Source organism: Coturnix japonica, chromosome 3 (assembly GCF_001577835.2).
Source record: "Coturnix japonica isolate 7356 chromosome 3, Coturnix japonica 2.1, whole genome shotgun sequence".
Lineage (NCBI taxonomy): Eukaryota > Metazoa > Chordata > Aves > Galliformes > Phasianidae > Coturnix > Coturnix japonica.
In genome coordinates this window covers 37,137,753-37,209,841 of record NC_029518.1, presented here as the reverse complement: position 1 = coordinate 37,209,841, position 72,089 = coordinate 37,137,753, and the positions used below count along the sequence as shown (strand labels likewise).

At 37.9% G+C, this 72,089-nt stretch overlaps 1 protein-coding gene across 1 annotated transcript; it reads right to left on the bottom strand.

Moving 5' to 3' along the window:
* Positions 1-33,956: 33,956 nt before the first annotated feature.
* THBS2 (thrombospondin 2) lies at positions 33,957-64,785 on the bottom strand. Its single transcript, XM_015858016.2, has 22 exons — positions 64,654-64,785; positions 63,579-63,653; positions 62,132-62,688; positions 60,551-60,635; positions 56,350-56,546; positions 55,438-55,578; positions 55,100-55,196; positions 53,893-54,063; positions 53,261-53,437; positions 52,199-52,372; positions 51,559-51,686; positions 51,300-51,452; positions 50,088-50,306; positions 47,410-47,517; positions 46,073-46,232; positions 44,656-44,774; positions 43,318-43,552; positions 39,952-40,179; positions 39,244-39,515; positions 38,456-38,553; positions 36,777-36,916; positions 33,957-36,288 (listed from the first exon to the last, which is right to left on the bottom strand). The coding sequence occupies exons 1-22, from the start codon at positions 64,658-64,660 to the stop codon at positions 36,281-36,283; spliced, it is 3,549 nt and encodes a 1,182-aa protein (XP_015713502.1). The 5' UTR covers positions 64,661-64,785; the 3' UTR covers positions 33,957-36,280.
* Between the last annotated feature and the right edge of the window lie 7,304 nt (positions 64,786-72,089).

Here is a 72,089-nt window from a genome sequence, read left to right as displayed (position 1 = left end):
ACAGCCTCTAAAAAAGCACCTTCATGGCAGCAAAATTTCAGCAATGAGTTGTGTCTTCAGTCTAACAGACAAAATCATGGCAAGATCCTATGGCTGGGAGCTGATGCATGGCTAATTAAGAAGACGTTAGGCACATGCTTTTGACAGTGAAAAATCTTTTCACTGGAACAAATTACCTCAATAAGCCACAGATTGTATCTCTTTCTGCCAGTCTCAAAATAAAGTTTGAATTATGAGTGAATGAGCGTGGAGCAGAGAGAAAGTGAGAGGCATGGATATGCTTTAGTTTAAGAATACTTCAATTTAGGGAAGCTTTGTGGTGTGGTTGTAATGGAGATCAGAAAAGATGATGTCAAATACTCCCTTGTAACTTTAGGATTGAGGGTTTCAAGAAGTAGACAAGCTGTGAGTTACTACTCTTATTAGAATTAGGAAAAAAATATTACCGTGTAAAATGACATGATGAATTCTTAGTACACTCAGTGAATTTTAACATCACTGCTGCATTATTCAGATAGCCAAAATGTGCCAAATTGCTTTTTTTCTAGTCAGTCAGTTTTCAAGTACAAAGAGCTTAAGAAGGAGAAAGGCTCATTCATGATCACAAGCAAGTGCCATTCACCTGAAAACCAAGCTATCTTCAATGGCTAAGAAGTTAATGAAATTGAAGGTGGACAGACTAAACACTTCGCTGCTGCAAAATCTGACAAAATTTCTTGAAGGAAGGCAAAGCCCCCACAGCCTTAGTGGTAACTAAGAACACTTTTTAGGCAGTTGCACTCTAGACAGAAGCTGCCAGAGATTTCTGTTTCACATACGTTGTTTCCACTAGCTTTTCCACACTTCACCAAGCTACTGGTTATTAATGGTACAGAAAATGGTCAGAAGGAAGATGTTCACAGAGATAATAGCCCTTATACATTAACCTTATTTCATTTAAGTATGCATTCAAAGGACTCCTGGAGCTACTCACTCAAGGTACGGTTGCAAGTATCAGGAGTGCAACAGACAGGTTGGTGTGGTCACATTTCTTCTTTACATCCATTTTGATCTAGTGGGAATTAACTATTTGTCTCTGATGTGGATTTCATCACAACTGAATTTGCTTGTTCCTAAAGTTCTGAGGTAGTATTTCACTTTCAAATTGTGATCTTTTGCCTTTCCCTAATCTCAGATATAGCCGACAACAATTTGCCAGGTGGTGATCAGCCACTAGGATAGCAAATGCCTTCTCTTTTGACTGAGAAAAACCCTGGCACATTTACTCCCCTCTTTTTTACCCTATAATTAAAGAGAAAAGACATCCTTTTACTCCTCCAAACTCTACTACAAGGCATTTTCTGCTCTGGAGCATGAGTTATTACAGAGCTAGAAATACTTGGTCTTTCCCAGTGCATTTCTGGATTCCCAGCTTTGCAGCAAGAAGTACCAGTGTTTATACCAGGCAAATGGCAAAGTACTGGTGGTTAACACTGCAAAATTAAATTTTGAATGTGACATGAGATGGAAGGAGTGGGGGGTGGGGAGGGAAGAGGGGCAGGGGGAAAGGGAAAGAAGATAGAATTTAGAGGGAAAAGAAGATGGGAAAATAAACCCAACATGAATTTAAGACTCTATAGTGCATTCTAAAATACTTCAGAAATAGAGACTAAAGTAAATACATGGTCTATCATGTAAAAAAGTTTTTACTATATTTATAACAAGGTGCTGCTGAGCACGTTTTTGGCACTAAATAAATAATAGTGATAACAACACATGCTTATGAATTCGTTGCATGAGAGTAATGCAGCCAGTACGACTAACGCCAATAAAATCTTTATATCTCCACAAGCCATCATGTATTCTCTCTACACACTATGTCATCATTTTTAACTACTACTAAAACACTGATCAGGTCACTGTACAACTGGATGTTTTAAAATCTTTGCCACATGGAAAAATCAAGCTCAAAGAAAAGAAATTTTAGAAGGCTCCAAAAAGTCAGAAAGAACTTTCTTCCTGAAAAGTAAGTTTGGAAAAGGATAAGCTGAAAGCAGAGTACTGGTGGAAAGTAAAATGATTTAACTTTGTTTAATGTGAAAAACATAGAGAAAGCACTTAGTTTTCTTTAAAAAACTGGAAGTCTGATCACATTAAAAAAAAATAAATAATAATCTGAAAAAAGAAGGTAAAGGACAAAACCCACATGATTTTAATTCTGAAATTATACAATGCCTCAGTCAAATAATGTTTATTAGTCTTATAACAGCTTCTGTTCCTCTTATGCTTTCCCTTTGCTAAGTTCTAGCCTTCCAAGAGCAAGCTGAGGTATTTTAAGCTATCCAAAACCACGAGCTCTTTAGAAAATGAAAGCTGTTGGCTTTCTTTATCCTCTATTTTTCAGAGCACTTACATTATTGTTTCAGGTTTTAGATTTCAGACTCCTCTGTCTTAAGCAGACACTTTTCATGGTCTGAGTTAGATTGCCGAAATGGCCTGTTTTCTTCATGCTTTTTCCAGCTCTCATTTTTCATGTGATATTACTTCCCAAGGCAGAGTCCCTTCTCTACTTGCTAAATTTATCTTTAAAAAAAATGGTAGCAAGGCAGAGGTATCGCTAGCAAACAGGGGCATCACTTTCTTATATTCAATTTCTAACCTCATTAACAGGAAGATGCATAGCCATGTTACATTATATGTGTTTCTGCGAGAAGAAAAAAACTGCTTTATCACTTTATTTCTGAGGGATGGAAATGGAAATGAGATGTCATACTGCAATGGAATGATTCAAAAATTTAGATAATCCTCCAAAGTGTTACTTAAGGGTATAGAATTTAATAAACTATACCAGATATGCTTCCATTATGACTGGAATTAGGCCTCTGACAGTAGCTAACATTTGCTGCATGGGGGAAGTGAAAAATTCTCGTTGAAGCCTCTGTTTCATTCTGTCTGACTCACTGCTAGTTTCTATTCTCCACATACCTAGAGACTTTAGGATTTTCAAAACATCATTACCAACAAAGTGATGAACTTTCAATAACCAGCCAAAACTATTCAATCATATTTCTTCCGCATTAGATTTGCAGTGTTCTAATATCAACCATCCCCCAAATATCTAGCTTTTTTAGAAATTTCTAGCACATTCTCAACAATTACTCAGATAAACAGAAGAGATCATCACTTATCTGGCACCTCTGGACAGTGAAATAGGCTTTTGATTTGTTAGTCTTTTAACAACACCTGGCACTGAGCCATCTTGACCTGGACACATTCATATTCTCCTCCATTCTTATTCATAAAATGGGCATTAGCTGGAGCCAATCTCCAAGTTTGGATTCAGACACACAATCCCAGATTTGAAGAATTCTGCTGTTAGAACTTGGCCAGAGCATATCACTAGCCACAAGGCCAGGGAACATTTCTTGTTATCATTCAGCTTACCAGCATGGACTTAATCAATGAGACAATGTTTCAGAGATACAACGATTAGTAATATGATTAGCTGAGCATTTCAAAATTATGGTAGTGCTAAACTTCCACTGAAAACAAAGGTAAATGGCTCACTTGCTCAGTCCAGGAATCACATGTATGGCTTTAAGTATGTGCTCAAATATCATGACTGAAGATTAAACATGTCCACAAATGCATTTTTATTAGTAGATCAGAGGTACATAAACTATTCGACTCTTGTTTTTACAGCTACAGCTAACAGAATAAGAAACCAAGCTATTATCAGTTGGGTTTTGTTTTGCAGAATACAAACCTTATCTCACAGAGAATGCTGGCTCACTGACATGCTGCATTCATGAAAACATTAGGAACTCTTTACTTTGTTCTCCGTAAGACATATGCAAGTTAATTCCAGAAGAGATGCAGGTGATCTAACTACCTCCTGTAACCGGGTAAAGAAATATTTTGCTCACACATCATACTTAGCTAGACATGTAACTGTTTTTGTTTCTTGTCCATTTTGTTTTAAGCCAGAAGATTTCTTTATTATCAATTTTCTTCCTCAGGTCCTGCCTTAATGTTAGAGTGTGCAACTCATATGGTCAGTCAAGAGTAACTCTTGGCTAGAAAGTCTTTTTTTCTTGTTCGTTTTTATGATTCTAGAGTTTACAGACAGGAAAAACTTCAAGACAAAAAGATCTAGGGATTAGTGAGGCATTTTACACACAGAAAGCACTGCAATAAACCCACAGAAGTCAATGTATTGTAACTATCTTATATTGGTTTATATGGTGTTCTTGCTTTTCCAGCAGTATGAATTAAAGTTTCTTTAAAGAGCTCCAGTATATGCTTATGTTTCTTTGTATGGATCTAGGAAAAAAGTAGCTTAATTATGACCTTATCATATTGCAGAAGGTCATTGTTTACTAAAATAACAAGCAACAAACATTTCAGTTATGCAATTAAGTTATTTTTACTGGGTATTAATTAATTATTCACTTGCATGCTTACTTATTTAATTAGTGTCATCAGCGAACTAACAATGTACTGTTCTCTGTTGGAAAAATTCTTGATCTGAAGACAAGGAGGCCTTTAGTAAAACATCTCTAGAAAGAAACTTCTGGCCAAGAGTCTGATTGTGGATAATTTCTAAAATGTGTGTAGTACAGCTTTGTGGAAGATATTACGTGGAAATTTCAGCTCATCTTATGCTTTTTTTTTTTTAACTGACAACATGATAAAAGAGACAATCCTGCTAGTAGTTAATGAAAAAAGATCTTTCTTCCGGTTCACAACATGAAAATTTACAGGTTGAAAGCTTGCCTTGAAAAATAGAAATTCTGTAGTTTTAATTAAAATCCAGAAGTAGGCACTACTTTGATTAGAAAACAGGATTTTCACCTAAAGAAAACTATTGACATATCAAAACATTGAGAATTCCCATCTAAATTAGGAGAAGCGACACAAAGTCTGCTATGGATGAAAGCCATTAAACACAGTCCCTCAAACTGCAAAACAAGGGGATGGAGATACTGAGAGTAGTACAGAGGCAGATGACATAATATGAAAATTTATACGAACCAAGTGTATGAATTAAGTCAGCCATTTTATTTTCCTTGGCTAATTCTGATAAATTTATATCTAAATCTCAATCCAAGTGTTTCTAGTGTACATTACTAAAACATTTTGAGCTGGAAATTTGGAACGTTTTCCTCACAAAAGGTCAAAATACAGCCTGGAATATATGTCCAGTGTCATAATTAATCTTCCTGTATTTTTCTGTGTTGAATAATTGTTGTTTTTTCAGGTCAAAAATCAATTTGTCAATATACATTAAGTACCCTGAGTAATTGTTGCCCAGTAAGTGCAGTCAACAACAAACAAAAATCCACACTGAAATCTCATAGCTGAATGTCTTATCCAAATAGAAAAAACTTATGTGGATAGAACAGACTTCTGTTCCTGCAATCACCTGCTCACATGGGAACTTCTCAGGAGCGAAAGAGCTCTCTGGACATACCATGACTCAGCTGCAGGATAGTACTCAGTGGCTACAGACTCAACTTCATTTTTCTCCACTGGGAGTCTGTAGACCTGACCACAGGGAAAGAAGGATGTAGCCCCCACCAGGTGGGCACCTCCATTTCACTGGTTTGTATTAGGGGTAGCTGCAGCCCCCCCCAGCCTCAACACCTGCATAGGCTTGGTTGAATCACCAGTCCATCACTAGAGTACTGCACTTCCTGCCAACAAAAGTATCTTTCACTGAGTCTTATACTAATTTATGTTACCCTCTCTTTCTCCTCTTAAAAATTCCTAATAAAAGGATGAAAAAGAATAGCAAAAGGTAGTAACCTTTACATATATAAATACATATATATACATACATGTGTGTATATATATATACACACACATATATGTGCGTGCATGTTTTGGTTTTGCTTTTTTTTTTTTTTTTGTAGACTTACTCCATTTTTTCTTCTAACCCTTTACTCTCTTAAGGCTACAGTTTACAGGCAAATCTTCCTTTACTGGAAGATCGTGCTTTTTGATGTTGGAAGAAGTTTTCCCTTGCTGTTAGTTTGAATAGGCGTTTAGACAAGATCAAGTGCCACTGTGGGGAAACGTTGATTGGGATTCTGAAGTTAAACAATGTCTATTTTCCATTCCCTTCTTGTTTAGCCTTTTATTGTCTCCTCCTCAGTATGCTTCTATTTTCTGCACCTCCCAGTAATACATTCAAACCAGTTTCACTGCATTAACTTCTGTATTCCATGTGTTACTGAGCTGAATCTGTACACGGCCCTTTCTCATATGTTCTTAGGGATCTTCAGAAGTTTGGGGCTTATGTGACCCTCATTAGAAGCTACCATGTCAGACAGAAAGCCCTTTTCTATTTGAGTTGTATGTCATGCAACCACATATCCCTGATCAGTGCATCTACAGGCATTACTTGTTTAGAAAGCTGGCTTTCTCCAGGTTGCATAGTATGCCTTTGGGAACAGCCAGTCCTGCAGACACAGGAATAGATAAATGTGCATGCTCTGAGTAACACAGCAGGAAAGTTTTTCCCTGCATTGTGTATCATATGCATATAATTATGCACATTATATAGATACATACATACACGAAATACACAGAAATATCTAAGCCAGAAAATAATTGTCTTTTTTTGTCTGTTTTTGCCCAAAAGAACTTGGGCAAAAACACTAGGGATCCTTCTTAGCAACAAAGCTTAGCAGCACTGCTGAAAAGAATTGAGCCAATTTTTGAGACAAATTTAGCTTTTACTGGAAATGCCGTCTCTTGAGAAGGGGGAAGGAGTGGAAAAAAGGGAAAAAAAGGATAATTTATGGCTTGCTGTTTAAAACCTTCCTGGACCAACTTCACTTTTGCACTTTTTGTCACCTTTCAGCTCTGAAATGGAGGCTGGTCTAAAAAGCGTTAAGGCTCATCTATCCTCTCTTGAACTTCCCTCCTAGATTTGCAAACATCCCCACAAAAGAACCCAAATATAGCTTGAACCTGGGCTTTGGAGGGAGGGGTGAGGACCTGCCAAGCCTGAACTCAGTGCTCAGGATTCAAGAGCCATGCAAGAATGTGGTCAAGAAAGGAAAGGAGATGCATTCCTAATGAATGCAGCTTGAAATTTATACTTCAAAACTTAAATGAATAGGTTTTTAGTTACAGTGTGGTACAGAAAAGAGTAGATGTGGAACAACTGCTTACACAGACATAAAACAGTCTCTTATTCTCTCACTCTTTGGGTCCCTTAGGATGCGGTTGGACAGATGGATACACATATGTGCAGAGGAATCCTCAATAAAAAGCCTAAGATGACAGAAAAGATCTTATGTAAAACAAATGTAATGGGGTTCTTTATTGATGAGGCTGAGACTATAACCGAACATGTGTTGGGCATGTCATTTACAATAATTAGAAGTTTACTACTTAAAAATATTTTTCAGGCACATCTTTCTGGCTCTTTTCATATAGAGATTACTTGGCTCATCATTTTTATACATAACTAGCTGAGAAGAAAACACTAAAGACTTGAAATACATTTTAAATTCAGTAAATCTCATTAAGCTTGCAGCAGATTGTTTTCAAAGAAAGTATTTGGCAGCAGCTACTGTGACACTTTTTCCAGTACCATTACAGTGTACTCATTGTATCTTGTGTTTCCCATAAATGTTTGTGACAAAAGCAGCAAACAGCTCAGAAATACAATACTGGATAGTGGTTTATGGTCTTTACATAATACCTATATCTATGCAGTGAAATAATACTGCAGTTGCAGCCATAAAACATTGCATACAGGGCTATAAAAATGGAAAATAACATTTTTAAGAGTTCTTGAGATAAGTTAAATGCTTCTCAGTTTTCCATATGTTTTAAGGGGAATTGAGGACTCAGCTCCTTTCAGAATTATAGGAAATCCCATATAAGAGAGAATTTATGAATTCTGTTCCAGTTACACTGCACCTGATTTCACTTCCTAATGAGCCCAAGGTGTGTACATTACCATATTCTTTGCTTAAGGTCTCTGAAAGCTCAGTAAATTCCCAATAACAGCCCCAAACTTCCAAATTCTTATCTTCTGTGGCTTTGATGAAGTTATAGAGTAGAAGGGAAACAAAGACACTTATTGTGTGGCCTGTGAGTTCTAGATACATTAGATGCATAAACACTAATGTTATGTATAAAGGCTATGAAAGACTAAGTACTCCATTCAGGTCATTCTGCTACTCCAGCAGATGTGTGATATCTGCTGCACTGGTCTGAGGCTACATCTATGATAATTCATTAAATATACCATCCTCTTTGAAACAACCAATACAGAGTAAATGACATCCATGTCACTAAATTATTTTTGTCCTCCCAAACAAAACAGTGGTGCCCAAAGTACTCAGTGGGAATAGTCCATAGCTAAGTCATCACCAGTGGGAGACCATTAATTGCACTGAATCAACTCCATAAAAATAAATGAAGAGGTTATAATAATTCACCAATATAGATAAATGAGTTTTCATGCCCACGTGTCCTGTTATTTTTACTTTATGATACAGCATAAATGTGCTAAGTGGTGCACATACATAGATTTCTATACTGAAAATCCCTGGAGATAATCTGACAGTTAAAGATTAATTAACATAAAGATCATTGGAATTTGCTATTGCTAAGATCACATAGTGGATATCAACTAAACTAAGAACTGGCAGCTACAGAAGTAATACCCAAGTCTCCTTTTGTAACTTTCTGATGACATGACTCTTCAGCTTTCCCATCTTCTTAGATTAACATGCAAGTCAGATTATTTTCCACCTTATGTTACCCAATGGCATATGAATTAAGAAAGAGGCTAACCAACCATAGACAACACCATGTCCAAACAGAAAAGTAGTTTCTTAGGTGTATTTTACATTAAAAAAAAAAAAAAAAAAAAAAAAGTGTAAAAAAAAGAAAAAAGAAAAACTCAATGGCTACTCAACAAAAATAATCCTTGATATCCTTGCATATGGCCTCAATCTTACTTTGGTAATAGAATAAGGCATCTTAGGATCCAGAACTACAGGTAAATTAATGTCATAGGGGTGGACTGAGGATAGATTTCGACTACCATGTGGGAAATGTTGAAAATATCTTACAGGTGGATTTTGCCAACTCACATGTATGCATAGGCTGCTAGCAAATAGAGCAAGCTGATAAGTACAAGGTTATTTATAAATCCAGTGTTACCTGTGGCTGCAGTCACTATCATGAGATATTCATCAAATGAGTCAAAATCACAAGTTATCACTTAAGCCCTAAGGAGACTTCTGCATCAAAAAGACCTATGCCAGGACACATATGATCTGGTTTACAATACAATGTTACCTGATAAAAACAAGTGAAAAGCAATTGACAAGAAAGAGGACAAGGAGTAAAAACAATGCAATAACATTGGTTTCATTTATTTCCCCTTAAAGTCTGCTAAAGTCCCACAGAAATTTATCCCAAGTACATAAAATCTTCTTTTGTCACCATTACAGTTCTTTGATAGGGTTTCTCTAGAATTCCTCAGAATGCTTTTCCCTTCATGAAATGGCCAGACTTCAACTACTTCTAAACAATTTAAAATTCCAACTAATAACCTGAATAACAAATCAATCTCTAATCTTATTTGTGAGTGTTGGAACTCAGCCAGAAAAAGTAAAATATACTGAGATTTTTAAGCCAATCCTTTTTTGAAATATTACAAAGCAAAAGTATCAGAAGATTTTGGAACAAAAAGTTTAAAAACACTTTAACATTTACCTCCTATTTTAAGACTTCAGGGCTTTCTGAACAAATACTACAACAAATAGAGAAGGGGTTGCAACCTTCAACCAATGGAAGTTTTCTTGCATGGATTTTGGCAAAATACAAAAGAAAGCTAGAACTAATACTCTCTCAGGAGCTTAGCAACTTGAGAAGACACCCTGGTTTCAGCAGGTGATTTTCTAGATCAGAAAAGCTTGAGTGAGACTACCTACTTGAGCCACAAATGCAGTAATTAATGACTAATGCAGACTATCAACAGCTAGCAGTGATAATGCTGTTCAAAGGCCTTATTTATAATTGTAACATCTGATACTGTCCAGGAGAAGTTTTGTATAGAGTAACACTGGAAATTATTGTTCCAGTACAATGGATTATTATTTTTATTGCTTTCCTTCATTTCTAATCAATTTTCGACACCATTATTTCATTTTGTCTTACAGAGTACACCTAACTACAACAAAATGCCATAGGAAAGAAATTTCACTCACTTGCCATTAGTGACATATTTACAACTCACGTGGACTAACACGGAAGTTAGACTTATACAGCCAACAAAGACTTAATGCATTGGCAAAGGTTTTTTATTTATAGAGTATTTATAGAGTGTTCTGCTCAATGTACAATATTTTTCCACTTTTATACATCACATAGCATGCAAAATTGAAGCATATGGTTGGTGCAGTCCTAAGAAACTATAGTTCCATAGAGCTAGAACTGAGCAGAATATGAACCACTTCCACAAATAGATGTTGATTTGAATTTAGGTTAATAGAATTCCTGAGTAAAAAACCTTATTATGGAGTTAAAGACAAATGTCTTGCATCATAAAAGAGGAAAACACAAAGGTCCAGTTCTGGTTTATCACAATGTAAAGAGCCAACATATTTCAGATGCACTCTGAGTCTGTACTACAATAACTATTAAGTCTCCAAATCTAGATATCCACTTGAGAATATGCAACATGATGGAAGGCACAACAACAGCAGAGCAGCAAAACGTAAGTTGCAACAAGCAAGAATTTACTTAAACACAACATCAGTAAACACAGAAATAAAGAAGCTATTTACCTTTAAAAGATCTCAGATGTACAGGAATCTCCACCAAGATACACTAATCTCCACTGCCAACCCTCAAGTGAGGTCTGGGAAGGGATGTATCTTGGTTCCACCCCTTCTGGTCACTGAGGTACACTGCATGCAGCTGAGCTCCCCTGGGTTGGCCCTGCCTTCCCATCAGGTGCTCAATCATGTTCAAGCCATGGTATCAGGTCAAGCCATGACTTAGCATTCCCACTATGTTGTCTCAATTTGTAATGTTGTACATTGCTATCAGGTATGTTTACAGAGTATCTTTCTGTTATCTTTTCTACAGGATTAGGATCCATAAGCGGTCATTAGGATGGATTGTTGCCATGAAAATTCATTTAGCTGTGGAACCAAATTGCCTGTGTTCAAATGCAGGTAAAAGCAATATCAGAGAATATCAGACAAATATACAAGAAACTACTGAAATTTGCATGTAAACAGAAACCTGAGATACATGAATGTATCTACCTGAAAAATGAAGAGCAAATAAACAAAGCAGTAGGATTAAGCTAATGTAGTCCAAAACTTCACAGAGAACCAGTTTATGGAACCTCTTTTAATAAAAAAGTGCATTTGGGTCAAAAAAGCACAGAGTTAACTATAAATTTTTTGAAAGCAGATGATGAAATTGTGCACAATAGAAATGAGTACAAAAAATCTAATGCTTATGTAAAGTTTGCTACATGAATGAGAAAATGTCTTTATTTAGGTTTGCTTTGGTTTTGAGCTCATCACATACCATTTAAGTAGCAATGTTATCCTACCATCATGACAATCAAAAAAGGAATAGTTGAAGCAATTCCATTCCACATAATTACATTTTCTTCTATATATTAGTAAAACTCTCCTCCAGTTTTTTGCTCCCTTCCCCAGTTACTGTTGACCTTTTTCACTAGGGTTAGCTGATTCATTCAGACATGCAACACAACTTAAGTGAGCATGTTAGCATAGCACGTGTACTCCTCTCCACTGCTGGTCATCATGAACAATGTAAACAAACTTTTGAAAACAATATTCTCTTAATCACATTATTCACACTCCTCCTGTCATTGTTTCTCTTCCTAAATTATATTGTTACTGAACATTCTTTATCTCAACCCATGAGTTTCCTTGTTCCTCTTATTCCCATCCCAATCCCACTGGGAGAAGGAAGAGTATCAGTGATCAGCTGAGTAGCACCTAACTGCCTACCAAAGATGCATTAGATCTCTAAGAAGTTCATCCCCTACCTAATTTCATCCCTCAATAGATACAATTCAGATAGTGAGGCCAATCTAAGACTTTTCTCATCTCCCTCTAGAATCAATTGAAATGCAGAGAAAACAGCTATACTCATCTACTTCAGACTGCCCTAAGGGCTGACTTGCTGCCTTTGCCAATCCCACCCCTCTCACTGTCTGCAAAGGGAACCTAGAAAATAGCTGAGGTGATAATGCTAGTTAAACCAGTGGACCACTGTGGAATTGGCATGGGAAATCCTTTCAGTATTTTCCTCACAACTTGAGTAGGATTTGGAGTGCTAGGCTTGGATTGCCGAAACCAAGTATGTCACACATAAGTATGTCAATAAAGGTGCTCTCTATTTTTCAGATAACTGTTCAAGGCCCATTTCTCTGTAAGGTTAGCATACTAATGCCACAAAAAGGGCTTTCAGTCACTAGAACGAAAAAGGAAATCTTTTAAAAATAAGGCACTTAAATCTGCTGAGTGAAACAGATTAAAATCAAATGTTTGAAAACAAAGCCCTCCTCTAACCCAGCATATTTTCACAGCATGAGTCCTTTCCTCCAGCTTTGCTGTCCAGTCCAGCAACTTTCCATAGCCTCTTCCATTGCCATGACTTTTGCAGAAGCTCCCCTGGAGCTTTGGGTGGGCTGCCTGATGCAAGCTGGCATGCAGCCGCCCTGAGGAACCCCACAGGCTTTGGCAGTGCTGCAGACTCGCTGCCTGTTTTGCCCTTGCTCTGACAGCTTGGACTCTGGATGTATCCCTCAGTTCTGTATTCATTGTCAGAAAAGAGGTAGTTGTCCCTTTTCCCAGTGAATTACGCCTGAACCTCCGCAATATAAGCACATAGTCTTCTATGTTAAAGACATTCTATTATATCAAAATGTTATATCCTGTTCAAAGTAAACTTTGAGTAGACAAATAAAACAACCCATATATGTCAATCAGACCTTCTATGCATTTTTTTCTGAACTTGAATAGTGTATTTGATGTGCACAGGATTCATTTATCTTCCATTGCAGGCACAGGCCATGTGAGCAGAGAATGTTCAAGGGATTCATCCATTGTTTTCTGGAACCTGTGCAGTTGTACAGTGCTGTGCTGAGTGTGTTTGGCCCCCATAGTGCATTCTGCTGCCTAGAATCTTAGACACATGACTGAGAGCACATCTAGAGTCTCCCAATGAACAGCAGCCTGATGAAATCATCTGCCCTATGAAGGCTGCCAGTCATGTATTGGTTTTCCTCAAAGTCCACCTGTAAACAAATTCAAGATGAAAAATATATGTACCTGGGAAAACCTGGATGTAAGGTGAGTTCTCAGCTGCCTTGTTAGCAGCACCCAGGTTAGCTCACTGAAATCCTAGAGCCATATCCACATGAAGTACAAAGACAGAAGTGACATCAGTATAGAAAGACACTGATAAATGCCATTGAAAGGAAAAATGGAAAGAGCTGCATTCCTCAAACCAGTTTTCAGCTACAAAGGAAAGTGATGGAAACATGAGATAAAATATTATTTATGGATACTAGTAATGTACAGTATGGATTTTTTATTTTTTTATTTTTTGTGCATTTGTTTGTATTTGTTTAGCAGCTTAATTAGAACAGATAACGTTTGGCTTTTGTTTTCTGACTCACTTCTCTAAGAAAATGCTGCCATGAGCAGGTCTCTGCTTTGTATATGCTGTTGTTGAGCTTTACTTATATTTTCTTGCTAAAAATAATTATGACAAAACATGTGAAGGAAGGGTAAACTTTGTGCACTTGGAATTACTATGTCTGGTACCAGGGAAGAAATAATTTGTTTTTCTCTTTGAATATAGATTGTGACCATATGCCGTGCAACTATTCTAATTGTTCCTGTATTTATTTCTGTTCTTGAGACAGTTCTCATACTGGAGAGCTCCTGGAAATCATTTTGGAATCAGAAATTCTTTCTGTGTAAAAAAATTTGAGACTTCCTGCAGCTGTGGGATATTAGCCAGCAGACAGGAGATTCGAACTTTCTTGCCAACTCCTGCACAGTGCATGGTAGTAGAAAGACCCATAACATTGTCCAATCTTGATGTGGATCTTTTCCACTTAAGAAACATAGCAGAAATGAATGATAACCACCAGAACAGAAAAAATAAAAATAAAAAAAAATTCAGTTATTCAGAATAGCTATGTATTAAAATTTTTCACACAACTTTTCCACAAAGGGGAAGGAGTATCAGACATTGCACCTGGCCCACTTACTCCTCTGTCTGGCATGTCTCCCCATTCACCCTATAGCCCAGATCTGGACCACACATTAGGGCTTCACCAAACTGATGGCATCAGATGAGCATCCCAAGCTGTTGCTTCAGACAAAGAAGAGCTGATCACAGAAATGTAGAGGTTGGAAGGGACCTCCTGAGATCATCAAGTCCAACCCTCCTGCCAAAGCAGGTTCTCTACACCAGTTTGCACAGGTGGGCATCTAGGCAGGTCTTGAGTGTCTCCAGAGAAGGAGACTCCACATCTTCCCTCGGCAGCCTGTTCCAGTGCTCCATCGCCCTCACTGTGAAGAATTTCCATTGCATATTGGTAGAACTTCCTATGCTCAAGTTTATGGCCATTTCCCCTTGTTCTGTCCCCACAGACCACTGAAAAGAAGCTGGCCATGTCCCTTTGTCTCCCACACTTAAGATATTTATAAACATTAATAAGATCCCCTCTGAGTCTTCTTTTCTCAAGGCTGAACAGACTCAGGTCACCCACCCTTTCCTCATAAGAGATGTGCTTCAGGCCCTTCATCATCTCTGTGGCCTTCTGCTGGACTCTTTCCAGGAGATCCCCATCTTTTTTGTACTAGGGAGCACAGAAGTGGATACAGTGCTCCAGGTGAGGCCTGACCAGGGAAGAGAAGAAGGGGAGGATCACCTTAACCTGGCTGGCCACACTCCTTTTAATGAACTCCAGGATCCCACTAGCCTTCTTGGCCACCAGGGCACCCTACTGGCTCACGGCAAACTTGACATCCACTAGGACATCCAGGTCTTTCTACACAGAGCTCTCCAGCAGGTTATCTCCCTAATTGTACTGATACTTGTAGTTATTCCTTCCCAAGTGCAAGACTCTACACTTGCTTTTGTTAAACCTCATCTGGTTTCTTGCTGTCCAGCTCTCCAGTCTGTCCAGATCTTGCAGAATGTCAGCACAGCCTTCCAGTGTGTCAGCCACTCCTCCCAGCTTTCTATGATCAGTGTATCTGCTGAGAGTAAACATTATCCCCTCATCAAGGTCATCAGTGAAGATACTGAACAAGACCAGACGCAGCACCGACCCCTGGGGAACACCGCTAGTCACAGGTGTCCAACCAGACTGCACTGCCTATCACCATGCTTTAAGCTCAACTAGTCAGCCAGCTCTCAACCCACCTCACTGTCCACTCATCTATCCCATAGTCTCAGCTTTGTTACCAGGCTGTCATGGGAAACAGTATGAAAAGCCTTGCTGAAGTCAAGGTAGATGATGTCCACTATTCTCCCCCCATATACCCAGGCAATGATGCCAACACAAAAGGCTATGAGGTTGGTTGAGCAGGATCTTCCCTTCGTGAGTCCATGCTGACTATTCCTGATGATCTTCTTCTCTTACAATTGCTAGGAGATTTCATCCAAAACAAGCTGTTCCATTACCTTACTAGGGACAGAAGCGAGACTGGAGATGACCCCAGGGGCAACATGCTCTGCTCTCGAGATGGGGAAACACAGTAACCGATTCATAATGTGAGATCACTTCAACTGACAAGGTAGGGGAAAAGCATACTTGCTTTAATGAATGAAATTCTATCCCTAGAGAAAGTCAAGAAGAGGTTAACATTAGCTAAATCCCAATAGGATTGAACTTTGTATCATTTCAAATCCAAAATCTTTTCAGGTAAATACACTATAAGCATCACAATCCAAATCATTTCTCATGGATGTTGGATGATGACTCTTTACTCACTAGTTACTGAAACAGCAGAAAACCATGAACTGATAAATTGGTGTTGTGCAGTTCTGCTTCATCTGGTAATCTCAGTTTGCTATTAGTTCAGGTATCTCTTCACTATATATTGCTCTACAGTAGGAGACACATTATGGGTTTACCTAAGACATTTAATCTAAATAACATTTACAACATAAATCCAAATTGGACTAAACCACAGTGAAGGGTAGTGATATCCAAACCATATATATGCGACAAACAAAGAATATGCAGAGTGTGTTTATAATTAACAGATGCAAAAACACACATAAAAGCAAAACAAGCCATCAGTTATTGAACCAACATATTTCTCTAGCCCTCAAGGGGCAATATTTCCTTTATGAATATCTGATTATGGACCTCAAATGCAGGGCTATGGTTAACTTAAGGAAGGACTAAACTTCAGTGTTCATCTGGACTGGGCCAGCAGCTGGACCTTCTCATCCTTTAATGGGACATGATCCAGCCACACTGCACCACAGCTCTTCTCCGCTGTGGCGGTGCCACATCCCATGCAGACTGCCAAACTCCATGAGAGCAATGAGCAAAAGCAAACATAAATATTTGTTCCTTCTCTCCTAACAAATTTATAGTGTTCAACTAAGGTTAAAATGCTTAGCCATATGCTTTTCTTATGATATTGTTTTTAAGTGTGGCTTTGTTTTGTGCTAAATAATGGTTTTGCCAAACTAGAAGTTTAGAAATTGATTTAAGGAAGGGAGCAGAGACAGTGGTCTAAGGTACCACTGGACAAATGTCACATTTTCTCACAGAAGGATAAATGCAGTGAAATAATAATTCTTTGCCTTACAACACAGAAGCCAAGCTACAAATGAGCTTGCTGGTCATCAGGAGTACCTGTGAGTTGTATCGCTCAAGCACCCTTACCTGAACACTTTCTTAATATATGCTGTACAGCACACTGCTTTCTGAAATCAAGTTTGTGCTAGCCATTCAGCATCCAAAGACACCAGACAGTTATTAACTGTCTAGTGATCACTACATTTACTCAATATCTTCCACTCCTTCCTGATATTTAAGTGCTATAGTCATCAGTGCACTAGTCTGTAAAATTAATAAGGTTTTACTCTGTTGTCCACACATAGGCTTCTTCATTAGAAATATCATGTGAATAGGACTTGCAGGAGATGAGTACTCATCCAGAACAGTTACTGAAGGTCATCCAGTATACCTTATAGCATTAAATGCTTGCGTACAACCAGCTGTAATGGCATTGACAGAGTCTACAGATATTAAGCTGACCATTGCTATCAGCTGAAAGAGTGGAGCCATGGGTGCTTCAATGACTCCTTTAACAAAAGTTCCAGTGAGTTCTCAGACACTAGTTCATGTATAGAACCTGAATAAAGATGGAGCTGAGTCACACACTCAGAGAATGTAGTCCAGAATGATTTACTTGGATCTTTATTGATCTTTAACAATATTATCATGCCAGGGGGAAATGCATTCTTTCTTCTAATTAGAAAACAAAAGCAATATATCAGGTTTGCATTCCTACATTTTTTGATCACTTAACTATTATGTATATGGGTTTACACCTTAGAATGACTAGAACAGCACTAGCCTTGATAAGAGATTTCAGACCCAAACTCTCATTTAGCAGAAGTAACGCTTCTAAATAGCACAGCAGCTCTGAGCACATGTCCACAGACTCCATGTCTACATGCCACAGGCTGGATTTCTTCAGCCAGAACATTTGCCCAGGCTCTGCCTGCAAGCTCAGCACATCATAGTTGAGGGAATGCTGACTGCCATGACCAAACCTCTGGCCCCTTCTCCTTTTCTCTCTGAGACATATTCTGAAATCTCCTTGTATGTAATTAACTTTCTCAGCTACATTACCAGACAGCTGCAGGGTTTTTACCCAATGACATGTTTGCTCCCTGCCAAGAAAGACATGTTTTTCCTTTGTTTTGTTTATGCATAACAAAGCCAAACATTTCTTTAGAGATTCCCATACTATGGGCAACTCTACCATCTGCAGATCTTTCTCAGAGAAAATTCTCAAGGCCAAGCAAACTCAATTATACAAGATTTTGTTTTGCAGCTGTGCAAGACAAACCTCCTAGCTTTTGGTGTTCCTGGCCCATGGCTGTGGTCCATTTTTCCTCTCCTAAGCAGTATGTCACATAACTAGCTTAGATGGGCTCACACTTTCCCTGCCACAGGCAATTTCCCCAGTATTATTTAAAAAATCTCCCTAGCATAGACATTGATAATGAAAACAGTTAGAAATCAAATGCATATTTTTACAGAGAAGCATCAAGTCATGCAATTCTACTGGCAGAGGTGTGCAGCACTCTCCTTTTATTTAGATTTCAGGCTCCAGTTGCCTCAGATGAACTAACTGCTACTAAATCCCCCAAAGTGACATATATATGTATATGAATAAAGCAGTCTAAATTGCTCCAGGGTACAACAGTTCTTTGAGAGATGTTGATGAACACACAAGTAGGCAGGCAGAGAGGCTGGGATCTGTGACAAAACAAAATCTGAAGTACCAGGGGCTGTGCTCATTGTCCCCCATGGTATCTTTCATGTGAAACAGAACCCACAGGTCCAATTTGATGAAAGACTCTGACTCCAAAAACAAAAAGTACTTGATCACAAAGACTTGGTATACATGTCATTTTCTAAAGGTTTTAAAAATAAATTTATTTACTTAGAGAATATATATATTCACCTGAATTCTTCTCCAGCTTCTTGCAAGACAAGCCTATACAACATGAGCAGCTTAAAATTATCACTTGTACTTGAGCCATTTCTAGTAGCTTGCATATGTATTGTCATACAAGACAATTTGAAAGCTCAGAGGAAAAGATATAGCGAATGGGACAAAAGTTTCATGGTGTTGGGAAAACAACTTCTATGACAAGAGGCAATTAGTTTAACTCGTAACAACAAACATTCCAAAAGAAATTTGTTGTGTCCTTGAATGTTTCTTGCACAGGAACTAGAAACAGCAAAAGTATCTGCATAGCAGAAATGTGGTACAGATTTGAATGCAGGAAACCTTTCAGTGGATCAGAAAAGTAGCAGATCCAGATCTTCTTTTATATTGAAAGGTCTCCGTGGGGGAAAGCATCAAAGTTTTTAGCAGTTGTAAGCATTTCACACATACAAGGACAGAACATTTTTGAGACAGTTAGGTTTTTTAAATAGTTTTCAAGGGCTGCTGATGAGATTCTGAAATGACAGAGACAGTAACATTTCACAAGATTAAGCCTATTTTATTCCTCAAGGTCAGATAATTTTCTCCTGCATCACAGAAACTAACATCACAATCTGCGCAAACCATAGAGATGTTATTCTCTAATGATTGTGCCCTAGATAATGTAACAATGCGCAGTTGACTATACTGCTGGGCACTATAACACTCTCTGTTTTCGCGGACTTGGCAGGAAAAATATCTTAGATCTGTCACTGAATTCATCTATTACTCTGAAGTACTTCTGAGACCTTTCATTCACAAGAGACCTGCTCTTTCTCTCTAATCAGCATCTGATATCCTAACCTCAGTCTTTAAAGAATTGTTTCTCTTCTCTGTTCCTGTCCACACTATACAATCTCTTACCTAAATTGTGACGCTAGAGTTTTAATGGCAAAGCCTGGAGCCAGAAAGATCACAGCCAGTCTTCTAGATTTTGTGATGAGTTTCATAAGGTTCTTAGAGTTCAAAGAGAAAACCTTATACTTGTGAACTGAGCAGATTTCATCTGGAACTTATGAAAGACAATAAACATATCCACAATTCAAAGAGACACTCCAACAGAATATTCTGGTCTTGCTGCTGTGAAATTCTTAGCCTTTCTAAAAGGACTCTTCTGGTCATGTATCTTTAATGCCAATGCAGAGCATTTGTCAGAACTTAACCAGCTGAATACAAATAGGCCAAAGTCTGCAATGCAATTATCATTTTACTTTAGGTTTGAGAATGCTTATACAATTCATGTAATTAGTTCCATGATGTTAGCAGCAGTCTGGGACAAAAGATACAAGACAGATAAAGTTTCATTTTTCTTGATTTTTCTTGAGGTATTTTTCTTGAGCAGTTCATTTACTTAACTTCTAAGGGAAAGGTCACCCTGGTTGAATGGGTTATATACCTATATGCTACTAGGCCCATTCTAATGGATTTACATAAGTAAATCTTAATTGCTGTCCATGTGCAGCCCATGTGCACACAAAGCATAACCCCTTCCCAGTGAATAAATTCCTTTTAAACTACTCCCCTTTTTCACAAACATGACACAGCCCACAAAACCAAGTAGGAGAATTATGACTTACAAGCATTGTCCAAAGCCAAGTCACAGAGTCATGGAATCATAGAAACACAATGGTTTTGATTGGAAAGAAATTTACAGCCCATCCAGTCCCAACCCCCTGCCATTGGCAGAGCTGCCACCCAGCAGCTCAGGCTGCCCAGGGCCCCATCCAACCCGGCCTTGAGTGCCACCAGGGTCAGGACATTCATACCTTCTCTGGGCAGACTGTGCCAATGCCTCACCACCCTCTAAAAAATTTCCACCTAACATCTATTTTAAATTTCCCCTTTTAGTTCAAAACAGTTCTCCCTTCATTCCTCTTGATAGTAATAGCACACTATCAGACTTTATCCTTCAGCCTTACCTACCTGTTGGATAATGATTAATGCCCTTGCAGAGTGGCACAATCACTTGTACCAGCTGAGCTGGTAGTTTCCCAGATTACTTACAAAGAGAAACCAATTCAGTGATTTTTTTCCCATAATTCAGCAGAGAGATTAATCCTACAGCACACTTTGTTTAAAGCAATTAAATCCAATTCATTAGATAAGGCTGATGGTACTGGCAGGGATAAGGAGTTGTGGAACAAGCTCAGAAGAAATTATCCTGTAGTTCAACACAGCTTTCATATTTATTTCACATTCTACTCTAAAACCAAAGAAAACTATTGTATCACAGTCATCAGAAGTAAGCAATTATAAGTGATAATAAACAGTGTCCCAATAAAGGCAAAAGTCCACCTCAATTTTTCCTCCTCTTGAAATTCATCGTTTCATCCTACTCCCAACAAATGCACACTGCATCATTTCAAGCTTCAGCCAAGCTCTTCCCTCATCATTTCCATCTAGTTTTAAAGTTGGATTTGTCCTATAAAAATGTAGGGGTCCAATCACTCTTAGTAAAATCACCTTGGGCCCTAACAATCATGGCATTTGAAAGAATATTTCAATTCCATCATCCAGCAAAACAATGAATGGAAATGAAAGGAGAAGTCTAAGAGGCAGAAGAAGCTAGTTTTTTGTTTTAATCCCTATCACAAACTTAATCAGACATGAATTTCTTTTTTTTTTTATTTCCCCTCATTTGAATTTTCATTGCCAAGGAAACTTTGGTAGACCAGTTTGACCCAGACAAAACAATTCCAGATTTATCTAAACTATAAATATTCTTGTTTCTTTCTTCAATCTTGGCTTGCATTTCTTTTTCTTTTACTTAAGCAATACTATTTCATTCTTAAAGGTTCAAAGGGATTGAATTAAAAAAAATTGCAAATAAAACTACATGAAAGTCACATAACAGAACTCCACTATCGTATATCTAATTCTCACTAATCATGGGAAAGGAGTTCTCAAGCCTTACAGAGGTTATAGGGCCTTGGTAGATGTCCAGAGATGATGAAAATTGGAACTATGGCCTTGACATGAAATTGTGGATAGCATTGTGCAATCCCCTTGCAGCATAATATGTTTGTATGCTTTTGAAGCATCTTGGGAGGTAAAAGTGATTCTTTACATAATTTTAATCCCTTTGCGACAAGATGAATAATAAAAAAAAACTGTCAGCTTTTTTGAAGCTGAGATAATGACAGCTGAGAATTTTAATAGAAGATAATGTTTCAGGACTCCCCCAGAAATCCAGACATGACATTCTTCTCTACCCAGCGCTGAAATCTGGTTTAGTTATAAGAAGTATTTGCAGAGATAAGCCATTTTCCCCCATTCCCAGAAAGTACTTTAGCATTGCTTGCTCTTGCTAACAGATACTCAAGGGCATCTTTTTATAAAAACTCTTGATCTAAATGGACATTGAAATCTTACCATTCTATAAAGCAAGCTTAGTTTTATGGTCAAGCTAAGAGCCAACTTCCACTCTATTATAGAAGAGAATACCTCAGGATAAACACTGTGGAATAAGGTGATCTATTTGGTAAGATAATGAGACCTAGGCTAATCAATACATTATATCAGACCATGGAACTCTGGAAAACAGCCGTTTTCCTGTCTGCCTAGTGGAGAATACAGCTGAAACTGTATCTGTAAACTCAAAAGTGTATTCTGTTAATACTTTGTCTGTTGCTGATGTGTTTTTATATGCCTTTTCAGAAACTTCATTAATTTGTGGAGAATGCTGAGCAGACTATGCACACCGATTCCAATAGTTACATATCCCAGATACAGACTAGACTGGGGAAAAACAAAAACAAAACAAACAAATCAACACTAAATAAAATTCATCAGGACAAGCTACAGGCAAACTCTTAAATAAATAATCAGGTTGGCTGTTTCTTTTTAAGCTGAGTGACAGTGCTGAAATAAAAAATGCTGATTCCATTTAGTTCTTTAAGATAGATGAGGATTTCTTTAGTAAATTTTGCATATAGGAAGCAATCATAATTGCACTAAGGACAGGGTTTTGTGGAACAAAGGGACATAGTTTAGCCATGGACTTGATAGGTCAGACCCATGGTTGAACTTGGAAGAGACATTCTGAATGTCTTTTTCAACCTAGATGATTCTATGATTCAGCTGGTTGACAACTACTAGTTGTATATCATATCCTTGTTACCCTTCGTCTATGTTGGACTGATTATTTATTTAAGAGTGAAAAAAAGAGGGAAAAAAATAACAATTACATGTGGTTTGTATAGAGACTTATGAAGAAAAAAAAGTTGGTATTTTGTGTAGCAAAGCATTGGGTCCAGTTGTTTGAAGGGGGAGATTACAGATCAAACACTTAAGAAAACAAACACTGACAAGTAATGTTTGTTGAATCCTCATCCATTCAGTTGATCATGATTAATGTGCCTGTACAATAACATCTGTACAGTGTTTCTAATTAATTCTTTTATGCCTTAGTTTCTTTTACAATAGTGTGAATTTAATTCACATTCTCTTCATTCAAATTATGCAAAATTGCATTAATTGTTTATTCTATAGAATAATGAGTGCATCTATATGTATGTCATGTAAAGTTCATGACTGTGTGAAATACCTGAAAATTCATCTGTTGCAGTGAAAATGAAAAGCATGCATAGCTGTGCATCTACAAATTTTAAAAGCATGTGTAGCTGACTCCCTTCTCCATTTATGCCTAAATTTATTTGAAAAAAAGAAAAATAAATGTCTTTTTTTCCACAATTGTAACTGAGCATCTAGAAAAAGATTTAAATTATTTCCTGATTATTTTTTTTCACTTCCATCCCCAGAGAAGGGCCATGAGGATGACAAAAGAGTTGAGGCACCACACCTATGAAGACAAGCTGATGGAGTTGTTCAGCCTGGAGAAGGCTCTGAAGAGTAAAAAAATAAATAGTAAAGGAAGCTGGGGAGGAAGTGTAGTGATAGAGCAAGGTGTAATGTCTTTAAACTAAAAAGAGGGCAAATTTAGGTTAGATGAAGGAAGAAATCCTTCAATATGAGAGTAGTGTAGTGCTGCTCTAGGAACAGACTGCTCAGAAAAGCTGTGAATATCCCATCCCTAGAAGCGCTTAAGATCAGACTCATTGAGACTTTCAGCAATGTGCTTCAATGGAAAGTATTCCTGCTTACAGCAGAGGCATTGGACTTAGATAACCTTTAAAGCTCCCTTCTACACAAACCAGTCTATGATTGTATGATTTCTAAATGCTATCAGAAAATTACACATAGCAGTTAACTGATGACTCCTCTTACGTACAGTGACAATAATGTAAAGATGGTAATAGTACAAAAGAGGTGGTAATAAATATCCAAAAGATTATCAACAGGAAAAACTCACTCATACAGAAGCCTTCAGTCTGCTGGAAAATACTGAGACAATCTCCACCAAGGAGCAATCTCCAAGAGATGTTGCCTTTGTGGTGGTCAGCCCTTAAATGAGGTCTAGAGGAGGTGGAGTCAAGCTCCATCCCTTCCGGGAGCACAGCTAAATTACTCTCACCTGTGCTCCCACAGCTGATCTGACACTTGCCTCAGCTGATTAATCAGAGGTTCAGGCTGTGATTACCAATTTCCCATACACTTTTATTTCTATCAGGCTTCTCCTGTTACCTGCTAAGCTTATCCCCCGATTCTTCAGTTTTTGTAACTTCAACGTTACCCTAACCTGCAAAACTCTGGTTACAAGCTTATCATCTGAGGATGTGCTATGTTTCTGCTAGTGCTCACGCTAAACATTTTTCTTGCCATATCTGATGTAAGCTATAATTGTTGTAGTTGAAAAACTGCTAAGCTGCAAGTTTCATTGATAAGAGGTGACTAACTAACAGAAATTATGCATGACAAAACCCTCCTTTGCCACATGTTAGAAGGTCATTTGTTTTTATGTGTTAACAATGTAAATAAACATCATTTCAAAATTAACCATATTTTGCACTCAGAATGGCCTTTTATAACTACACTCCAGACCACAGTGGGACCATTGTTCTACAATGATGCCCATTTGCTGGGTAGTCTTTTTTTCATACTCAAGCCTTTAGCAGAGTAGGCAGGGAAGAATAGTGGTTCCTCTATCCATACAAACATAGCAGAAAGACTGAGGTTTTATTTCCAAGCACACATGAATAAGCACAGAAATTGTTAACATAAAAATAAAAAAATATAAATGAAAAAGAAAGGATGAAGTCTCTACAAGACCAGCCTGAAAAAGCTGAAGGTCATTCATAGGGGGATGCTATCAAAACTGAAGCTTCATTTAAGCATAGCCTGTCCCATTTAATTCCCCATAAAAGATGAAGCAGAAATTCATGCAGTGGGACAACTGCTCTCCTGATAACAGGTAAAGTGTAGTATTGGATCAGCCCAGAAAAAAGATAGCTCAAGTGAGCAGATACAGCTTCTGGTTCTAATTTGTGTGTGAGGTTATACATCTGATTCTGATGCATTTGTTAATAGATCACTATGGCTTACAGCATTCACAAAAGCCTTCCACGTGGTCTTTGCAGTTCTGAACAAACTGGACTGGCATGCAGTACTGTTTATGCGTCACACTAGAAAACCACTAAACTTCATGACCTGGTGTGAACTACAGAGAATCTAAAATCTTAGGAGGGACTGAGTTCTGCCAACACATCTAGATCAGAGAAGCTCAGGCCAACTCACCTGAAGCAGGAATTACTGCCAGGAAAGAGAAGGAAACTCCTGGCGAAGGCTGAACAGTACTTGGAGCTGCTGCAACCACAGCTCCTGCCTTGAGCTTTAACGAGCCTTCATTGATGCCATGCCTGACCCCAGTACCCCTTACCAGGACTTATCCTTGGCCCCACTGGCAGGTTCCATTTCCAGCCCAGCCTCATCCCAGCCTAGTCCTCAGGGATGTGCTTGGTGCTGGGACTGCCCAGTGCCCCCAGTACCCTTCTCCTGTCTGTAGGCCCAGCCCTGATGTGAATCCCTGCTGCTCCCAGCACCTGGGAGCCCCTCATCTGTTAGCACAGAACCCATGTTGCAGCTCTGTAGCATGGTGGATACTGGTTAAACCAGTAGGTGTTACCTAGAAGATTTTATTAACAGGAGTGAAGACGCAATAGATACCAGTGACCACAGAGCTGGAGGCTGAACATCTAAATCTGCTTATGCAAAAACACAGTGCTTCTTCTCCTGTCTAAATGCAGAGGTTTTTTTCAGTTCAACATACACATACACAAACCACCACCACCAAAACACCAGAAAGAAACCAACGTCTTTCTCCCTGACACCCTGATTTTAATAAAGAAAAGACACTGGACAACTGCAGATAATTAGATAATCTCTAGGTCTGCTGCTGATCATAGGGATAACCATGCAGTAATTTTTTTCTGCTTTCTATTAATGTGTCTTCCAATCATCTTCAGACATTCTTTAGCATAGGTAAGTTTGTCTCATAATTTGTTTTTCAGATTTCTGGGATTCCCTGCTTCTTAAGACCGCCTCCCCTTACCTTTGTACATAGTGCAGCTGTTTAACTGTGGCAGTAGGTGGCCTAGTGAAATATTACCACATTATTTCTTCAAGGACTTCTTCAGCTTCTAGTGTTATTTAACCCTCTTCAGAATCATGGTGCTTACTTTGGACTGTTTTGCTGGAATTGCTTCTCAGTGTCTGAGTGATTTGATGAGAAGGACAGACCATCAGTGCCCCTTGGCCCCCTTCAACAAGAGAAATGCTTCTCAAATTGCTGGCAGCCTCTGCTAACTCCAGGCACTGCTCCAGGTTTCCTCCAAGGAGCAGCTCTTTGATGACACGTAGTCTGCTTGGAGGAGCCCTGTTGACATCACCAGACATGGCTTCCCCTGTGTGCTGGCAGTAGAAGATTCAATTCAAGGAGACATGAAAGGCGTGGGAGGATGGGGAAAGGAGTGGTCTTCCACAAGTCAAGATCAAATGCCTTGTTTCTTCTCCAGAGTCAGAAAGAGATTTCATTGATGCCAAGCTTGAAATTGAAGCTGTCAGCCCAAACACAGCTGGAACTCCAGATGAACTGCTATTGTTTGTTTAGTGACAACTGTTGGTTGCAATGAGGACCTCCAAAAAACAGTATGGGTCTGAAGAGGAAGGATGTTGCTGCTGCTGTAAAGTACCGAGTATCAGCATCTCTTCACTCTGACTGCAGTGGTTTCTGAGCTTTCAGCACTTTGTATGCAGTGATCATCACCTCATGGTTAGGCCAGTAGACAATTAAGGCTTTCTAATATTCCTACACAGAAGTGATGAAGAGTTACAAACACAAGGTTCTGATTCTCACTGCTGCTATGATGTGTGTCTGCTGAAATATTTATTTCCACTTTATTTGTTCATGCATACTTTACTGTTCATATGTGTGCACAGTATGGGTTTGAAATCAAAACATTTTGGCCAGCGGTATCCATGGGAGACATTTCTGCTTCCTTTCGCTTTCACCTGCTGTGATGCTAGGACTGTAAAGGGCAATTCAGGCGTAATAGCACAGTTTCCTCTCAACATTTTGTCAGTGCCATCATTTGTCATATAGTCAGTATATGCAGTAGTGTTAGCCTAGCAATGTGGATTTGGTAACTGTTTCCTTGTATATCTTTAAACAGCTTTATTCTGTACTTAAACTATGAATTCTTTGTGCTAAACTGTCCCACAGTGGGATTACTGGATTGAAATACTGCCCATCTTTTCAGACAGCGTTATTACTTCCTTGAAGAAAGTATTTAGAAGGAAAGACCTCAGAAACTATAACAACTATCTAAACATGCTGTTTTCCATTTCTTTTTCCTAGACTCTTCCCTATTCAGTACTATTTTAAACATAATTTGAAAGACTGCAGTTCAGAAATAAAATTCGTCTGAGTTCTGTATTTCCAAGCTTCAGCATCAGTACTCATCCTTCAGTAAGCTCTGGTCATCCTTTTTATCCTGAAAAAACTGTTGCTCTTGAAGGGTGTGTTTTTATGACAGCAGTAACTTCACACGCAATCTAGATTAATTGTCTCTTCAGGAAATTAAAAAGAATATATATATCTAATTTGTTTATTCACTCTTGTAGCAAAGGAACTCTGCAAACAGAAGTGTGGACTTCATTAAGAGAGACCCAGTTGACATCTGTAGCCATGTCCTTACCTAATTAATGGGAACACGGAGACTAGAATAACTTCTATTATTGTTTAGAGAGCCCAGTGGTTTTGTTTAGTTCCGTAATAGAGAGGGTGTCAAAACTGTGCATGTTTCCATCATTAACTAAAGTCCATCCTAGTCCAAAATGGCATTTGCAGCATTGAATAACTGGAAAGGACAAAGGAAGAGTTAGACCAGGTGTAATCTACATCTCAGATGCGTAAATCCCATTTCTGCTCCCCCCCCTTCAGTCCTTGCATATATTTACCAGAATATCATCTGTCCCATACATCTGGAAACACAGCATTTCTTACAACCACAGCTGCAAGTGCAACATTGTGATGTACAGACCAAATGGTCGATGCTTTATGAGCAGTATTCCTTTGGAAAATATGATTTAACCATTGTCCTCAGCTCCACATTAACAATATCAAATAATTTCTGTTTCCATCTTTAAGATGGAAGATCTTTAACAGGCCTTGGTATTTCTTAGGTGAGAACATAGATCAGTTGCCTTGTTTTGTTCTGACAGGATGAAGAAAAAAGAAAAATCCTTCCATACAAGAAGTACACAACTGAAAAATGCCACCTCTGGAAGTTCATTTTGAGGATCATTCTAACTTCTGCATTTTATTCACACATCTAATTCTTGAAACTGCCTTGTCAACTGAAGCAGGAATTTGGCTCTCTGCTTTTATCATCTATTTAAGAACAAATATCCTGCAACATAGAAAATAGAGCAGCTGGCTTCTGATGCATGCTGCACTGCAACCCCCCAGGGTAAGTTCAGATACTGATGATCTCTGCAGACCAGACCCTATGGTTCTGCAAGTGTTGATTATAACTAAGCAGAGTATTATCTCCTGCTGCCCACCTCTTTTGTATGGTTTGACAGTCCCTATAAAATTCTGTACAATTTTATTACTGTTGTACTCCCCCTATTCATTCCCCTAGGCCACATCTGGTATGTTACATGTCTCTGTCTGAGAGATTTCTGCTGGCTTTCCAATAGCTTCATCAAAGTAATATTGGCATTAGCTGTTTAAAGAAGTAGAGGCCCCTTTGCAGCACAGATCACCACAATATGTCTCTGTCTGCCACTGAGCTGTAAGCTTAACAGTGATACTTTTGTGTATGACTGTTTTGAATCAACGTGCTTTTGTTAACAAGAATTGTGTGAGTGTTTTTCTTTGTGTGTGGTTTCTTTTCCTCCATTTTGATTTGCATGCAAACACCTGTGAGTATGAGCACTTGCCTTGTATCTATCTATATATGGTCTTGTGTATAGAAAAGTGTATTTGAAATAGGTATATGGTCACAAATACTTTTAAACTTACCCAGGGTGAGAAAAGACAATATCCCTGACTAAGTAATCAAAGAAAGCCTATGTTAATAGACTTTATTGGTAGAGTTCTCCAGGGCTTCATGACTCACAGTTGAGCCACAAATTGAGGCATGTCCCTGTGATTACAACATCTCATCAGAACCATGTAATTTCCCCTTCCTCCCACCTGATACCTCCACACCTGTGAGGCTCCCACCTGCCCCAGGGAAGCTGGCAAGGATGCAGTACATGGAGCAGCTGGCCCAGGGCACGCATGGCCACCAGCCCATTGGTAGCAGCTAAGTGCTGCCAGCTGCTCCAGAGCTGCCTGCTGAGGCAGAAGAGGAGGTAAACAAACAAGCCTTAGAGAGATCAGCTGGCAAATACTTGTGTTGTTTCTTATTAGATGAGTTTTTTTTAAAAATCCCTTTGGCTTAATACATTTCAGGATACTAATATCTAGTCTGAGGAAAATTTGGACACCCTTAAGAGCCCCCTTCAATAGCTGCTATTTGGGGTTGTGGAACACAGCAAATAACTGTACAGATTCCTCTGGTTCACTGTTTTGTTTTCCTCCTTCTCCAGTTTCCTTCCCTGCGTGTGCTGTTCTGTAATGCTAGAAGTCTCTGCCTTACCCCACTCAGCTCAGAGCTGTGGGAGGTAAAAATGGGAAGAATTTCTACCCTCTCTATAGGTAATACCTGGAAGAAATTGAACAACTTTTCACATAATATGGACATCAGAGTGCAGAGCATAAACAAATCAAAGCCCCAGCTGATGAGGAACAAAATTATGGATATAGGAGGAAATTAAAATGCTTTGACATTGTTTCCTATTGAATAAATTACTCTTTCCATAGCTCTGGTTTTATTTTACATTTCTAATGCAAAACACTTGCAAGTATCAGGCTTTTTGCTGAAGGAATGTATATCCTTCAAAATTATGAACATGTGTATGAAAAACTGGTAGTCCTAATAAGGCAAGCTGACTACATTGGTTCATTCCACATGGACACATCTATACAGAGAAATGATTGAGCAATAGAAGAGGAAGAGGTATCCCAGATACTTGCCATTTATTATTTTACTTACTAATCACTTTGCAGTGAAAAGTTTATAGTTTCTTACCAAAAAAATAATATCTTTCTTCTTGAAAAACACCAGTTCTGCATCATATGTTTTTTGACATCACAGCCCAAAGGTTTCCAAGCTGCGTTTCACTGTTAAAACTTGTACAGAATCTTCCAAGAAAGGGCACAAAAAGGTACACTGATTAAAACCTTTCCATTGCCGTCTGGCAGTGTCAGTACAGAAATACTACTTCTCTGAAAGAGTGGTCAGGCAGTGGAATGGGCTGCCCAGGGAGGTGGTGGAGTCATCAACCCTGGAGGCATTCAGGGGACATTTGGACATTCTGTCGAGGGACATGGTTTAGTAAGAACTATTGGTGATGGATAGATGGTTGGACTGGGTGTTCCTGTGGGTCTTTTCCAACTTTGGTCATTCTATGATTCTATGAATTGCAATTGAGAAAATGTGATCTGCTGCACAACACTGGGGACAACTCTAGACTTTAGTCTTCACTTCTTCAGTATCAAAGTTGAGGTACTGAGTATAGTTAAACCCTCTGGATTAGCTCCACAGTCATCTGGCTGGTCCTTTACTTCTGACTGCAAACTCCCAGACCAGACAGTGCAGCTGAATCTTCGGTAATAAAAAATGATTAATTTATCTGGGGTCCATGCTTCACCTCCCAGTATGAGACTTACGAGCAAGGAATGTCTTCAGGATCGGTTTCCACTACTCCTAAATACCATTTTCCTGAATACTGTGATTGGTTTTCTGTAACTTCAATCATTATCAAAGGTTGATCCTGTCCTAATGTTTTTTGGTTGGTTGTTGTTGCTACTTTCAGGTGGGCAACAGCAGAAATTCCAGAAAGAGAACTGGAATGAATGATTACAAGACATTCATTCTGGCTTTCACTATTTTTTTTTATATACATGAAGGGATGTTGGACAAAAAATAACCTAGGAAGCAGCTGACAGTGCTTAGTGCTTTCTACCCTCTCCCTTTGTGTCAACATCATTTAAAAATCAGTTGACAAACGGAGTGTCAAGACTATCTCCTAAAAGTTACTGAATGACTACGTAATCTTGATGTCTAAAAACCCATTTACATGTTTCAAGTTACCTTACTACAGGTGTTGTTGAGATTTTAAGTGTGATTTGTAATGCATGCCTCCAGAATCTAGAGGCTGGTGCATTCTGCAGCACTGAAAGGAGTCCAGATATGCTCAGCAGATGTCTGAAAAGGAATTCACTTCTTTCTCAAAGAAGAGCACTAAACATGTTCATGTCTAGCTCTACAGATATCAGTATGACTGGAAAACAATCAATGGTCATTGACAGGATAAAAAGATTGTAAAATGTCAGATCAAAGTTTTGTCCAACTCACTTGTCAGATTCCAAGAATGGCCATCAGGGTAGGAAAAGCACTAAAAATAAGACCAAAAAAGAATGAAAATTACTTTTTGCAAAATATATAATTATATATGTGGGTGTACATACATGTAACACGATTGACTCTACAAGAGCAGAGCAGAGAGACGTGAAAAAGGTGACCTGAACAGAAGTACAACACTGCAGCTCATGGTAACAAGCAGCAGACATTCTTCTACCTTTGACATATTCCACAATTCCATTACTAAGGTATGCACACAGAGAAAAAGAACAAAGCAAAATATTGTAATTATTGTAAACAGTAACAGATCCAAAATTAGTAGAAGGAAATTTATATTGTATATCACATGTAAGCAACCTCAGGAGCTCACAATAGGTTTTACTGAAGTCAAGAAGTGGGATTAAAAAAAAAACAAACGAGACATTTATATGAATAGTAAGAACATCTGCAGTTACAATACTATAAAATAAGCCATAGAGGCAAGAAGGCAGAAGACACCTCATGTTAACTGCCTGGGGGTAGGAACACTGTTTTCCCTCTAGGCATATGGATGTATAATTTTTAATGATAAGAATTTTACACCGTCCTCTGGCACATTTGGAACTGGCAGCTTTCAAGAAGCAGGATAATGGATTTGATGAACCTTTGGCTTAATCAGTCCCAGGTTACTTTTGCTTCAAAGTCCCCTTCCTGATCTGCAAGGGTGGTCTTCTCCACATTGGGAACAAGACTGTGCCAAGTTATTACATATTATTTTTAAATCACTTTAGAGAACAGATGTTCCCATATGAGTATTAGAGCTCTTCCTCTATGGGGGTTTGCAGCACAAGCAGAACCCTGAATCTCATCCAGACAACATTCACTTCTGTAGGAAAACATCCATATCCCAGGCTGAGGATTTGGCCCGTTGATTCTGATAGTGTACTCAGCTTCTGACTCCACAGCACAGCTAGCAAGTAGTAGACACAGGTGTAAGCATTCATGATGCTAATATTTCAGCTGCCTAATATGAGAAATAACAGGTACAGAGGTTAGATGCACTTTTTTCTTTCCTTTCTGGAAGAAGTCAATGTAAACATGTTTTTATTATGACTGACAAATTCTAAGTGAATTTATTTTTCAGAACTCAGAGTTTTATCCAAAGTTAATCTGAAAAACTCTTGTTTAAAAATTGGACAAGAGTTTCTCTCAGTGGTTTCAGGGTTTCAGTGTTTCCTGTTCTTTTGGCTGACCCAGAAACACTATCAGAAGGATCTTAGAAGGGGAGCAAATTTCATCACTGACTTTTATTAGATGGGAGCCTGATGCTCAGGGAAAGGGAAAGGACCTGCATAGTGTCATACAAGTCAGTAGCAGAATTGGGGCCTGGGCTCCTATTTGAAAATTTGTATGTAGATCTATGTAGAGAATTCAGAGGTGTTACTGCTTTTTTTGGTCCTCTGCTTGCTTCTTTTTCTCAGAGACACTGTTAGTAGTGCAGTGTTGCTATGGTTTCCCAAAATTAATGACAACCGTGCTCTCACAGATACCTGTAAGAGACTCTGGAGAACACAGGTAACAAAGATCTTGATCACTGTATTACCTTAATAATGCCAATCATTTTCATCTTTGCAATTTAAGTAGAAAAGAGCCACCCTCAAGAGGCCTGGATATTTGTATTAGTTTGAAGGATTCATCAAAAGATGGTACTGGAAAGTATATGGCTTTCTTGTGTAACGGTCTGAGTACTCCAGCTCTGGCACACTGGAACCGCAAGCTAGGGAAAGCAAACAGTTACACAGTATTGGTTGGGCTGAGAAATTAATAAGAGGCTATTATTTGTAAGTGGAGATGACTACAGCTTGCACCTCAAAGCTGGCATTTCGGCATGCTGGAGATTCTGACTTTTCCTAATCCAATTCAAAGTCCCCCCCCACAAGAGAGGTTCATCATGATGGTGAAGATCTCTCACACTAATAATTTCTCATATCTTACTCTATGTTACCACTAAGCACCCATTCCTGAAAGTCTCCAGCAGGAAGGCAATCCTCACTCACACAAACATATCCCAGTGACTAAAATGGGACTCGCAGCAGAAGCATTTGTAGACAAGGATCATGTTTGCGTTCAAGTGCATCAATCAAGATCCAGTAAAGAAAATGTGTATACAAATTCAGAAGAAAAAGGAAAAAAAAAAAAGTAGGACCAAAATTTCTCACTCACAATAAGTAAAACTTAGGATAGTTTGTCAGATAAGGTACTATGTGGAACTATGTCTCTTGTCAATGAGAGTAGGAAACCTGTTGTTTACAATCCGAGAAGACAACTGTCAAGCTGTAGCCAAGCAACAGATTTATTGGTCAGTTTATATTGCTGGTTTATAGCAAGGTAAGAGGTTATCTAACAGAGGGCCAAGGGGAATGGAATATTCCTTTAAAGAAACATTTAAACTACAAAAAAGGTAAAGAGATTATTTTTTTTATAAAACCTTTTTACAGTTTATTTCCTATCATTGATTTCTTAAAATATATATATATAAATGAGGATCTGACTAAATGAATCAGGACGTTAAATGATAAATTTCCGTCCATGTAAACAAATAAATAATTATTTACAGTCTTTGGTAAAACAAAATGAAATTTCATTAATCTCTCTCTCTCACACACACACTTGCAAGGAAAAAAAATGAAAAAGAAATAAAAGAAAAACATCATAAATAATTTACATAGAATAGGAAACTTATGATACAGTCCAAATATTAACATCTTCATCCCTATACTGATGTCTCTCTTCAACAAAACAAAAAACCTTACACAGCCATTACAATCATTACATTTAATGAAGGCACCCTCCCTTCTGCTTGGGACTCGGGGATACAATTTGAAACACCAAAAATAAGAAACCGAAACACACTTCAAAACCTCATGAAGAGGATTTAGACAAAACAAAAACAAAACCAGACAAAGTAGATTTGATAATATGACCACTATAAAATGTGCAACAAAGCCAGCAACTGTGAATTTTTTCTAATGAATATAGCAATAGAACCTATTTCAAGGGAGAAAATGTTGATTCAATATTTTGCTCATTGCACCCAATAAGAAGGCAGAGATAACATCTTATTCCACTAGTAAATTCATCAATGAATAAAATTACACCAGCAAATGTTCTTTTCGTGAACAAAGCTCATACAACGTAAAACAAAATGTTTAACATGGTTACACTATTGTATATCTGAATAACTGTTGCATCCATTTAGAATAAACACTGGTAGCCCTTCAGCATTATTTTAAGATGTTCTATATACAGCAGATAGGTAACAATGCAAGATAATAAACTTAGGGTAACAGGATATATATTAAGGTTCCATTTATAAATTCTTCATTATTATTCATTTAACTTTAAAGAATACTTGAATATAACCCTCAAAAGGGTGCTTTGGTGTATATCATGCTTTGACCATATCTACATATTGTGATACACTTTTAAAAACAGCTTTAGATCATCATTACTCATAAATGTATTACTGATACATCATGTGACATGCTTTAAAATAAATTATCAGAGAATGTAGCTCACTGTGTTAATCATAATAAATATTAACAAAGTATGTATAAGTGGAACCTTAATCTCTCATACTACCAAATTAAGTAACAATTGTGTTGCCACCTTTTCAAAATCCCAGATCTGGACACTAGACATCAAAGTGCTTTTTGCTAAAGTGGTGGGAAAGTAGTTTGGGCTCATTTCACTCCACATGGCCATGCCATTATTATTATTACTATTATTTTTATTATTATTATATTTTTATTATGAAAGAACGCAAGACATAATGTAAATGAAAAAGCTGGAAATCATTTCGTGAAAGTCAGGCAATGGTGACAGCTTTGGAATCTTAAATGAATCACTCCTTTCCTTCACATGGAGTTTACAGTTCAATTCTCTTCACCCTAAGTAAATTCTGATACTGGACAATGCTTTAGGTTGCAAATCTGACATTTCTAACAACTGTAATTTTAATGAGTGTTATTAAGAGCATTCTTGTCACCTAAAGGACATCTCAAATCAAGAAGTCTTCATAATTCACCTTCACTTTATACTCCAAAAGCTTCTTCATTTTAATACAGACACCATTGGTGTGGTCATCTATTACTTTACTACCCAGAGGTTCTATTAGTGAAGTTCAGCCCCAATCAAAGAAAGCCGTCAAGCATACAACCATAAAGTTATTCAAACACTGCTTTTCCTCATTTAAAGACGATGACTGATAATCATCATCTCCCCCTTTTTCTTCCCCAATATATATATATATAAATACACATTTTCATATCTTATTCTTTTAGATAATACAAACAAACATGTTCTGCTAAGTTGTCATTCTATAAAAGTGTTCTGAAGTATCAATCTGCTTTTGCTTCTGTGGTGGGTCAGATGCTCACATTTAGGTTTCAATAGTCCTGGCTGTGAGAAGGCACTTGGGTGGAGGGATGGCTGAGGCATTCCTGGCAGCAGGGAGCATTCCTGGTCACTGGAACATGTGGACAGAGGACAGGGAAGGAGGTACACAAAAAAAAAAAAAGGAAGTACCAGGATGTACTGAGGTGTTCAGGTTGCATAGCATTTACAGTACTGTGCTGGTAATGCAGCAACCATTGCTCAAGCATCTGAAAGAAACAGGAAAAAAGAAAGGTATTAATTATTGTTATATTATTGGTTTAGAATTCAACCAGAAAGGAGGAAAGATCCGTCACGGTACAGTATAAGGATGCAGCACAACGTTTCCCATTTTGCATTATCCTACGAACTTGGAAAGAGGGGTGATCCAGAAGCAGCACTCTGCCCGCAGGACACACTAAAATAGCCTACAAAGAAGTGGATATGCAAAGAAAATTTGAAGTACATATCTCACTCAGAGATTTATCTGTTTTTTCCCACGTGGGCAATATTAAACATCTGGGTTTTATTATTCAAATTGAGATTACTACAGAGGCAAAGGGCATCCATGGTATTTCAACAAACTGAGGTTCACTACATGCTTTAAGATTACAGACTGTTTTCAGTTAAAGGAGGATATTCTTCATTTCCATATTTCATGCTTGCTCCATAGGATATCAAAGACATCAGCATTTTCCAGACATTTTCTGTAACTAACCTCTGCATTCATATTTGAGGTCAGAGAAATAGACCATTTCTTGAGAGAAAACAAAAAGACCTAATCGTCCACCAGCAAAGGTTGTATCATAAATTGGTCCAGAATCCACCATGACTTGCTTCCCTTCATACACTAGAACTCTGTAAAAATAAATAAATTAATAAATTAAACTAAGAAAATGATGGAATGTTCATTGCTAAGGGTCAGTAATAGCTTCCAAGAATTAAATCAGAATTCATTTTAGCTAGTCACCAGATAACAGCTTCACTGTAAGGATCACTTCTCATCTCTATCTCATGACCACATGGCTGGCAGCCAGAATACATTAATGAAAGTAGTGGAGCTGTTCTGCAAGTAATTTTATGCATACCGTCTGCAAGAGATTTCCCAGTTCATTTAGAACAGTTCATATCAGGAGATACGATTATGTCATGTATTCATTGATAAGCCTCTATCCCTGTGAACTCAGAGGTTAAAACAAAGTTGTCTTTACAGCTATGCGAATGACTGATTTATTTATCTCTAAGTGCAAGGGCCAAATTCACAAGTTGGAAGAACCATCCCTTTAGAGTCAAAGAAACATTAACTGGAGCCATGATTAATTTTGATTTCAGACACATTACGCTCTTAATGAAACCTAGAAAGATTTGGACAGAAACTGTTGAATTCATAAACTGGAAAAGGAGGACTTATTTTCTTTTTCTTGAGCATCTCAGGCACCTACTCAGGAGCTAAAAGAACTCTTAATTTTCCTTTTCTACCAGATAGGTTGTAGCTCTTCTAGCTTAGATTCTCTGCTTCTCACCTCGAGATAGTCAAGGTTCTTAGGTTTTCAATATCTTAAAATAGCCAAATGTAATCAGTAGACTACAGGCTCACTTCACAGCGGAGTACAGACAGAGGCAACAGCAACATGAATGAAAAAAATTAAGTTTAATTTTTTTTGCCTGTATCAGTAAATACTCTGCCGCATAAAGACTTAGATGAAGAAACATTTTTTCCTGAAAACTGGATAAAACAGACTAACCAAATCTGTCTACATTTCAATATCCCTACCCATATTAAACACAAAGTAACAAGACCAAGAGATCTGACTACCTCATTGAATAACTTATTTTATGGTTACAGTACTTAGTTCAAGATAAAATTGACATAGACAGCCAACGTTCTTTCCTTGAATGTTCATAGTATCAAATATTAGTAAACTAATAAGCCACAGCTCCTTGTTATGTGCATTGCAGATGTGCTTATGGCCTCTTCTGCACTACTGGAGACAGGACGCTGAAAAAGACAGTTGGCCTACTTCCCTGTGGCAATTCTGATGTTTCTAATTAATTTCATTCTTTCAAATTCCAGAAGCTAGAAAGGAATCTCATGTTCTAATCTCACTTTGAGTTTTCCATAGGAATTTTCCATTCCTTTACAAGAGAGCCATTGAGAGAGATTTTTATTTTATTTTTTTAAATTTAAGAATATTTGGCTGATGTAAGTACCCACTAATTGAACACATCTGAAAGGGAAAGTAAATTATTCTAATGATAACAAAATGGTCCCCTAAATAACGAAAAGAGCTGTCATGTAAGCATCATCATTATCAGAACTAGCACAAAACCTGAAGTAGCTGTTACATCAGAGACTGAAGTAATGCTATTAAAAAGAGGTACAGAAATATTTCTTACTTTATTAGCCCAGTTTTAGGCCTGTGAATCAAATGCCACCTGTATGCAGTATAATCCTTCCAACCAATGTTCTTAGGATCATGCCATAAAGTGCGCACCTACAGCAGGAACACAAATGCTGTATTAAAAACACTGTGCTTCAGCAAATATGCACCCACTACAGTGACTATACACAGCCATAGATTTTGGTTTCATGCTCTGCAACAAATAACCAGTGTTTAATAACTGATGGTATGATCAGCATACTTCAATTTATTCCTCTTTATCAAATGTAATGAAAATTCACCTCTTTAATGTAACTCATTTATGTTTGGGTGGTTTTTTTTTGTTTTTTTTTTTGGTTTGTTGTTGTTGTTGTTGTTTGTTTGCTTGCTTGGTTTTTGTTTGTTTGGGTTTTTTGTTTTGTTTTATTTTTTGTTCTCACTGCTGGTCACTGAAGTATAAACCCAGCGTAATTTAAACAAGCTGGAATGTTGAAGGATCAAGTGCCAATACCAAGGTCACAAGGATTTGTGGAGAACTGAGATCTTTTACTCGTTTTACTCATTTTAGGATCAAACCACGCCCTCCCCTTTATACGTGTAATTTTTTCCATTCATAATTTTTATATGTGCAATGTTCTCTTTGAAAGAAGGCAACTACTATTACATGTGAAATGAAAAAAAACCACAGCTGTTTGGTTTTTTTTTTGGGGGGGGGGGGGGGCTGGCTGTTGTTTGTTTTTTGCAATAATTGAGGTGTTAAATTATTTATCATGCACCACAGCACTGAAGTTTTAAATCTCTCACCTGTCCGGGGGTGTTTCCTGTATGCCATAGAGCATTTCTCAAGTGTTCACCAGTACCAGTTGTTGAATTCACTACCTTGAGTGACACACCAGAATAGCCATAAGCTCTGGTGGGTTTGTCCTCCCAGTAGGTCTGAGTGACCTGCTTCCACATTAGAACATAAAACCGACTGCTGGACTGGTAGCCAAAAACAAAGCCAGCGTAGTCATCATCACGGTCTGTGTTAACATAGAATGTGCCGCTGAAATCAACAGAGCTGAACTCATCATAACCTGGGAGAAGACAAGACAAGAACCACTGAGTTACAGCACTGGGTCTGGTCACCAACACTCAGAAGTCCTAGCTTTGATTCTGACTTTTGCTTCTTCTGTTTCCAGTCTCTAAGAAAAGAGGTAATTACACTTGCTTATCTACTCTATAAAGGCTTCTAGAGAGAAACAAGTAATTTACAAGGACTGTTGAAGGCAGCAGGCACTACACTTACGTCAAGTTCTTCCACTGGATATTTTACCGGTGTTACAGTCAGCAGTAAGCTGAATGGTGAACAAAAGCAAACCTATTTTTAATTAGGATGTATAAACCTGAAGTTTTACTCCCAACCTTGGAGCACTAAAATATATGATCATTATTTTATTTTTTTTTTTTTTTCTTGATCAGAAGAACACTGGTTTCCTCACCAAAGATGCTGGCTTACAATATGATACTCACCTACAGCTATTCCAGGATCAGAGTTGGCAGTCTGCACCAGTTCTTTGCCTTGGTGGCGAATAACCCAGTTAGGATCAATCTGAGCTGTCCCCTTGGGGTCCAGAGGGACCATCTGGAACTTTCTGAAATCAGTTTCACTGATGGCATTGTTTTCAGGACATACATCAAAAATATCTGGAACATTGTCATCGTCAAAGTCATCTTTGCAAATATCACCTCTGCCATCACCTGTAAAAGCAATAAGGAAACATAATTATTAGCAATTTAACCACACTATCTAACTTCTCTGGTACTAAAGGAAGAAATTTATGATGCGTGAATGCATCATTTTCTTGTTCCTCAAAGAATGCTCCACATAGAGCTTAATTCTCTAGAAGTTCATTTGAAATGAACATTTGATATGTTGCTGGTAATGACTGGAATAAGTCAAACTGAATCCAGGCCAAAATTCCTCCTAATAAACACACTCAATCAGTGGTTTGTGACAGTGATTAGTCTGGATGCTAATCTATATACACTGCTTCAGAATCAGCACTGGGGAACTTGGAAGTTTCTTATGCTGATATAATTCACTAATACTTGTATTACATTTTCAGTCTGATTTGTCCCAGATCATGCCCCATCCCTGGAGACATTCAAGGATAGGTAGGATGGGGGCCAGGGCAGCCTGTTCTGGTGGATAGCGTCCTTGCCCACAGCAGAGAGTTGGAACTGCATAGGCTTTAAGATTCCTTCCAACCCAAGCCATTCTGATTTCATGATCTGAATGTAAGATCACATTTTAATACTGTTTGAATTCATTTATGCTGCACATGCTAAAACATTTGTCCTACTGCAAATTCCTAAATCCCCACATAGTATTGAAGGCTTTTTAAGACTTTTTAAATCCATCTCAAGACTTGCTCAGCAACAATCCACCCAGTATATTTACAGAAAGACATGCTTAGTTACTCTTTCACTTCTGATTACAATAATCTGTTTTAGATAAAAATATAGCACTTTAGGAAAATGCAAGAAAACAAGGAATTACTATGTACAGAAGAACTAGCCTTGGAGAAATAGAAATATTTGAGTTGTCATATGAAATACAAGAAGCTTTTTAGACAATCTTAAAATGCATCCAATTAAGTCAGCTACAGTCGAGCTGCTGCACAACACTTACTATGCTCAATGCTAAAATAAATACCTTCTTAATTTTACACATAACATTGGTAGAAAAAGACATTTTGCAAGGAATAGCAAGTGATGAAGGAAGGTATAAAAAAATTCTCACGATGAAGCCACTGTCAACAAGTCGCAAACAATAGTACTTAAAACAATCACTTAAAGAATGACTTACCTAGGAAAGTATAAAAACAAAAATACCGACTCCTACAGCAGAAACAACTGGATATTACACTGGATACTATTCTAAACTGGAACTGCCAGCTAATTTGTTTCTATCTTCACAAATCTGTGCATCTGCTTTTTCAAATGTATTTGTAACTTCTTTAAGAAAATAGGAATGAATACAATGGAAAATAGCAATGATCCATCCAATTCATTGTGGAGATACTAATAGATGCTACACAGTCAAATGAGAAGCTGCATTATTATGCCTAACCAACACAGCATTTTTCAAGTACAAAGCTTTCAGGAAAAAAAAAAAAAAAAAAAAAAAAGGAACAAGATTCAGGCTACAGCCAAAAAGAGTAGTTACTAAAAGCTAAAGAGTTTAATAATTCAAAGACTTTCAGTAGTTCAGCTACATTGTAAAACAGTCCCGTTTTTCACTCTGGCAATTGGCCCTGGAGAACACAGAATCCTGACCAGCTGAGTGTTCCTGCACCTGTTTATCTTAGCACTTAAAGAGAAAAAAAAAAGTGAATTTCCAATTGTATTCCCCTTGCCAGTATCAAAGAGGTAATTCTTTAGTCATTGGATAATTTAATTATTCACTGAATGTCCTGCTGACAGCCATTTGGTACTGAGCTGCTGATGACAACATTCACTATGTCAAGACAAGTTAGAAAGCACTTGTTTACCCAGCCACATCCAACAGTTCTCTCAGAGGCCTCATCTTTAAATGCTATAGTTCATATCATCAAGAGCATGGGAGTATATTTTGGCTTTATTTATCATTTTTCCAATATTTCTCTTGGGATTGCCACTGATGACAGTGATGAGCTGGCTAAATTGTTTAAATTTACTCTTTTTGTAAATACTTATGGCAAACTCATTCATCAGACCCGTGTGACAGCTAAAACAATGATCCCAATTTGGAGGCACCCTTATTTTGGAATATTTCTATAATTAAGAAGCTATTCCAGAAATTAGCAAGTACAGAGACATTTCTATTACCTGATTTGACTACAGGCACTACTACTGGTTGTTTCAGACAACAGCAGTTGTCTTACCAGAGAATCACTCAAGGCACAGGATTTTGTCTTTCCAAATGTACGTAAAACCATACTATGTCTGTACCAAATTTTGCTTTCTTTTTTCCACCAACATAAGTGACCTCACTAAATTTTATACCTGCAGAACAGAAATTACTCAAGTATTTATTTAAAGGCAAATTACTGGAGACCTATTGTATTCAAGGTTTTCAAAGGATCTGATGTTTCATAAATGACATTTGTGACTGTAAAATGTCACCATTTCATTACTGAAATACCACCAAACACGAAGTAAGATCATTAGAAAGTGCCCAGATATATTTTAGGGCAAGAACAGGAGAAGAAAATAATTATGTATCTATTTCTTAAACAGTGACACATATGTATCCAAAACATAGTTAAAGCTACTTACCTATAAACTGATTTTGAGAAAATCACTTAAGAAATAATTTTTAGTAAAATAATTTTAAATCAGTATTATTATTATTTTTACTTAAGCTGCAGTAATAGTCAGGTTTTGGACAAAAAAAAAAAAAAACCACAAAAAACAACAACAACAAAAAAAAACAAACAACAAAACAGCATTAAGCTGTATTTTTTCTTATTTCCAGAAAATGACTTGTTCTGAAAACAAAGGATATCATTTTTTTGATCTAAGTCACTTGAAATAAAAACTGAAATTTCCAGGTTTCCATTTAGATCTCAAGACTAAAATAAAAACATAAAAATATGAAAACACAAACAAAATTCTGATGTGTTAATCTATGAATACACAAGCGCGTTTAAGACCCTCTCAAAGGTGTTTTCTACCTCACCTCTAGCTCTGGTCCAAATTAACAAGAGCAGTTCCATTCAAGTCTCAATGGACTGAGCTGACAAAAGTAAGTTGGTTTGATCTAAAGAGACTTTATTTTCATAAAAAATTACTACCCCAAAGTCAGAACTGGATTCTAAGGACAAGATTAAATTCACGCAACATTGTTCTTACCATCTGAGTCCTCCTGCTCAGGGTTGTATCTGAGGCGACAATTGTCCCTGTCATCTGGAATACCATCATTGTCATCATCAGGATCACAGGCATCCCCTTTACCATCTTTATCATGGTCAGCCTGGTTAGCATTGGGGATGTAAGGGCAGTTATCTTGGTTGTTCTGGTGGCCATCTTCATCTATGTCCTCATTGTTGTCACACTGATCACCAACAAGGTCGTTATCTGAATCAGTCTGCCAAAAAGAAAAAAGTATGCAAGTCTGTGACTTTTATTAAACACAAAATACCAATACCAGTAGTTTGATACTTAACTTTACAACATTTCTCTTCAAGTCTTCTCTGCAGACAACTGATATTGTGATGATGACCATGCTTAAAGCAGAAATGTTATTTTCAAAGAGTATAACTACTTACGCTACTGTCAAAGCATCAGACCTGGTCTCCAATCTATTTTCAGGGCAGCTCTTTGGCCATGACTGCTATTGTTTTCATTCTAGAGATCATGTGGGAATTGCAGACCATGTAGTGCATTTATCTGACTACTTCAATAACACTCAATATTATTTTCCTGCAAGTGGACCAACAAATTTGAGCATACCAAATACAGCCCTGAGGCTGTCCTGACTTGTCACGGGGGAAGAAGAAAGTTCAAAGGCTTGTGGGTGGCTTAAAGGCCACTATTGGTCACTATACCTCCCTTTTAAAGAAAGCTGACAACCTGCGATATGAGAAAGCAATACAGATCTACAACTTCAGCCACAGTGCAAATAGGGACTGACTGAAATTCCTATAAAACAACTAGGATTTAGAATGGACATAGGAGAATTCTGTCAATACACTCAAGACTACAGTTTTGATGAAACACGCTGTTGTGTTGTAAAGATCTTCACTTGAAAATAATTAATAGTATAAATACAAAATATGAACGTGTATGATAGTATGCAGGTAAAAAAGCTAGTGTCAATTTGCTATTCCAAGATCATTCAGTTCTGTGTAACCTGTGCATCTCAGATGCAATCCAGATTGTTACATGCTATTTTTTATAGTCTGAAAGACTGCAGTTAACCTCAGTTACATGCTGAATCCTACAATCAAATCTCATTATCTCTGCATTGCTCTGAATTCCAGAACATTAACTGATTAAAAAAAAAACCACAGGAATAAATTAGAGTAGAGCAAACTACTGAAAAAATGTTTTACTTCCCTTGTTCTTACCTTTTACCCTCCTGAACTGTTCCGTATCCTTGGAAAAACAGCTGGGATTTCTGCCAATTTCCTTTCTCAGCCCTTTTGTTTTGGGCAGAGAATCATTAATTAAATGATACCTAACATTTACCTGGTCTGGATTATGCATTAGCGGACAGTTATCACACTGATCACCAACTCCATCACCATCTGTATCACTCTGGTCTGTATTATAAACGTAAGGACAATTATCTCGTTCATTAAAAATGTCTGAGGAAAAAAAAAAAGAGAATAAAGAAATCAAAATGATGACATACAGCACAGACAAACCATGGACTCTACAGCCATCCTTAACCCATTGCTACAATATAATTCCTACATCATGAAATGGTAAAGAGACTAATATTAGAAAATAAAGATATAATTGGTGTAATTTTTCTTTTTACGGTAAACACTTCTATATGCATTTTTCCAAAATATTTCACTAAAGAAAGGGCTAAAACTGATGACTCCAGCCCTTTTTCATAGATTCTACATTTGTTGAAAAAAATAGCTGAAGAGGTGGAGTACTTCTTTTTTCCCCAGTTGCCTCAGCACTAGATTATTTCATTTTACCAGAACACATGCATCATTCGCTGTACTGCATGCCAAATTTTCAATAGAAAATGCTCCCTCAGGAAACCTAATTATAAAATGGACAAAATCAAGGCATGTAGGTCTATCTGTTCAGAAAGGACACAATGACACTCTCCTACACTAATATTCCCTGGATATTTATGTGGTCTTTAAGCCAGTAACAAACAATTGCATTCTTTTTACCAAACATACATGCAGAATTCCCATTAGCAGTACTACTGAGAAGCTGATGATGTGAAGGATGAAAGGAGTTAAAACATTCAGAAGATCCGTTCAGCCAAGGAGCCCAAAGTTTCTATGTTTGCTGAAGAAAATTCAAAACCAGATTTCTCTAACTTACAATACTTGTATTTTTTATTTTTGAGAATCCATAAGGATACTGATTTCAAAAGAATGTTTAAAATTATTTTCCTGTCCTTATTCTGATTGAATCTGGTTCACACAAGCATGTACTGGTATATGGATTAAACACCTTTAATAAAATAATAACTCAAAAAGAAACGCATATTTGGAATCGTATGGGTCTTGCAATGCTTTCACAAAGAAAAGCACATTAATTTTCTACAAATATTGTCTTATCTGGGTGGATACTCAAGTTTTTCCCCCCTCCCTAAAGTTTCCAAAGGAGAAAAGTCAACAAAACTGTTATATTAGACCCAGATTACTTTGGGTTATAGATGAAAAAAAGATTTTCTTGTTAAGATGATACTGCCAAAAGACTTGCTGTAATTTATTCTTCAATAGTATCCACTGTATTCATTTAGGGACATCATTATACTAATACATGACAAAGGAACTTTAATTTTCTCTGGCATTTTTGAGCAGTTAGGCTTGATTTTATTTCGCATAGTAAAGCAGGCAGCGTGCCTCAATGACCACAAATCAAAGTGTACTTGTAGGACAAAACTTAGTTCTCAAAACTGAAAACATACCATCTCCATCAATATCCACAGCACACGAGTCACCCTCCCCATTATTATCTGTGTCGATCTGTGCAGGGTTGTGCACATAAGGGCAATTATCACAGCGGTCACCAACTTCATCTTTGTCATAATCAAACTGACGAGGATTGAACAGAAGAGGGCAATTGTCCTAGTGAGAAGAAATAAAACTTTTAAGAACATAAATCACAATTTGAATTGAGGTCACATGAGCACACTATTAGGCAGTAAATCTTCCTATTCATCTTGGGCAGATGAATCAAGACACAAATATGTTATTTTTCCAGTGGACAAACTGTACATAAGCTGAAAATCATAGTGCTAATAGGATGGTTTCTGGACAGCCAGGCTTGCTGTGTGTTTTGTGTTTTTGTACAGTACACATTTAACATGCCTTGTATCTCACTAGAAGAGAAACACATTTTAAGTTGGATCTGTACTCTGTAATTTCAAGGAAAATATCTCACTGGTACATGCAGAATTTTCAAAACCAGGATGTACTGTGCAATCAGTCCAATTGCAGCAGCATATTATTTTGTGCCAAACAAGAATTAATACTCTGACTTTTTTGGAGCAATATAGTATCAATATTCTAGTTTTACACCAAATGTTTTGATTTTTTGTGCATGTATTGCATACATAAAGTATAGGAGATGCTAAAAAGCAAAATGTAAATGATATACTCTTTTTGATAAAAAATATTTTTCCCTAGAACCATTCTTTTTAGTGGAACTTTAAAAATTGCATCTCAGTTCAACCCCTACACTGAAAGTCTGTTAGACTTTCACACATCTTCAAACTACACATGGACTTCTGCACAGCCATGAGGAAGCACTCTGTATAGAAGTAAAGGATCACCAAACCAAATCAAATCAGCAGGATTGAGGAGAAGAGCAGAACTGTGGAATCTGATTACTTTCCTCTTTTTACTTCTCTTTGATGCTACCTATATTTATAGTCATGTTACTTATTATATCTTGCTTCCACCATGTATCAGATATAATTTCTATCAACTTTTACAATACAGTGGAGCTATGATTCCTCATCACAAAATAAAGAGTTTAAGTTGTTTTCATACACACAACTGAACTCAGAGCCAGAGAACTTAATGCAGCCTTGGGTTCCCTGGGCTGTTTTTTCACTCTTCCGAGTGTTACATCTCATTTGATGCAACTCAGCTTTACTCTGCAGCAGCCATCATCCAAGGAAAGTACAGCTGATTGACTCAATTGAAGCTCTGAACGATAAACACATCATCACTTGTAATGATTTTCCCTAAAAACAGATGTTTATGTCAAATGTACAGACAACACAGAAATGTATCTTACTTTGTCATCTTCAACACCATCATTGTCATCATCCTCATCACAGGCATCTCCTTTGCCATCTTTATCAAAGTCTTCTTGGCCAGAGTTAGGCAGGAGGGGGCAGTTATCCTGGTCAAAAGAAATAATTTATCTTTACAGTATGTCAGAATGACTTGTCTGGACAGAAGTGCAGACATGGTACCACCAACACAGGCTAGAAAGCAAATAGTCATCCATCCACAAATACTTCTGAAAGGACCTGAATTTGTTGCCAAAGATAGTGGTTAATTTGCTGCTTTCATATTGTACAGTAAGTGAAATGCATCTGCAAATCGTTCCATTTCTGAGCTCTCCTTCTGTAAAAGGGATGTTCCCACTACATCTTAGATGAAACTCTCTAGCAAAGAACAAACACACCACACGCACACACAATTGCTTACATCAACTTTTTATAGACAGCTGGTGATGTATGTTTGAAGATTACATACAAAATGAACAGGTTTCATTGCCAGAAAAATACACAAGCCAGGAGATGATCTTCAGAAACAGCTGTTCATATGGAAAGTTGCTGGAATGAAGTACAGAGCACTAAGGAGAACACTGTAAGAAAGGGGTTTGGAAAATGGGCCTTTCTACCATCCCGAAAAAGAACATCTTTTGTTCTCTTCTGCAGCCAGAGCTTTGAAAACAAAAAGTAAGTGTATTTATTTTGTAATGGAGCTTTGAAAAGAATTAGTATTTTAAATGAATAAAGCTGTATTTTTTTTATATATTTTTTTTAAGTCTAAACTAAGATGTAAAACTTTAGCATGTATTTCCATGTCATTTTAGTACTTTCACTGAAATGGAAGATTGCAACTGTATCATTTGCTAATAACAAATATACCTATTAAAGTGCTATTCTCACATTCACAGAATCACAGAATCACAGAATTGTAGGGGTTGGAAGGGACCTCTAGAGATCATCGAGTCCAACCCCCCTGCCAAAGCAGGCTCCCTACACCATGTCACACAGGAAGGCGTCCAGGCGGGTCTTAAATATCTCCAGAGAAGGAGACTCCACCACCTCCCTGGTCAGCCTGTTCCAGTGCTCCGTCACCCTCACTGTAAAGAAGTTCTTCCGCACATTCGTGTGGAACTTCCTATGCTGTACTTTCATCCCATTACCCCTAGTCCTATCCCCACGCACTACTGAAAAGAGACCAGACTCACCACTATGGCTCCCACACCTCAGGTATTTATAAACCTGGATCAAGTCCCCTCTCAGCCTTCTTTTCTCAAGGCTAAACAGACCCAGTACCCTAAGTCTCTCCTCATAGGGGAGATGCTCCAGGCCCTTCACCATCTTAGTGGCCCTCCGCTGGACTCTTTCCAAGAGATCCCTGTCTTTTTTGTACTGGGGAGCCCAGAACTGGACACAATATTCCAGATGAGGCCTCACCAGGGCAGAGTAGGATAGATTCAGTATCTATCTCAAACCAAAACAGAATTTGCCAACAGACTGCAGAAATATTTTTTGTAATACATGAATATTCCAGTAATATTCCCAGATGCTCTTTTTAAAATCTCAGCAGTTCAAACAGTGGAGACCATTCAAGGAAGAACTGGAAAATTTATCATAAATATGAAAACCATAACTTAACTCCAAATTTCTTATGGCACATGCTTTATGCATGTAGATTTGCTTAGACAGTACATAAGTCTTCATACAACAACAGCTCAAAGAAAAGTTTTGGGTTGCTTTTAAAAAAACCAAAGTAGGATATTTTGTAATGAACATAACCATCTGAAAATATCTAGTGTTTTCAAGGTGTTTCTCTTTCCCCTTAAATGGCGTGTCTATTAGATCAACACACAAATTGTAGAAGACATGAATTAATCTTTGGAACAGCTTTTTCTGAATGGGTTTGGTATGTAGGGCTCTTAGTAAAAACTAATCATTTGTGTTACATCTGGAGTCAACATGTTGCAAATTTCGATGACAGGAACTAAGAAGGAATATGTGAACTGCAATTGCTGAACTGGCTGGAAACACAATGAGCAGACATCAGTGAGGATGATGACATTCAGCATTTGAGTTTCATATTTCCTACAAAATCTCAAACTCTCTTGTGCTGAAAAAAGCACAATTCACAACTTCAGCTGTATTATACCTAAGTAACTTCTGACTCTCTTAAACCACCTGATTTCAAACTCTCTTGATTTGCATTCCTTTTGTTAAGAACTGAAAAACAAAACAAAACAAAAAAACAAAAAACACACCACTCATTTTTTGCATTTCTTTTTCCACTTTTTTTGTTTTGTTTTTAATTGAACATTACTGTGCTAGTACTTCACAACAGTTTAGAGGTAGACTGCTTTAACTTAGAGGGAGAAACCAAAATGCTTCCATTCTAAGTGAGAAAAAAACAAAAAAAAAAAAAAAAAAAAACCACAACAGCAACAACAACAAAAACAACACATCTGAAATGCTAAATTGAGAAAGTATTGTCCTTGAAGCCAGAAATGATTCAGCAAAAATACTTGAGAAAATGCCCAAGTGAAAACATGTAGGTAATCCACTGATGCAAGAGTTTAATTGGTAGGTATCCAAATCTAAGCATTCACTTTCAGGTATAGCTCATTTTGTCCCAGTTACCTGATTCACAACTGTTTTGAAAATAAAGAAACTTCAGTTACAGTTTAACTTCATCACTTACCTTCACACAATGATATGTAGCATTAGCAGCACAGACCAAGTTATTATTTGGCCATCCATCCAAATCTGAATCTTCACCACAGATGCGTCCATCACCAGCATAACCTGTCCTACATTCACATTTGTACATAGGATCACTGAAATGGCCCAGATAGATGCACTCTGCAGATTTATGGCAGCTGTGTGTCTTGTCTTTGCATGGATTCTCAGGTTCACAGACCTGTAGAAAATAAAGCGTACTCACTGACATAATTGCAGCCAGCTGTTTGTCTCAATTTTGTCAAAAGCAGATCAGTCATTTAGATACCTCAAGACAGCAAATTTGTTTTAATTGTGGTGAGTAAGTCATATTGCTGTCAGTCCACATCTTCAGACAATGTGTACAGTGAAAATAAGTAAAAGAAAACATAGAAAATATGGCTATTATTCAAAAGAAACTGGAGTGGCTGGCATTTTTAGAACTCTATCTGCTTTCTTTCATGGATCATTAATGCCCACATAGGAAACTGTACTCTCCTGTTTACTTTAGCGTTCCAGCTGCCAGGACATTTTTTCTTAAATCAGAAGACAACTTAATGTTTTTTAACATCCTCCTGAAGTAAGATTTGTTACCTTGCTTAATTTCTCTGGAAGTATCTGAGAATCTTATGCAGATGTTTTATGTTTAGACTTCACATGATGATGTGGCCACAAATTTACTCAACTGCAGAGAGGGGCAATCCCATGAAATCTGTTTTAATATTTTTGTCCTATCTATCAAACCATAATCTTCAATATCACTTCTAATTTCTTCCATCCTTCCCTACTGATAGGAGTTGGCTGAATGGAATTTGGAATTCGGATCTATGTCTGATGACAAACATGTTAACAGAAATAGTTCTCTCCATGAAAATAACATGATTCTTTAGTTTCTGATATCCTGAGTAGGTACATAACCCTGAGACAAAGTAGTGCAAAACAGAGGAATGCTCACTTTCAACATTTTATACTCATTTGGCTCTAGACAACTGCCTAGAGAAATATAAATACATTTAAAAAAATCATAAAATAATCAGTATTTTGCCACACAAGCAAATAAAAATAACTAGGAACAGGAGTTGTCTATTTCATATTATCTTTGTTTCGCACACAAGTTTACCACATTTTCATTCAGATTCTTCTGATGAGAATTACTCAGCTTCTGGGCCATAAGATTCTCTTCAACATCACTTACTTGCTTCTCTGTCTTGGCAACTTCCAGCCCTACTCCATAAGGCTGACTTCCTTTATAACGTGGAGGACATGGCAAGCAGTGGAAACCTGGATTTGTGTTCACACAGCGATGGACCTGATTCACCTTAAAGCAAACATCTGACACAGCTATGCACTGTAGGAAAGGAATGAAAGAAGAAACCAATTAGATGCCCATGTAACTCCCAGAAAATGAAATCTTAACAGCAGTTTCCCTATGTTAACAGAAATAAAGTCAGTACCTCATCAAGATCCTCACAGACTGTACCATTGCCAAGGAAACCTGCTGGGCATGGCCCACATGACCAAGATCCATCTGGGTAACTGTTGCATTCTGCTCCAGGGAAGCAAGGATTTGACAAACAACCATCTGGAAGTGACACCAAAAAAAAGCATAAATTGAGTTAGGAGCACAAAGAAGCACGTAAGACCACTTAAGAAACAGCTATTCTCTGTTCATTAGCTTGGATCACATCTGATACAGCCAATCCACAAAAAAAAAAAAACAAAAAAAACAAAAAAAAACCAAAAAAACCAAAAAAACAACAAACCAAAAAAACAAAACACCCTATGAATTAAGGTAATTATATGCATTTGATATATTATTGATTATCTCTGAAATTACTGCAGATTGCAAAATCCAGTTGAACATGCAACAACCTTTCAGGCTCTGACTGAAAAATACATCCTTGCTCAAGAGAAGCCAGCATCAAGAATATATAAGATGTTACTGTATTAACCAGCACACAAAGGAACTTAAAGAACTTCTCCTGTAACAAAGATTTAATTAGCAATTTTCTATAGTGTTAATTCAAGATTTTTCCACTGGAGAAACAAAAGCAATAAGTACACAAGCTAAACAAGAAACGATTAAATACCAACCAATTGGACAATCCTTCTTATTGCACATATCGTGTTGCTTAGTATCTCCCACACATGGCTTTCCTCCATACTGTGGCTCTGGACTGTTACAGAGGCGAGACCTCTCACGAATTCCTCCTCCACAGGTAACAGTGCAAGCAGACCATGGAGACCAAGGACCCCACTGGCCATTCACTAGAATATGCAGAATAAAAGAAAAGAGCATCACAGGCAGTGTACAGGGGACAACACTTGGTGCCAATGACAACATTCCTTCCTTCAGATCCCCGACTGAAGACAGTTTCTCACTACACACAGAGGAAGAAAGGTGCTGACAAAGCTTAATACTGAGATAACAATATTCTAGAAACAAACAAGCAAATAAATACCCAACTGCTTTATAGGCATTTTTTGGCCAATAAAATAAAGCTGCATGTAGAACCCACTGACATGGTGCATTTCCACTTAAGCTGATCAGAACAAGTACAGTGGCTTCAAAGTTCCCTTTTAAGCTTTCATTTTGAACAGACAGCAGCATGTATCTATAACACACAAACTTCTGCTGAGCCATACCTGAGCTTCAGGACTATGTTCAATGAAGCACTTATATTTTTATTCTTACTTGATAATTCATTCATCAGCTTATCTTCAGTGGTACTGCTTAACTCACTGTAAGTAATTTAATTGTATAACTCTTCTGCACAGCTTATGCTGGTACAATCCCACTGACTCTGTAATCATCACTTCAGGAAAACTTAAGAGTACAAACATCTTCAAACCAAACCATCTCTGTTCTTAGTGCTGTAAAAAAAACTGCTGCAAATATTAGGAGATTACACAGCAACTAGTCTGCAACAGGTTCTCTTGTTCTTGACTCCTGATTCCTCCATAACTTCTATGGCCACTAACTGCTGTACCTGATGCTAAATCTCAAAACTTATTCCAAATAAAAGTTATTTCAACTCCTAAGCTCTACTTTATATTTTGTGTCATAGAAATTCGGTGTAATTTAGAATTGTATAAAATGAAGAAGTTAAATTGGAAAACTATTTTGTCACGTTGGATTTAAGACAACAGACTTACCTGGGCATGGGGCCTTCTCACATTTCTCTGTTTCACGTCCATTTCCCACACAGTTTTTCCCACCCATCTGGGGAATAGGGGAATTGCAGAGGCGGATGCGGGTGATATTTCCTACTCCACAGGTAACTGAACATGAAGACCAGGGAGACCAGTGACTCCAACCACCATCTTGACGTACTGCCAGAGAAAAGAGCAAAATTCAAGGAAATAACCCACCTGCTGCAGTAATACAAATCCAACTGTAAGCTTAAATCTTCCAGTCTTTCGTCACATGTGATGCACATCTACTTTCCTACTACTATCTCTTATAAACCCCAGCATTTCATTTAGTCATTCAAGTACAGCTTTCTTAAGAATCTCAATGACCATTAAAGCACTAGAATGTTAGACATTTTACATAAAAGGAAACCTGTTCTAATTGAACAAATAGACACCTCAATTCATATAGATACGTAACTGACAATAAATAGAAGAATACTGAAAGGGGAGACAATAAAGAATGTAATGAGAGCTACTTCAGTTACGTACGTACTTACTGACTAGGAAGTGTTCACAAAAAACTCATGATAAATTTATTTTTGCTTTGAGAAATGAAAATAAACTTTTAGGAAAGGGAGAAATTTATTACTTACTGCGATGGTCACATTTCTTGAAGCTACACATCCTTGTCTGAATGTGTGGGCCTGTACAAGCACTCCTGGTGACATCACAAGACCTTCCTCTCATCTGAGTCCCAGAGCCACAGGTAACTGAGCACTTTGTCCAGTCTGACCAGGGTGACCAACCTTCTTCACTATCATCAGCTTCAAAGTAAAAGGTACAAAGAGTGTTTAGCATTGAAAATTGCTTCTACTACCCTACTTGGAAAATTTTTCCTTCTCTTTTTCTGTACAATATATGCTTTGTCCTTTAGATCTCTTTCTAATTTTGCTTTTTATGGGTTGCCACTGAAGTTAGGGAAATATGCTTGGAGGTAACAAGAGGTTCACCCAAATTACGTTTTGAGTGTTTCTGAAATTCCCATTCAAGCAATGTGGTTACAGGAAGCACTGACCTCTGGAGGAAGGACATTTTATCCTAGAATGCACTGAAACAAACACTCATTTCACACCTGCCTTTAACTTTAGCATCAAGGTCAGTATGAGCTGTGCCATCAGGTCTAAACAAAACATTAGCATGAAAGTGATGATGAACACATTGTAAGAACAAGCTCTCTCCTCTGATCAAGTAAAAAAAAAACAAAAAAAAAAAACCTGAGTATATTGCTATTGTACTGTTATTTAAAACATCTAATCAACCAAAAAAGTAAAGCTGCTTTCTTCTGTAACAATCTGTCCAACTAAGGAGAAAAAAGGTATTGAGCTCACACTGAAGTCACTCAGTGAAATCACTGAAACTAGCATTACTCCATACTCAGCCTACCATTCTGTTTTAAATGAACCTTGTCAATTTGTTCCACAAAAGTAAGCAAAAAAAAACATCTTAATCTATGTTAGCCTGTTCAGTTAGGCAATATGGAAAACAAATAATGCACAATAATACTGTAAGCCAATTTAAACAAACAACAGTGTTCAGCTTTGGAATGCATAACTCAGGAGGAGTATGCATCTAACCTTCAGCATCCAACTAAACTAGGTTGCTTGCTAGCAACCGATATAATGACTGAAGTGAGGAAAAATGACCCCAGAAGGTAACTTTGAGCAGCAAAGTTATTTCATATAATCCTTGCACACAAATATTTTCTTTTACCTGCCTCTACCTCGTTTTAACCTTTGTGACTTACTAGTAGTCATTTTATAAATCAACAGGGAGTACTTTTTTCTTTAGATAAACACTTACAGTGAGAGCAGACTGGACAGCATTCACCTTCAATAAAGGACGGATCAGCACAAGAAACTGGTGGACAGGTAATTTGATGGCATACAATTTTAGAGTCCTACAGGCAAAGGAAAGAACATACTGACATGCTCACATAGACAAGCAAATCAAGGTGAGCCTATGGGGAAGATTTCACGTGTAGAATTTGTATTTGTTCTAAATGGCATGCACATAAAATTATTTTTTGAGAGGGAATAAGTTTGGTCCAAGCCCTCAGTAAATGTGACCAGATCTGGACAGTCAAACTGGATTAAAGCTATTGTTTGTTGGTACAGAAAAGAATATTTCCCAGATCTTACCTGGCAGGTGCACTTTGTGCAGCTATCTACAATCCAGCTTTCACTATCTGCAAAGACTCGGCCATCCTGCCAGCAAACTGATTGGTTCTTGAGTGTTTTGTTAGGACCAATCAATTCCCACATAATTTGGTTCTCTTCAGACTAGAAGATGAAGCAGATTAAAAAAAGAAGTTACTGTATTTTGTAAGCAAATAGTTTTAAACAAAGCACAACTGAGAAACACTAGATTTAATTTTCCTGTTAAGAACTCTAAACCTTTACTCATTCATGTACATAAATACAGTGACCTCAGGTACAGCAGTGTTGCTAAGTAATTCTTCAGCTAGCAGTACAGCTAATTTCACACAGTACCAAGGGAAATCCATTCTCAGGAGGTTTTCGTCCTTTAGATGGGAAGATTTTACTCTTGAGACATAATGGCGTATTTATTATCTCCTGAAGGGAGATTACTATTATCCAAAATAAGAAGAGCAGTAAATTTCAATACAATGTCACCATCTTACTTCAACTACCAAAATTCCACACACGTACTTACAGTTTTAGTAGTCCATATGGCCACTTGTTGATATACTCATAAATGGTATAAGAACGGTAACCACCACTTAAACAGCTTACAGGCACGTTACAGCTTTTCAAGGTAAGCTAGCTTTCAATTTCCATCCTTGTAGTATGTTTAAGAGACTAGATTTCTTACTCTGTGTAAGAGTGCATGTGATTGTGTTCTTTTAAACCCAGTTCATGAACAACTCATACTCAAGAACTGCTTTACTGGTCACATGGAAAATGTATCTCATCAAGGCGTAGCTATCCATACTCATATACATAGAAACCTCTGTTAACCACCCTAAGTCTACCAGTATGAAGCAAAGTGTCACAGCAAAGGTAAAGTTTGCCAAACTTGAAGGTACTTGCCACTTTTTGGAGGTTATCAGCTAAATTGTTCACCACAATGCGCAGGCCAGTTAGTTCAGTAAACATTGTTCCCAGCTCTTCACAGGAGCGGTCACAGAACTCAGCCTTCTTCTCTGTCTTTTCACCTACATACTCAGTCGTGACAGCAGGGCTCAAGTGAAGGATTTCAGTGCTCTCATTGATGGTGTTCACTTCAGCTAATTGCAAGAGAAGGAAAAAGAAGAGTTGAATATACAAAGTTCACCCACAGTTTACAATTCCTGCTACAATTGCAGACTGGCACCCATGGAATAGCTTCATGCCATATTACACCCTGAATAAAACAGGGATTAGATGTCAGATGGTTCCAGTTATAGTCTTTCCCTTTCCAAAACCAAGAGCCAAGCTTTGCATTATACAGTCCACACTCTAAAACACTATCAAGTACCACATCACATTCATTTATGAAGAAAGTGTAACAAAAGGACATACTATTTAAAATAATAATAATAATAAAAAAAAAAAAAGCTATTTCATCCATTGAAATCCATGGAAGTTTCTATTTTTTTTTGTCCCCCACAACTAACTTATCACGTTTTCTCTATGCAGAGAAAAAAAAAAGCAGGAGAGGGTCTTGCAGAAAGTTGCTGGTTCTGCCCATATATCCCATGTCTAGTTGGTCCAAATTTTAACTAAGAAGTGATTTATATAAGACTCTGGACAGTTCTTTGTAGCACTGCTTGATGTTGGACTCAGAGTAGGCGTTTTATTGATAAATTAATTCTGAACTTAAGTGGAAATTAAGCTGAGATAAGTCTGAATACTTGATCTGTCACTCTAGCCACTCCTTCAGGCAGGCCTTCATTAAAATGAACTTCAGGTACACTACACAGAGAGAACTGAACACGTTCAAATGCCAGAATTTAGAAGATCTCCCTCTCTACTTGAAAAAGAATGCAAAAGGAAGCATCAGCAGTAATTTTAAAAAAGGAAAGAAAGTACTCATAACTAAATAAAACCTAATAAAATAAGATTTGTCTTCTGTTAAGTACTTAAATCCTCACCAGTTAAATATCCTACACCTTTCATGGAAGCTTTATGGAAGGACTCAATGGGATGTTCAAGTTTGTATCAGCTATGCAGAAATCCATAGTGTCCCATGTCTCAGAAAATATTGGTTTATCTGATGCAGAAACTCTTGCTTGGTAAGCTCGACTTATTGCAAAGAAAAGCAAAGCTTTTAGCAACTTAAAAAGAAATCAGTTGAGGAATGTGAGCCTTAAAACATATACTAAATATCCAACACTATTCACTGTTGATGAGTCATTAAACATGGCAATGCCACAAAAAGAAAAAAGAACTAATCAATAAGATGACATTCAAAAAATTACTGCACAACTCTTTACTGCTAGCCAGGGGCTACAAACTATTTGCAGTATTACAGCATTTACTTGTAATTGTCTGTTTTCACTTAAACAATGGAAGAAAACTGATATACCACATAAGGATTCAGAAGTCTCTGTGTCATAACCATTTAACTGCTTTTTGATTCCCTGGAAAGAATGCAGTTTTCCTACCACACTGAAATACCAGGGCTCTCAGATTCCCCCATAGCACTTCTCAGGTCATTCATTTCATATTTCTCAAGCCAACATGGAGTATGCCTTGACTGGAACGTTCTAAGAACATTAATAAAGATGCAATCTCAGCAGGAAACATAAACCAAAACTATGTTAGAAGAGCTAAATCCACACTTCCTACTGTTACTTGGCAGCAACTTAAAGAAGATGCCTGGGGAATCACTGTGAAATCAGTTCTCTGCTGCTGGCTTCCTGCTAATTTCCTAACGACCACGTGATTATCCTTAAAATAAGAAAACAGAAGAGCAAAACGTACATCCTCTCACATATGCAATTATCATGCTGTTAATCTAGCTGGAGAAGAGATTCTAGACAGAGAAGGAATTTTACCGATGTATCCACTTCAGCACACTTTTATCATCTCTCCTGCTCACCACTGTGCGGAAAGCCTGCTAGAGTACTTGCAACTGCCACGCTACAGAGATACTTTTCTACACACAGTTCAACAGCAGTCCCAAGCTACCATTTCATTGTTTCCTCACCTTCTCATAGTAGAAGAAGATGTATTAGTGAAACAATCTTGTTTCTGAAAAAGCAGTAGTATTTCACTGGTAATATGTGCCACATAACTTAGGTATGTTTCACACTTTAGCACCTGTACCTCAGTTCAGTGGATGGGCAATACGAATGGGAAAATATTTATTCTGTGGTCAGTAGCACACCCCTCATGGCTTTATAACTATGATGAGGTGAATAGATAATGCTATAAAACCACATTCAAGTATGTGATAAGCTTCTCAGGTCCTTCAGATGGCCTCAAATCACAGCATGCCATTAGCCCACTTCTGCCATTGGATAAGCAATTTCCATATTATAGTGTTATCTTGGTGTTGTAAATTTAAAGTAAAAAATATTGTGTATAGAACTATTTCATAAGTACTTCCCAGGAAGGATAAAAACAAAATCTGCATAGTTTACTGGACCTGAAAATTTGGTATTTGACAGACATGATAAAATACGCATTAAGGCAGATAAGGTACATATTAGCATGTACAACTCAGTTATCCCCTTAGGCACCCATTGGCTTCCCATTTATAGTGGAAATACTGTAATCAAATATTCCATTTTTGCTTGGTAATATTTCAAAATATTTGGGCAAACCATCTTCCTTTGTATTAGCCAACAAATAAAAACACAAAAGATTTGAAGGCACCGTATTTAATTCCTGAAGCCACCTCCTTTATTCAGATTTCCATTAGACATAAACATATTTAATTTTTTTCCCCATAGTAGTTCTTAAGTACTTTCTTCCACTAACAAGGTTAAACACCAATAATCCATTCCGAGTAAGTTCTGAGTATGTTATCAAGTAGCATGTCTGCAAATAGATGACATTTAACAAGCAAAGTCTTGTTTTCTTGCTTGTGCCATCCATTGTAGCTAACACAATACATTTCTGGCACATCATCACATTTGTGTCTGAGTGCCTGCAGCAAGATGCATCCCTGGAATAGCCAATCATTACTCTTTATCAAGATTTAAAAACCAACTAGCAAACCCAGTTTAGTTTTTTGAACATATACATACACACTACATAAATACACATTTATATGTATTATATACATTTCAGAAACTTTCAATTACAAAAACTCAAATCTGTCTCTCTCTGAAGAGCTTTACACTGCTACTGCTTAAAAGGCTGAGTACAGACCACTTAAAGAGCTTACTCGATGTCTTATTTCTGTCACTTTGCCATGAAATAATTGCATTTCAGATGAGAGCAGTTTCATATAAAACCCTAATGTCCTGACTGCCTTGTACAGCCACCATGCTCCTCTAATGGAAACAGTCATCTTTGAGCCTTTACTGAACTGCTGCCAGTTACAAACTCTGGAAAGCAGAATAGCACCTCCCATTTTTAGCTCTACTGCAAAACATTAGCGCACACTTGACAAAGTTTCATTACTGTCATGATGAATCCAAAAAACTCCCACACACAGAGTGATCTCCTCCTGGAGAGGTCAGCATGAACAGGACTAATAAAAATATACTGTAGCCCATCATACACATGCCTTCCGTAACTACTTTTTTTTTTTTTTTTTTGCTTTGGCTGGTTTGATGAAAACCCTTCTGGGATTCAAACTCAAAGCCTCTTTCATTCACTAAACTCACTGACAAATAATTAGTTGTCTTTAAGACTTGCAGACTTGTTTGTGAACACACTGAGACTCAGGAGCATTATTCAGAAGCAATATTCTCAGTTCTGTGCTCAAAACAGAGATTTTTCCTCATTTACATATGCATTCTAATTTCTTTTAATTATTTATTTGTTTTCTTGATAGATTTTATCTCAACTTAAAATCAGATACTCAGATAACAGATAATCAGAGTTACAAACCTAAGCAGCATTAACTACAGAAGTCAGTTGAACTCTAGAGGTGGTATGTCAAGGTAGCAAACAAGCACGTCCCTTTCACCACCAAAAACCAGCTTGCTTTCTTTTTCATTATCAAGTAAGAATCCTCTACAATTGCAAACAGATCTGTTTCATGGCTTTAATACAACATGCCAATTGGCATTCTCATTTTTGAAGTCTACTGAAAAACATTTATGAGGTTAACAATAAAAAAAGAAAGCCTTACTTGACTGGCTCCTCTGGCATCCTTTTTTACGTAGAACATCCTCTATTGAAGTATCAAAGATTAAATGAATATTTTGCAAGAGACCCTGTAATAATAAAATATATAAATCAAAACCAGCTTGATAGATTTGGGATACTACAATAACTGACCTGTCTCAACCCCATACTACTGACTCCATTTAGCCATGATTAAATACAAAGATAAAAACAATTTCCAAAGCATGGAAAAAAAATATATATTGACAGTTTTATTATATACAACTTCAGTACTTTAAGCAACAAGTATTTTCTGAAATAGGTCATAAATCAGTAATTCATCAGCTATGAGCTAAAATCTCTATTTCCATAGAGTGCATTTTAGACTGTAGTTCCATAACACATTGACCATGAAATCAAAGCCAACTTCTGAAGTTCCTACCCCATTGTAGTTCCATTTTTTGCCAGTTTCCCCATGCATCATACCTGGTTCTCTCCTCAACGGTGAGAACACTACCCTGATACAATACCATAAAAAGAGACTACTGCATTTCACTTATAAAAAAGTATCTCAGCTAAGAAAGGAATTATTCTAATAGTAGATTTCAGCGGTCTATCGAACTTTACATCTCCACAACTACTTCCATGAGCACAAGTGACTGGTAAAAGTAGTCATGGAGGCTGAGAGGGTGTGAGGAAAAACTTCTGGCTTTTGTGCCAAAACTAGTCAACCCATAAAACCACCTTAAAGCATGTCACACCCTGACTGACAACTAGATGGCACAACAAGATGGGAAAATCAAGGGCTTTTCAAATTTTTGAAGCCACAGATTAATTTGATTTCAACTTTAAGCGCAAAGAAGCCATCCTTAGAGCACCAGGACCAGATCACATCATTTTGTGGAGAGAAACTAATTTTCATCTGATAGGAGAACTGGAGAGTTTGAAAGTGCTTAAAGCAAAAGATAAGCAAGATGTTTTTCCACAAAAGAAAAATAAATTCTACCAAACTGATCAAAACATTTTGTTCTGGTTTTGTTTGCTTTTCAAACTTCCCTCTTTTTATTTCTGAAATTGAAATGAAAGGTTATTCAAAATGGCAAACCAAGAAATTCCATTAGCAGACAGGGCAACGCCACAGCCTTCAACTCTACTAAAAATTCTTCTTTTCCTTCACCTGATTTTTTCCAAATACAATTTAACACATATTGACAGGTTCTGTGAATAAAACAAACATAATGCTGAACAAACAGGTCTTCAAGATATTTCCAAAGAATCACCCCTAAAAGCGTGACACATTCAGAAGTTTTTACATCTGGAAAAGAAAGAGGGTGATTGCACAGAAACACCACCCATAAACACACTGTGCATTTTTCCTGGTCTTAAGACTTTTCTTAATCAATCCTTTGAATTTTCAGGAACTCCCAAATACGTGCAATAGGTATCCAGTAATGAATAAAAACATATCCTGGAAAACTCTGCTTGGCAATACCTCTGACCTCATAAAATCCAAGAGTCTTTGTGAGAACAAAACTGCACCTATTGAATCTTCAGTGATTATTTGAAGCTACAGTCTTACCTCACCAAAGACTTACGGGTTACCTACCCTGAAATGATTCTCCCGAATGGACCCTTTCGCCACATACATTCTGCTGTTCTCTGCTTTCAGTTGCTCATAGAAAGGCTCCTCCAGGATGAAGCTGTCGATAAGGTCACAGCCAACATAGAGATTGTAGTTCTCTCCTGTTACTTGCACGGTGACATTCTTCCACTGCGAGTCAGCAAGGTCCACATCTTCCAGGGAAATCACATTCTGGAAGCCATCCACCCAATAAATGAGGTCCAGGGTGTTGGCTCGGCCATTGGAAATTATCTCAAACTGCCTTTCACTGATGCCAGGACCCTCTAAAGCAAGGATAGTGCCTCTAGATTGCCTGTCCTGTCTCAGAGTGGCTGAAAGGATAAAACCCTCATTTTGCCGTATGAGTTTAACGATCTTTTTTAACTTCTCTGGTTTAAATGGAGGTATATGGTCAAACCGAATGAAACGATATGCTGGGATTGTGGGATCTGGACCCCGAAACAATTTTGCTCCAATTGTCTTTCGGTTTATGTTACTGATTTGAAGTAAATCAAAGGTATTCTCCTCTTCTTTGGCATCATCTGGAAAAATAAACAGTGCATGACAGCTGACTTCAGAAACACAACTCTGTACATGATACTTAGTAACAGCAACACACACAAAAATTAGTAAACTCGATACATTCTTATAACTGTTCTGCTAACATGCAAGTTAACTGTATTTTTCACCTGTAATCTGCATTTACAACAACTCCCTTCTTCTAAGCCTAGGCATAATTATGTTTCATTATATAACCAATACAACATACAATCACACCTTGTAGAGCACTATATAACACGCACATGATACATGCACAGGTGCATGTAACAATGTAATAATTCGATATATATATATATATGTGTGTGTGTGTATATATATATATATATATATATGTATATATATCATATATGGATAAGGAATGAGCCAATTTCAGTATTTTCACTGTCATCTAATAAAGATCAAATTCTGAGAAGCCATCTGGCCACACAAAAACAGGAAGCACGAGAAGTGCTTTTTAAAAGCTCAGGACAGAAAGTCAGATGTAAAATGAGGGCCTGGCATTGTGCCAGTTCATATTTGGTCAGTAGAGGGTTATTGCTCCACCTCCATCTTCTTCAGAAATTCAGCCAACTCAGCCATTCTCCTTAGGCTGCCATACATTTACACCACTGAAGTAAGCATAACATCAACTACGTCTGACATGACACAGGTGTGTTGATCAATAATTACTACAAGAACTGTTTTTAGCTATTAATTTCAGAATCTCCATTTTGCAGCAGCTGGATGCAACTATCAAAATAAGCCCCAGCAACTACAATTCAAGACTTCTTAAAAGTCTTACAGAATTACTGTGTCTACTATAGGCCAGGCAAGCCTATTTTTAAGCCAGACTTCAGGTTTGTGAGTTACTCTAAAAAGCATTAAAACTTACCCTGAGCATCTGAGAAAACCCACAGGGTTATCAAGACAACAAGCCACAACAACCTGCTCGTCTGCAGCATAACTCCTAAGAATAAACCAAAAAGTAGATTAGGGAAATAATCATTATCAACTGCAAATATATTTTAATTAACCTCAGCATACACCATAAGCAGAACTTTCATTATATACTACACATATCAAATCAGAATTTCTACCTTCTCTGATAACTGCCGTACAGACTCTGGGATTATTTATATTCCAGAAGTAAAGCAGTATGGCATCAACCCACAGGATGATGATAGGAAATGATAATGAATAAGGTTCATTTCCATGCAAATGGTCCTAGAAGTATTAAAAATAAATAAATAAAAGTCAAGCCATACAGAAAAACGTTTTTTCTCCTCTGTGATTGTTACCACGTGGCATAGATAGCAGCATATAGTACTGCGTAAGACACAGCACAGAAGCCAGTTTTAACTACTGGAAATAGCTTCCAGGACATTTCCCAGTATCATCACACAGACTCCTCTTTCTCATACACATATCATTATCCATTCCTACAACGAACTGTACCCAATCATAGCTGGAGAAAGCGCCTTTCAACACGATGCTATTCCTGCCCTGCAGCGCTGTACAACCACAAGACGCAAAACTGCAGCTCCATATGCGCGCACTCCCACAATGAATGGAGCAGGCGGCAGCCACTTGAACGCGCAGACATTCCCTTTTCTGCATGCACCCATCAGTACTCCCAGCACTCCACGCACGTTTGGATGCGCTCAGGGATACCACCTTTCTTTTCTCCTTTTTCATACAGATCGTTTTTATCTCCAGCAGCTCCTATCATTCAGCGCCCCGATGTACTACAGCTACAGCCACACACCGACGAACGCAGAGCAGCGGCTCAATCCCACCTCTCGCTCCCCGTGTGTCCCCCCGGGGCAGCTCCCACCCCGGGGCAGGAGGTTCCTCCTTCGACACTCCTAGAACCATAAGGCAGTACGGAGCGCGCAGCCCACTGCCCCCGGAGAACTGTCTGGAGCCAAATCAGCCTGCAGAGAGAGACAGCCGCCTTTACGCCTCACCTGGCATGAGGAGAGCCGACGGGGCGAGAGGGCTCTGCCTTCTCCCGGAGCTAAGCCGGCGTTGCGGAGCTGATCACACCGCTCTACCGCCGTCTCACGTCCCTCCACGGCCCCGCACCCCGAGCCGCTGCCTTTATGGGCTGCGGGCCGGGCCCCGCTGTCAATCAGCGGCTGCGGGGCGCGCCCCCGGCTCGCTCCTCGGCGGCAGTGACACGGACCCCCGCCGCCCCCTCCCCGCCGAGCCGCCCGCTCTCTCCTACCTGCGGGGCGACGGCGGCCCGGCCCCCCTGCCCTGTACCGCCCCGCGTGGGGGCGGTGCGGGAGGCGGGCCGGGGCCGTCGGAGGCGAGGAGGGGTGGGTAGGAGAGAAGACGGGGCTGGCGGCTTAGCCGGGATGTTGTGCCCCTCGACTACTCGCGGCTCCAGGGACGGTGGAGCGCGGCCGGGCCGGTGCGGCAGTCCCCGGGAGGCGGCGCCAAGCACCGCGCTCGGCCGGGACCCACCGCTGGGCTTCACGAGCCGCGACCTCTCCGGCTTTGTATGTCGGCAACTGAGGGCTCGTGCTGCGGCGAAGCGCAGCCTTCCCCAGCACAGAACCCTTTCCTTCTCAGCCCTTTCTTTTCACTTTGCAACTCAACGACTGCCCTGGGTAGTCACCCAGTTGGTAAATGGGCCAGTCAGTTCCTCAAGGGTTCACTTCATCCCTCTCTTCTGGTAGGAATATTGATCCGCTATGACCTGGCACTGGGCTGCCCTAGGCGTGCTTCTCATGGAGGGAGCCATGCCTCAGTTTAAACATAAAACATCTCTCTCACGTCTTGTTCCCACTTCTGGAGAGGTCTGGAAAATGTCCTCCCAAAGCAACCCTAGGACACATCATTTGTCCTGCAGTGGAGCAGCAAACACGCTCCATGTGGAACAGGAGAATGAATCCTTGTACTTGGTCCTGTCCTGCAGCGCAGAAAAGTTTCAGAATTCAAAGAGAAGACCAGGATCCCTGCTTTGCTGAGGCTGGAAGCAGGTTTGTGCAACATCTGTGCAAGGATTCTGCAGCTGATGAGAAGAGGCATGGGTTTGGGCTCTGAGAAGTGTGATGAATCTAGAGGATAGAGCCCCATCAAATGTATAAATGGATAAACACCATCAATGTTTAGTTTTGTTTTGAAATGTATATATATATGGAGAGTGAAGTACAGAAAATCACCAACTTTGTCATCACCATTTGAAATTCCAGTAGGAAAACATGTTGCTCTTTCAAAACACAGAAGACTTCAAAAGGTTCAGTCTGTCACTAGAGCAGAAAACGCCAACGCAAGCATCACTGCTTTGCCGTTTGCCATGGAAGCTCCTTCCAATTTGGCTGGCCTTGGCCTTGCAGGGTAGTGGGAGCCAAGGAACTTTCCCCTTTCTCTCAGGTCCAGGGGCCTGAGCCAAGCTAGGAGGGAGAGGGCTTTTTTGTCTTCCTAAGACATTTGGTTTTCAGTTTTGCGAAACCTCAAGAATTTGAAAAAAATAGCTAATGAAGTTCACAAAACCTCAAATTCTACTGCGTTTACTCATTCCCCCCACTACATTAAGTTAGTCTTTATATATGTGGCTGTGCAATGCATTTTCCACAGGACTTTGAAAGGGCTGGCATAATTGTATTCAGGAATCTGCTCTGGGTTTACACTTGGAGAAGAGAGGGCAGCAAAGACTTTCAGAGGCCTAGAAAGTAGAGATAGTACAGTTAATTCTTACTACATGCATGTAAAAACACTTTTTACAATGCAGATTTTCACGTCAGTAAAAAGACAGTGCAAAGAAGAGATTAATTTTTCCTGATTGCATTTAACCAGCTGCCCCATAATAAAACCCTTCTTTCCATCTCTGCGTGTCTTGCAGGAATGAAAGATCAATAGCATATTGTTTCAAGCTGAGTGGTTTATATGGAAGATTATGACCTTTGAGGAGATGAATTTACTTCTCTCTATGACTGTGAAAATGCTCAATGCATACTTTCCCCTGGCCACCTTTAAAGTAAACATCGTCTTCATCATAGGACTCTTGACAGAAAGGCTTACAATACTGAATACACGTGCTGCTTTCCCCTGCTAACCGGTGCACACACACATATACTAGAATCAGATTCACATGTCTTATCAATCTACCTGCTTGTTTAGTAGAGTGTGAAAAAGAGCAACAGTAATTACAAAGATCAAGTCAGATTTGCTAACATTTAGGAGCACTAATGGGGTAACAATAGTTCTCATACAGATGGTTTTCTTTGGTGTTTTACCTTTTATTGCATTTTGTTTCAGACTGGTTCATCTGACACAAGCACAGGTACATGTCATATCTTTACAACACTTCCCTTTGCTGCTTTCTGTCTGCTAAATGGTGTTTGTTTTTTTCCTTCTTCATCAGCCTTAGGGACTTCCATTTTTGATGGTGTGAGCTTCATGTCAAGTAGCATACATTACTAGAAACCACTGGGGAATGGCAGGACCCCAGTGAGTCTGGTACCACACTGTCTCGGAAAGAACTGACCATTGAATTAGTCTGTATAGAATATTTCTCCACCACTGTGTTATGTATACATACCAGAACTAGAAGATATGAGCAGTAAGGATTTTGTCCAAACTCCTTCTCCAGGGTTGGTTGTACAGGTCATGAACTACCTTTTATGGTAAATATCAACTTTCTAATCTCTGGATTCAAAAATAATAATATTAACTGCAGCATAATTTGTTGATTTCCTATGTAATTTCAAGAAAAGCTGACATCCAAAACAGATCTCATAAATGTAATAATTTTCACAAGCTTATAGGAATATTACCCCTGGAACAACAGGCCACATCTAAGCAGCTTGCTACCACTTAGACAAGTACAAGAGCAATGGGGTAGGAATCCATGCCTCTAATATGTAGGTTAGATTGAATGTTTTAACAGTCCTTGCAAACCTTGAAATCTAGAAATCTCTGGGCTTCCTTTGCAAGTGCTGCTGGAACAGCTGTGGTCTTAAGTTCTGTTTTTCTGTTAAGTTCCTTGAAATTCAGTGTTAAAATGGAGATTTTCTTTTTCATCCAATTTCCAAATGAATAGATGAGGTACATCAGTGTATTTCACTATGAGGTTTAATTTTCATAACTAACTATAACTGGGTTACAAAACTAAAACAGATGATTTAAGATTAGTATATGACTCAGACGTTTAGATTTCTGAATGAGCTATTACAGATAGGGAGAAAGACCTGGGTGGTTCCAAAAATTACATGCTGAAAGTACTCCAGCTAAATGCAGTTTGAACAATAGGATAAATTACACTGGGGACAATGAATTCATCTAGGATGAGGGAGAACATTATTTCTGACAAAGCTTTCTGTATGGGTTAGCCTATGTTCTGATACAAAAGACATCAACATAAATTGATAAAGTGTTCCATTTCCAACCTCCCTTAAATAAGTTGCAGGTATAAAATACATCCAGTTACGTGTGCTAACATCTGTCAGACAAAACACCTGTGGGCTTTACATGTGTTACCTGGTGTACTTTTGCAATAATCTTGTCAAGGATGGAAATCATAGGATCATCCATTTACAAACTTAGTTCATACTCAACTAAGTGCTCATACATAAAAGCATATTAAGTGGTGTTAGCTGGATGACTCCCTGCTATCTAGGCCTCAGGTATCTGCACCCTTTTCCTTGCCTTCCATTCTTTTATAAGAGCTTGAGGGTGACCAGAATCAAGGTATGATCTCATCAGGTACAGTGCATCCCTGAAACAAGGTTCTCACAGATTCTACAGAGACAAAACAGAGCACGAGAAACATATTCAAAGAACTGAAATTGATTGGCGGGGGGGAGGGGGGAGAATAAAAATAAAAATTGAAATGCCACAGAAAACAGTGTAGGGGTTTGATATCTCTCCATATGTGCAAAACTCCCACAAATGTAGTCATGGGTCCCACAGGATGAAGTGAAGAGATGAAAGAAAGCAGTTCATGAAAGTACTACAGCTGGCTGTTGGACTCTAACTGGGAGACAGAGCTTCATTCTGCTGTGGCTCGATAATGACTATGATGATTAAAGCTGAGCAAATAATTCCCATATTTTATTATTATTTTTTCACTCTGAGTGAAAAAACAGTGTGACTGAGTTACGCTAGTTTAAAAATGCTGAAGTTTAAACCAATCTTGGGAAAAAAAGGTGTAGCTTTACTCCTATTTACTTTGATTTAATCATATAGTTCACATCAACCTTGTAATCAAAAACTACAACAGGCCTTGCATATGCCTTTTCGTTTGAACTGTGATTACTATTCTTCCTCATTCGTATGAATCAAAATCCTAAATTAAGGTAATATTTAACAATCACTAAAAATATATAGAAAGTATATAGAAAATACATAGGTCTATAAGGACCCACAGACAAATTCCATTCCCAAGGTGGCTTGCTAATTATTTACCAGCTCATCTGGACAGCTCTTCATTAGAAAGTCTGGCTCTTGTAGAATTCAATTTTTAATTCTATTATTCATTAGAAATAGTATTTTTTGTGCACTTTTTTTCCCAAATTCTTTATAGACTAAGGGTTAAAAAAAATATTTCTACTGCTGAATTTTATAAAAATAACAGCTGTTTCAATTTGCTCCTTTTAAAGACATAGTTTAACATTTCAGTGTTCCATATGACTTGTATGACTTTTTTGTGATAAGAAGATTTTAGTCAATAGTCTATAGTCCTGTTCAGGTTTGATCTTGAAGAGACATTTTTGGTCAAGTAAGCAGCAAGGCAAATTGCCAGCCTCATCTTTGACTAACAACTGTAGCACTATATTGTAGTTACATGTAAGTCCCTATGAGGCCACAGTTTTACATTTAATGAAAAGCCTTTGTCAACATAACGAACCAAGCAAAAATTTATTAGATATTTAAAAGCTATTCAATCTTTGCACTGTCACGGATAGATAAGTAACTCCTGATTTGTTTCTGTTATTAAATTACTCAGTGCTGTCTTGTTGCTATGATTTTCTCAGATTCATTTCCAGTATATGTAAATGAGTGGAATATTTGGAGCACAGTCAACTGTATGTTGTGTGCCAAAATTAGATTGAGGTTCTTTGTTTGTAGGAAAACATATTTTTGGTAATTAATAAAAATCTAACTGTTGGCCTTTGTTTAGATTTTCTTTGTCAGGCTCTTGGATTTTAAAGTGATGTTAGACACTGCCTCTACAAGAATGGATTTCACTCTGGAAATGGAAATGATTCAGTTTCTTTGCCCACACTGGTATTCCTTCTTTGCAGCATCAGTAAGGAATGAATGGACTATGGAGTAGGATATGTTCAGCCAACTACTGCTTCCAGTCTCTCAAATAACCTTCTGAGTTGAGCTGATGAGTGTCGCATAATCAGAGAACAAGGTTATTTATAAATATTTTATTATATGCCTAAGTACAAGACATGCTTCAGCCTACTGTGAACAGGATGTGAATTTGGATCATATGTCTCTCTGTTGTTGTGTCTTCTTTAAAGGACTACTCTGAGATTATCAGAAGATTGACAGCTTTAATGTGTCACAGAAAAACAGCAATAATTTGTTGTACAGTGGCTGTAGTTCAAACACAGTCCACAAACCTGAAAGACATCTGGCTAATGACGCCAGTGTTGTAGCCATAGGTACACAAGTTGTTCATTGATCATTCATACCATCTCAGTTCAGACAATGTTTCTTATCTTTCTTTTAAACATACAATAGTAATTTCTGCTCCTGTTAGGACATAATCTGATGTTATAATATAAATCCTCATCGATTAGTTCTGCCAGGAGAATCAGTAGCTTCCAGCTGTCTTAAACATATGGCTTCCAACAATCAGATCCATGGAAGAAAGGCTGTGTTGCCACAAAACAAAATGATCTCAGATTATTTGTTGGGAAAAAAAAAAAAAAAGAAAGAAAAAAAAAAAGAAAAAAGAAAAAAAAAGAGAAACAAAGAAAAAGAAAAAGAAAAAGAAAAGAAAAAATAAACATAAAAAGATAATTATTGCTCTTTTCTGAGATTTGGACTGATTAGGAATGACGATTTTCTTAGAAATTCAGTCCCAGATGTAATTAAAAAGTCATCAGACTTCTGCATCACAGAAGTCTATGTAAGGTCGAACACACAGCCAAAAGGAAATGTGTTTAAGAGCTTTCATAAAGTGAGGCCAGCACAAATTCTTCTTTGATCATTAGACAACCTATTTCACAACTGCCTTTAGTCATCTGCCTTTATGATAGAAAGCAGATTTGGTGTATGTTTGTCCATTTTAAAAGAGGTAACCAGGTCATGGCACAGGATTTTGTCAACCGAGCAGTATTGTATTATGGACATTGATCTATTAGGTCCATTCTATAGCTACACATCAATTTACAAAGATGTCAAGAAGCATACATTTTGATGTTAAAAGAAAAGGCTTTGTTTGTTTGTTTCTTCTTTTTCTCTATTAACATGAAGAATAGGATAAGAACCATACGAACTTTAAAACTAGTGTTGCTAAGGTAAAGAAGATGTCAAATAGGAAAGTGGGATTTTGGAGAATTCTCATTGTGTTGGGTCACCAACTTACTGTAGCTACAAAGACTCTAGGTAGCATTTTTCTCTAAGCTAGTCTTAAAAGTCTTACCTAGCCTTGGTCTGTCTTCTACAGAGACACAGGCATTTCCAGAATGTGACTATTCCTCTCCTAAAAGCAAGTCTAAAGTTTCGAAGATCTAGAGGTGAAGACCAAAGACAAAAATGAACAAAATGTGTACAAATGTTGTTGGTTGTAGTGACAGTAAATGTAAGATACATTGGAGTTCACATTCCATTCTACTAGGTCTGAACAGATTTTTTTTATTTTTTTTTTCCGTGCTACTCTCTATGTAATCTTTCCAGGGTTCCTTCAGTGTTTCCTACTTAAAAGTTTCTACCAGTACATACTGTTTTTCTTTGATAGCAAGTTGCTACTTGGCTTCCCAATTCAATGTGTATCAAAAGAATGAATGCAAAAACTACTAAGAGTACTTAAAATTCAACAGTGAATAACTAAAGAAGAACCTTGAGCCTATTTATTACAAAAAAAAAAGAGAAGATAGAACATAATAAATCCAGGTATAAATTGTGATGTTTAAGTCAATGCCACAGTCATAAAAGCCAGATTGGGAAGAGCTGATTTCTCATTGAAATTCTGAACTCTGTAACAGCAAAGATAAACCATCCACACAATCAGACAAATTATGTAAAAAGATCAAGTCATTGCAGGTCTTCTACCTAACCTCATGTAGCCTTAATCTATAGATGTCATCTGCATTGCTTCTAACATTCCTATTGTGTATAGAGCAGTTGTTTCTGGATACCTTGGTATAATCCACAAGTATTACATTAAGTATACCTTCAAGTATTAAGAAAATATAAGAGATTTATGTTGGTAGGA

Coding starts and splice junctions, on each gene's coding strand:
- THBS2 (XM_015858016.2), bottom strand. Junction 50,307..51,299: donor TTGCCAAGACAGAGAAGCAA/GTAAGTGATGTT, acceptor TATTTTCTACAG/GTCTGTGAACCTGAGAATCC. Junction 39,516..39,951: donor TGATCCTGGAATAGCTGTAG/GTGAGTATCATA, acceptor GTCTTCTCCCAG/GTTATGATGAGTTCAGCTCT.